The sequence below is a fragment of the Hylobates moloch genome, unplaced genomic scaffold (assembly GCF_009828535.3).
Source record: "Hylobates moloch isolate HMO894 unplaced genomic scaffold, HMol_V3 SCAFFOLD_2, whole genome shotgun sequence".
NCBI lineage: Eukaryota > Metazoa > Chordata > Mammalia > Primates > Hylobatidae > Hylobates > Hylobates moloch.
In genome coordinates this window covers 159,422,178-159,494,266 of record NW_026652277.1, presented here as the reverse complement: position 1 = coordinate 159,494,266, position 72,089 = coordinate 159,422,178, and positions in this window count along the sequence as shown.

The window sequence follows — 72,089 nt, the reverse complement described above, 5'->3', positions numbered from 1 at the left end:
ACATCACACCGATATTAAGCTCAGTACCCAATAGTTACCTTTTCTTCTCCTCTCTCTCCTCCTACCCTCCCCTGTCAAGTAGACCCCAGGGTCTGTTGTTTCCTCCTTTGTGTTCATAAGTTCTTATCCTTTAGCTCCCACTTATAACTGAGAACATTCGGTGATTGGTTTCCTGTTCCTGCATTAGTTTGCTAAAGATGAGAACCTCCTACTGCATGTTCCTGAAAAATACACGATCGTGCTCTCTTTTTTTATGGCTGCATAATATTGCATGGTGTATATGTACCACATTTTATGAAGTCTGTCATTGATGGGCATTTAGGTCTATTCCATGTCTTTGCTATTGGGAATAGCGCTGCAATGAACAGTGGCATGCATGTGTCTTTATAGTAGAATGATTTATATTCCTCTGGGCATACGCCCAGTAAGGGGATTGCTGGGTCGAATGTTAGTTCTGCTTTTACCTCTTTGAGGAATCGCCATACTGCTCTTTCTCACACACGCACACACTTGATACCTACTGGTATTACCTTCTTCGCATTTCCACTACATACGTCACAAAACATTCAAATTCTAACTCATTCAACTTATATGAAACTGATCTTAGAGTCCTTCCATCTCAATTTACTAACCTGATGGAAAGCTGGGTTATTTACCTAAGCAATAAGACTATATCCTTTTTCCCTTTCCTAAAACCTATCTCCAAAAAATTACTAAATCCTATTTTTATATTTTTCCTCTCTAATACCCTTTTCCATTACTGTGTATCATACCTTATGTCGGCCCTTGTCATTGATATGGTCAACATCTTCTATCTGGCCTTTTTGTGTCCAGTCTCACCTTCCTTCTTTACCATGGTACCAAATGGATTTTTCTAAAATTCAAACGCATTTATGCTATTATGTCTATATGCATATTTCAGTGTTTGTCACTTTTAGGATAAAATCTAACACCATTAGTCATCTTAGATCAGCTAGTACCAGTTCTTTAACCAAACATCTCCAAGTTGAACTTACACTTCTGCTGGCTCTCTGCTTACCTAATGAATATATTCAGGTTGTCTTTGAATAATTCCTCACTAGGAAGCAGCATATTCTTTAACTTCATGATGCCATTTAAATCCATGAATTCTAAACAATAAAGTGAAAACTGAGATGAATTAATTTTTAAAAATCAGAATTTTAATAATATGAGAAGCAATATAGAGTAGTGATTAAGGACACAGATGTTAATCAAACAGATAAGAAAATCTGATTTGCCCTCTACTTCTTGGATTACCTTGGACAAGCTACCAAAACTCTCTGTAACTCAGTTTTTACTTCTATAGAGTGGGTAAAAATTGTAAGCAAAATGATTCCCTTAAAATAATTTGCTAAAAGCCAACTCCTGAAAATAACATTTTCCAAAGAGAAAATTTGTTAAAATTAATTTGGGAAAAATCAACTTGCAAAAATACCATTACATGGATAATTTAACAGATATAATTGGATTGTTTATCTATGTCTCATTAATTTTAAATGGTTTAATGCCGCTATTTTTTCAAATCTGAGATGTTTAGTACCATCCTTAATTTTATTTCTCATAAGTAAAAGTATACATCACAATTAAGTTAAATTACCTGGGATAAACCAGATGTATTAAAATTCCATGCCTCTACCAGGGAACAGTTTGAATATGCCAACTAGAAGCATTTTACAAGTAAAAAAGAAACTGTGAAATGCAGGTAAAAAAATGGCAATACGCTATCTGTTTTATAATTCAAATTTGATATAATTTAATTACAGATAGAAAATAAAAGAATAAAAATGTAGTTATATCATGAAAATGACAAAGGTGGAAGATAAAGTTTGGCAAGACTAAATGATACAGAGGACTAAACATAATTACTGACTAAAAATTCCCATTAAAGTGATTTTTAAAAACAATGAAGTATATTTATTATAAATAATATTCTTAAATTTATTATTTCAATATCTCATAATATATTGCGTATAATTATATTTCATATTCTTGCTGTTGTATCTCTAGTTTTTGTTAAAACCATTTTTGGTAAAGTAGTAAATATTTTAATTTAACAAATTTGGAAAATTGAAAATCTACAAACTAATCATTAGCTAATTGGGTCTTCAGCAAATTGGTACTTGGCGAATTGAATATTGGAGAGTTTGATATCAGCAATGTGAGATAATTTAAAATCATACATATAATTCATGTTGTCATGGTAAGGAAAAATGTGATTATGCATGCAAATTTTTGCCACATAATATATATCTAGCATTAGTAACCATTGATACAGATTTCTCATAATTATTTGATTTTCCATCATTATTTTTGTTAGCACAAATGATTGTTATATTCTTGTCTCTGCCTAACTTTGCAACTTCACTTGTTACCATGTATTAAATTTTATGAGCTGTCCAGAAGATAGTTACATTGGAGCAGATCTTCTTGACTTGAATAGAACAACTTTATTGGACCTCATAGTGTAAATATGTAAGGTACCTAAAACATTCCACCTTGAGGGAGTGTTACATTAGGACTTGTTCTGGTGTTCAGTAAAAAATTCCTGTCATGATATTCTTAGGGAAGGGGATAGAACATTTTGCATAAGAAGCCAATTGACTCTTTATGAAAGAAGTGATCAAAACCAGATACCCAATGCTTTATGTTGAAAAACAAAAGGTGGCCCTGGATAAGGCTTATTGGAAGAAAAGGGGAAAATGGACATCAGTAGTCCCAACAATAACTCATCAAGATGGGGGCTAACTTTTGAACTGATGAACAGAACTCAACACATAGACAGGCGGATTGGATTGAAATGGAAGATTTGGGCACATCATATGTTAATGCTGCAGATCTAGCACCCTGACAGAGTGACATGATTTAGAAATAGTGGCAGAACTTGTTGGAAAAGCAAACTAACATCTTGCACTAACCAACCCAATTGATCTCTTTCATCACGTAGTATTATTAGAGCATTACAGAGTGAGAGAGAGATTTCCTCCTGGAATGTTCAAACCAAGATAACAAAACAGATGAAAGATTGAGTCATTTTCTATATATTCACTAGGAGAAACAATTTTATCACTGATTTTTGTAAAACCCTGACCATCATTGATAGATTTAATTTTATAAAACTAGTATTGATTCATTATGAACAGATTACTAATATCCTTGGTAAACTCATTTACTTTAAAGTACTTACTACGTGTGTTCATGTGTCTATGTGTGTGCGTGCGTGTAATTTGGTAATAACAAAGTTCTGAAATTTGTACTTCTTGCAACAAACATTTAAAAGTATTTTTTTCCTGAATCATTTTTTTTCTCATCTTTATTTTACAGATTACATTCCCATTGAGGCATGCAAATGGATCTATCCACAGCTCTGAAGATATTGCTTTGCTGATGACGGTACCTTCCATTAGTCTCCTGCACCAAGATGCACATTCTTCAGTTTACATAGTGGATTTCATCATTCTACTGGAAAGCCTCCACTTTGTTTCTGATTCAGTTTCAGTTTCCAAACCAGGTGCTTTGTCCCTCACTGACTGTTTTGGATGACCTCTAGTTTTTCCCCAAGATTCTAAATTTAGTTTGGCTTTTATTTGGCCATCATTTTAATTCCCACTTTTTGTTTTGGTGCTGTTGATTGTATAATCCAACCATCTTTACCTTTCAATATTTGCAGGTTTCTTTTTTCCTGTTTGTCTTGAGCATCCTGATTTTTCCTAACCTTTGAGTCACCGGCCTCTGTTTTACCATGTCATTGAATTATGGTTTAGTCAAGTGGAAAGACAAGCTCCTGTCACTGCCTATAGCACTGCCTAGTTTCTTTCCAATTATCAATAAAATTCTTTATTAGCTTTCTTCTGTTCCACTATGAGCTCAAGTAATTCACAACAATAAAACAAGACAAAAATAATTAACATTCACGAGAATAAAGAGCAGCCATTAAATCATGAAGTTATCAGGATAAGTATGCCTTTGAGATGGTCTGTGCCTCTCTGACCTTCTGTTCTGGAACTGATGTACCCAATCAGCCAATTTTACTGATATACAACAAATTATGTTCTATATTTTTTTTCAAACCATTGCTGAAATTTGAACACTGAGGCTACCAACTTCTCTCTCTGTACTTTTTGCTTAAACTGGAAAAAAATAATATTTTGCTCTTCTCAAAAGAGGAAGATAATTTTACTCTTTCTTACAACAATCTTTATATTTTTAGTTCTTTCTGTATCTATATGTTGCTATTTTTTCTGTCTTTATTCTCTTTCATTTTTGGATAATTTATATTTATTAATTGGTCAAAACTTTTAATACATTTGCTACATTTAAGCACACCTAATTCAAAGATTCATATTTATTATTAACAGAGGGAAATTTTGTAACTTTAAAAAAATTTTGCTTTGAAAATGGAGATCTCTGATTTCTAACATAAGAATCTGCCTGATTAAAATAGCAATTGTAAGGATCTGGCTGAATGTGTTTTTGAATAAGAACCTAAATGATACAAAATTGATTGCTTCTGGCCTGCCAAGAGCTTTATCATCTCTCAAAACAGTTGAAGGGCTCTGAGTGCACAAGATTTCCTCTCTTATCTCCAAAGTAAATAGAAAATCTCCATAGAAATACATAAATATACCAAATAAATATGTGAGGAAATGTTTTATGTGCTGAAAATAAGATGTAAATAAATTTAATTTTGAAACTTCAGCTTGACCTTCAATGTAAATGAACAATTACTAAAGAAAACAACTACAGTATAAAGCAGTATAGAGAAATTCAGTTCTAAACTTCCCCAGATTTCCACAGCTTACTCTAAAGATTCATCTATCCTATGAATAGAAAATATTTTCTGAGCAAATTACTGTAACTTTCTCTGTTGTTTTACTTATCTATTGCTACTTAGCAAATCACTCTATAACTTTGCAGCTAAAAACACCAATTTATTATGCTTGTTGGGTCCACATGTTCACTGGACTTGGCAGGTGGTTCAAATTTTTGGTGTCTCAGGAAATTGAGGTCAGAGAGTGGCTAGGGCTGCAAATTGCAGAAGGCTCAACTGAATGGTTTTTTCACATGGCTGGCAGATGAAGCTTCCTGACATCTGGAAGTTCAGCTGGGGCTGTTGGCAGGAACATCTACACTTGGCCTATCAAATGGCTTGGGCTTCTTACAGTTTCACAGCTGGGTTCTGAGAGGGAATATCTGAAAAGCAAGTGTTCCAAGAGGCACAGTGGAAGTCAGAAGGCTTATGACCCAGACATGGAAATCACACTGAGTCTCTCCCACCACATTCTATTGGTCAAATCAACTCACAAGCCCAGCCCAGTTTCAAGGAGAGGGGAAATAGATTCCACTTCCCAATGCAGATGTTGCAAATCAGTTGTGATCATATATAATAAACCACAGTCAGCCACGAATTATTTGTGTTCCTCATGCATGGAGCACACTTATCTCCTCTCACAGTCCCTAGAAGCTTCATCTATAATATTAAGACCAGACTTGAGGGCCAGCAGCTCATCATCTTAAGTCCAGATATGGATGCAATGCCTCAGGTAGTGTTCTTCAAGTGCAGATCCTTGAACCAGATTACTCTCCACTGTGAGTCATCCTTTCTATTTATAAGAAATGGTTGACTTTTCATAGCTGTATGTTGAAGTTCAGGAGCATGTTTTCATTTTGAACTATCCCCGACTTTTTTCAGTCTAAGATGACAGGCAGTGTTTCTACTGGTAAAACACTCTTAGAAAGGTTGTGAGTTTCCTAAGGATCTTATTGGGATTCACTCTCTTATATAAAAGCCATTGCCATAAATCTCTGAGACAGTTCTTATGTATCTTGGGAGAGAGGGTGCTGTGAGATAATAGCCTTAAAAACTTTTAGAAGACCTTTGGTTTAGCCAAAGTCAAGGGGGCACATAGTTAATATTTTTAGAAGACTTTTAACTGGCTGAGAGGAATAAAGGGTACCCAAGAGTCTCAGAAATTTTTTGGTTTAATCGTCATAGTCTAAGAGTGCCTTAAATCTTTCTAAAACCTTAACAAAACGTGTTAGAGCCACACTTGGATCAGGGATTTATCCAAAACCACATTTTACTGATGACCCCTTGTATTTGAGTTTTGTCCTGTAAAACTTGAATTTTTCATAACATTTTGGTCTCCGGGTAGTCTTATTTATTACATGGCAGCTAACTTCAGAGAAGTGGCACAAGCAGGGGACATCCTAAGAACAAATATTTCAAGAGGCTTGGATGGAAACTGAAAAACATTTGATGACTTACTCTCAGATCTCATACAGCAAATCTGGCATGAAAACTTTTTGGCCTGATTTAAAGTAAAAGAAAACAGAGTAACAATGAATTTATGACCATTTCAATCTATCTCTTTTATAAAAATAAAACTAATAGTTATTATATATTACAAAGCCTTTTAAATGTAAAAAAAACTCTGATTAGATTACAGAAAATGATAAAGTACATCCATAAATTTAAAATATGAGAATTTGAGAATTTTGAGAAAGTTAAAAAATAGCACCTTTTGCTTTGGAAATTCTGGATTGTTATGAATGCTTTAGACACTTGCTGAAGCAGTAACTCAGAGAGCAAATGGCAGTTTCTCAGAGAAATAGCTAAATGAACATGGCTGTTAAGTAATAAGATAAGGAGTAAGTACATTTGAAGTGATATTAGGCTAGTAAGTGGAATGTGAAAATGCAAACAGTGATTGTTAATCCAAAACAATAATGACAATTATTTTAAAAATTGTAAATTCTATCTATCATCATCTATCTATGTTGATCTGTCTCTATATATCCTAATATGTGTGAACCCTTGAACAAATTAAATGAGTTTAAACATTTTCTCTTAAAATCAAGTGGGTACGTTTTCCCTGATTGCATAAAATGTAAAAAAAAAAAAAATAGTATTAACATAATAGTATAATTTACAAAAGGAAATAGTATAATTTACAAATAAACTTCAATTTATTTTCTTATCAAATTAATTTAAATTATCTCAATTTCCCCAGTTAAATTTTTGGCCAAGTTTTGTTGGTTGTGGTGTTTTTTCCCCACAAATGGTTTAAAGGTATAAAAATGTAAAAATAATGTGAGCAATTAAATTAAATATTATTATTTGGTATCTTCAAAAAGCAGTAAGCTCTTATGGACTTCAGGTATTGCTGAACATCATGTAATTTACTATTCCACTTAAAATACCTAAGTGAAATATTTATGAACACTTACAATAACAATATTGGTAGTAATCTGTGTGGTTTTTGTATGGTGATATGCATCAGATTAAATAAAGTAAATTATTAGATTAAATTATATATCTAAATGGATATATAGGAGAAAATCTAAGTGACCTTAGGTTTGGCAATAAATTTTGAAAACAATACTAAAGATATTATCCAAGAAGAGAAAAATAATATAACTATTAATAATGTATTAATCATTAATTATTAACTTGTAATTTATCCATTTATTATATTAATAACCATAAAGTTTAAATTGGTCTCCTGCCAAAGATGCTATTAAGAGAATCAAAACACAAATCAACAAAGAAAATATTTGCAAACCATGTATCTTATAAAGGACTTTTATCTAAAATCTAAAAAAATAGGACTCTTAAAGCCAACAATTTAAAAACAAAACTAAAAACAATTGAGAATGGGCAAAAAATTTGGATAGCCCACTAGAGAAAATATACAGAGGGCAAATAAGCATATGGGAAAATGTTAAACACTATTGGTCATTAGGGAATTGCAAATCAAAACAACGAGATACTATTTACAACAAACTTTTTTCTTCAAATTTTATTTTAAGTTCCTGGATATATGTGCAGGATGTGCAATTTTACTACATAGGTAAACATGTGCCATGGTGATCTGCTACATAGATCAACCTATCACCTAGCTATTAAGCCCAGCATCCATTAGCTATTCTTACTGATGCTCTTCCTCCCCCTTCCACCCTGACAGGCCCCAGTGTGTGTTGTTCCCCCACATGTGTCCATGTGTTCTCATTGTTCCGTTCCAACTTGTAAGTGAGAACATATGGTGTTTGGCTTTCTGTTCCTGCATTAGTTTGCTGAGGGTAATGGCATCCACCTCCATTCAGGTCCCTGCAAACAACATGATTTCGTTCCTTTTTATGGCTGCATAGTATTCCATGGTATACATGTACCACATATTCTTTATCCGGTCTATAATTGATGGACATTTGGGTGGACTCCATGTCTTTGCTATTGTGAATAGTGCTGCAATGAACATATGCGTGCATGTATCTATAACAGGATGATTGGTATTCCTTTGGGTATATACCCAGTAATGACATTGCTGGGTCAAATGGTATTTCTGCTTCTAGATCTTGGAGGGATCACCACACTTTCTTCCGCTGTCATTGAACTAATTTACTCTCCCACCAACAATGTCAAAGTGTTCCTTTTTCTTTGCAATCTTGCCAGCATCTGTTCTTGCTGGACTTTTTAATAATCACTATTCTGACTGGCGTAAGATGGTATCTCATTGTGGTTTTGATTTGCATTTCTCTAATGATTTCTAATGATTACAATTTGTTGCCACAGTTCACACCCCAAAGATGGCTATCTTTAACCTGATCATCTGCAGTCTTTCAAGTAAGTGGCAGACCAGATGGTTGGGCCATTAGCAACACTTACTTTTTGATACACGTGTTATTTAAGTGTGTTGTTCACACCCTGGGGCCTGTGGGGGTTGGGTAAGGGGAGAGAGAACATCAGGAAGAATAGCTAATGCATGCTGGGCTTAACATCTAGGTGATGGGCTGATGGGTACAGCCATCTGCCATGACACACATTTACCTATGTAACAAATCTGCATATCCTGCACATGTATCCTGAAACTTAAAATAAAATTTAAAAAGTTAATAAAATGTGTTGTTTAATCTCAAAGTATTTTGAGATTTCCTAGCTTTTTCTGTTATTGGTTTCTAGGTTGATTCCCATGTTTAATTCTGTCATTAATTTCCTTGTGTCCCAGGTAGATTCACATAGAAAATCTATTTCTGAAATTTAATGTGGTAATTAAGGATGTTAACTGAGATACGGAGAGTTGAAACACTGGAAGTAACCAGCTCTGGTTACAGCATTTGTAATGTCATATGATCAATCCTGGAGCTGTCTAAGAAAAGTTACAGTGGACAGAATTAAACAGAGAACTAGTTTATTGAAGACTATTGCAATAGGGGTGAGGACTATTATAGAAAAGGGGAGAGAAACTGAACACCACTGAAACAAAGGTGGAGAGTTTTTGTTTTTTTGTTTTGTTTTGTTTTTTGAGACAGAGTTTCTGCTCTTGTTGCCCAGGCTGGAGTGCAATGGCGCGATTTCAGCTCCCGGGTTCTGCAACCTCCACTTCCCGGGTCCTGCTTCAGCCTCCCGAGTAGCTGGGATTACAGGCATGCATCACCACGCCCGTCTAATTTTGTATTTTTAGTAGAGACGGGGTTTCCCCATGTTGGTCAGGCTGGTCTGGAACTTCTGACCTCAGGTGATCCACCCAGCTTGGCCTCGCAAAGTGCTGGGACCACAGGCATGAGCCACCACACTGGCCAGTGGAGAGTTTTTAAGCATAGAGGTGAGCTAATGGGAAAAGTATTAGATGAACTTAGTGGTGGGGTGGGGGGTTGGTTATCTGCATTTGTTAATTAGAGCTTATTAAAATTAGGCTCCTACCCTCCCACAGAGACTGGAAGATAAGGGCACTTTCTTGATGATTACATTTCAAAAGGATGGCTCCCAGGTCCTTGAGAAATTTATTTCTGGTTGTGAAACTGTCAAGAGGCTGTGAGAAGATTTACAACTTAAAAAGGCAGAGAAAGAATATACAATTACAAGTTTTTTTAAAGTAAATGTCAGAAAAGGGACATCAGGGGCCTATAGTCAGGAAGAAACCTTTCAAAAATTTCATCAAGTTGAGAGGAATGTTAAGACTGTATTGTCAGGGTAAATTCCAGATACATAAAAACTGTCTCCATAAATTGTATGTCTTAGATAGCAAACACATATATAAGCCCCACTGATATTTTATCAGCCTATACGGATATGTTTTAAAAAATTAAATTACTAACATTTTAACTTAGTGCTTGGCAAAAAAGAAAAATCTGACTATTTCCTTGGCTAAACCTTTCATGTGCATCCCCGTGAAGAGACCACCAAACAGGCTTTGTGTGAGCAATAAAGCTTTTAATCACCTGGGTGCAGGTGGGCTGAGTCCCAAAAGAGAGTCAGCAAAGGGAGATAGGGGTGAGGCCATTTTACAGGATTTGGGTAGGTAAAGGAAAAAGGGGGGTTTTTCTCTGGCGGGCAGGAGTGGGGGTCACAAGGTACTCAATGGGGGGAGCTTTTGAGCCAGGATGAGCCAGGAGAAGGAATTTCACAAGACAATGTCATCAGTTAAGGCAGGAACAGGCCATTTTCACTTCTTTTGTGGTGGAATGTCATCAGTTAAGGCAGGAACCCGCCATCTGGATGTGTACGTGCAGGTCACAGGGGATATAATGGCTTAGCTTGGGTCAGAGGCCTGACATTCCTGTCTTCTTATATTAGTAAGGAAAATAAAATGAAATAGTGGTAAAATGTTGGGGCAGCGAAAATTTTGGGGGGTGGTATGGAGAGAGAATGGGTGATGTTTCTCAGGGCTGCTTCAAGTGGGATTAGGGGCAGCGTGGAAATCTAGAGTGGGAGAGATTAAGCTGAAGGGAGATTTTGTGGTAAGAGGTGATATTGTGGGGATGTTAGAAGAAACATTTGTTGTATAGAATGATTGGTGATGGCCTGGATAAGTTTTGTATGAATTGAAAAACTAAATGGAGTAAGAGAAGGAGAAAAACAGGTATAAAAGGTCTAAGAATTGGGACGACTCAGGACATCTGATTAGAGTGTGCCTAAGGAGATTCAGCATAGTCCTGCCAGCAAAGATTATTTATTTACTTCAAGAGTTAAGAGTGGCAGTTTGGGGATAGCACCAGGAGATATCAGCTGTGCTGTCTTGGAGAAACAGTGTAAACCGGCAGTGTAAACAAGAGCAGGGCATGTATGAGTAGTTGAGAACGGTGAATAGGAGTATGAGTAGATAGAAGATAGTAGGGATGACAAGTTTTTTGGGGCACAGTCTAAGTTGGTCTGGTGTCTGGAATGAGACTGGGGCCTAATAAAAAGGAGCGTCATACAGGAGCTCAAATGGGCTGTATCTTGTAGCATTCTGAGGACAGGTCTGACTTCTGAGAAAGGAAATTCGTAAAATTATTGTCCAGTCCTTTTTAAGTTGGTGGCTGAGCTTGGTGAGGTGTGTTTTTAAAAGACCTTTAGTCTGTTCTACTTTTCCTGAAGATGGAGAACCTTAAGGGATATAAAGGTTTCACTGAATACTGAGAGCCTAAAAAACTGCTTGGCTGATTTGACTAATAAAGGCTGGTCTGTTATCAGACTATATAGAGGTGGGAAGGCTAAACTGAGGAATTATGTCTGACAGAAGGGAAGAAATGACTGTGGTGGCCTTCTCGGACCCTGTAGGAAAGGCCTGTACCTATCCAGTGAAAGTGTCTACCTACACTAAGAGGTATTTTAGTTATCTGACTTGGGGCATGTTGAATAAAGCCAATTTGCCAGTCCTGGGTGGGAGCAAATCCTTGAGCTTGATGTGTAGGGAAGGGAGGGGGCCTGAATAATCCCTGAGGAGTAGTAGAATAGCAGATGGAACACTGAGAAGTTATTTCTATGAGGATAGATTTCCACGACGGAAAGGAAATGAGAGGTTCTAAGAGGCAGGCTAGTGGCTTGTACTATAGCATAGCCTGCCTTTGCTGGTGTGTGGCGATTAGGCCTGGTGGAACTGCCATCAATAAATCAAGCGTGATCAGGGTGAGGAACAGGAAAGAAGGAAATATGGGGAAATGGCATGAATCTCAGGTGTATCAGAGAGATACAGTCATGGGGGTCAGGTGTGGTATCAGGAATAATGTAGGAGGCCAGATTGAAGTCCGGGCCAGGAACAATGGTAATTGTGGGACTTAACAAAGAGTGAGTACAGCTGAAGGAGCCGGGGCGCAGAAAGTATATGCATCAGGTGTGAGGAAGAAAATAGATTTTGGAAGTTATGAGAAATGTAGAGAGTAAGTTGAGCATAGTTTGTGATTTTGAGGGCCTCTAAAAGTATTAGGGCGGCAGCAGCCACTACACGGAGACATGATGGCTAGGCTAAAACAGTAAGGTCAAGTTGTTTGCACAGAAAGGCTACAGAGTGCGGTCCTGGCTATTGCATAAGAATTCTGATGGCATTAACCATGCCTAGGAAGGAAAGGAGTTGTTGTTTTGTAAGGGATTGAGGTTTGGGAGATTAATCGGACACAATCAGCAGGGAAAGCACGTGTGTTTTTATGAGAATTATGCCGTGATAGGTAACAGATGAGGATGAAATTTGGGCTTGATTGAAGTAATGGGGGCTGTCTGTGAAGCCTTGCGGCAGTACAGCCCAGGTAATTTGCTGAGCCTAATGGGTGTCAGGGTCAGTCCAAGTGAAAGCGAAGAGAGGCTGGGATGACAGGTGCAAAGGAATAGTAAAGCATGTTTGAGATCCAAAACAGAATAATGGATTGTGGAGGGAGGTATTGAGGATAGGAGAGTATATGGGTTTGGCACCATGGGGTGGATAGGCAAAACAATTTGGTTGATGAGGCATAGATCCTACACTAACTTGTTAGGCTTGCCTGGTTTTAGGACAGGTAAAATGGGGGAATTGTAAGGAGAGTTTATAGGCTTTAAAAGGTCATGCTGTAGCAGGCGAGTGATAACAGGCTTTAATCCTTTCAAAGCATGCTGTGGGATGGGATATTGGCATTGATCAGGGTAAGGGTGATTAGGTTTTAATGAGATGGTAAGGGATGCATGATGGGTCACCAAGGAGGGAATAGAGGTATATTTGTGGGTTACGGCGGGGGAATACAAGAGGAGGACGCAAAGGAGGCTTTGGATTGGGAAGAAGGGCAGCAATGAGATGTAACTGTAATCCAGGAATAATCAGGGAAGCAGATAATTTAGTTAAAGTGTCTCGGCCTAATAAAGGAACTGGGCAGGTGGGGATAACTAAAAGGAGTGCTTAAAAGAGTATTGTCTAAGTTGCCACTAGAGTTGGGGAGTTTTTATTTTATTTATTTTATTTTTATTATTTATTTATTTTATTTTATTTTATTTTATTTTTTTTGAGACGGAGTCTTGCTCTGTCGCCCAGGCTGGAGTGCAGTGGCATGATCTCGGCTCACTGCAAGCTCCGCCTCCTGGGTTCGCACCATTCTCCTGCCTCAGCCTCCCGAGTAGCTGGGATTACAGGCGCCTGCCATCACGCCCGGCTAATTTTTTGTATTTTTAGTAGAGACAGGGTTTCACCATGTTAGCCAGGATGGTCTGGATCTCCTGAACTTGTGATCCGCCCGCCTCGGCCTCCCAAAGTGCTGGGATTACAGGCTTGAGCCACCGTGCCCGGCCGAGTTGGGGAGTTTTAAAAGGTTTAGAAGCCTGGCTGTCAATACCCACAACAGTTATGGAGGCAAGGGAAACAGGCCCTTGAAAATAAGGTAATGTGGAGTGGGTAGCCTCCGTATTGATTAAGAAGAGGACAAACTTACTTTCCATTGTCAGAGTTACGCGAAGCTCGGCGTCCGCGATGGTCTAGGGGGCTTCCGAGGCAATTGGGCAGCGTCAGTCTTCAGCCGCTAAGCCAAGAAGATCTCGGAAGCAGTCAGAGAGCCTTGGGCCAGAGTTCCAGGGCACTGGGAGTGGCTGCCAGGTGAGTTGGACAGTCCGATTTCCAGTGGGTTCCCGCACAGATGGGACATGGCTTAGGAGGAATCCCGGGCTGCAGGCATTCCTTGGCCTGGTGGCCAGATTTCTGGCACTTGTAGCAAGCTCCTGGGGGAGGAGGTTCTGAAGGAACGCCTGGCCACTGTGGTTCAGGCGTTTGGAAGTTCTTGTGTGCTGGAGATGTGGCTGGAGTTTGTCTCACAGTGGAGGCAAGGAATTGCAACTTTTTTCTATTATTGTACACCTTGAAGGCGAGGTTAATTAAATCCTGTTGTGGGGTTTGAAGGCCGGAATTTAATTTTTGGAGTTTTATTTAACGTCGGGAGCAGATTGGGTAATGAAATGTATTTTGAGAATAAGATGGCCTTTTGACCTTTTAGGGTCTAGGGCTGTAAAGTGTCTCAGGTTTGCTGCCAAAGGAGTCATGAACTGGGCTGGATTTTTATATTTGATGAAAAAGAGCCTGAACGCTATCTGATTTGGGATAAAGAAAAAGGAGCATTAACCGTGACTATGCCTTTAGCCCCAGCCACCTTTTTAAGAGTAAATTGCTGGGCAGGTGGGGGAGGGCTAGTCATGGAATGAAACTGTAAGCCGGACCAGGTGTGAGGAGGGGAGGTGATAAAAGGATTATAGGGTGGAGGAGTGGAGGCTAAGGAAGAATTGGGACCTAGCTTGGCCTGGTGAGGAGCAGCCTGGGGAGGAGGGGAGAGGTCAGATGGGTCTGTAGAAAAGGAAGATTAGAAAGACTCAGGGATACTTGGGGTTGGGACTGAGGGGACAGGTGGGATGGAAAGAAGGAAGATTTGGGATGAGTTACATTGGGAACAGAGACTAGAGAGGGACCCATGTGTAAAAGAATGCCTGGACGTCAGGCACCTCCAACCATTTGCCCATTTTACGACAAGAATTATTTAGGTCTTGCAGGATGGAAAAATTGAAAGTGCCATTTTCCGGCTATTTGGCACTACTGTGGAGTTTGTATTGGGGTCAAGCGGCATTGCAGAAGAAAATAAGAAGCTTAGATTTTAGGTCAGGTGAGAGTTGATGAGGTTTTAAGTTTTTGAGGACACAGGCTAAGGGAGAAGAAGGAGGAATGGAGGGTGGAAGGTTGCCCATAGTGAAGGAAGCAAGCCCAGAGAAAAGAGAGAGTAGAGACACGTTGGGAAGGGGTTCAGGGGTTCTTACCTTCCAGAAAAGGAAAGGAGTTGAGGCACAGAGATAAGAGGTTGGGGCATGGAAATAAGGGATTGGGGCACAGAGATAAGAGGTCGGGGCATGGAAATAAGGGATTGGGGCGCAGAGATATGAGGTTGGGGTACTTGCCCCTCCTCTAGAAAAGTGGGACTTGCTGCTCAGGGTGAAGGAGAAGGGTTGGGGATTTCTTTCCCCCTAGAAAGGCGGAGAAGGGGTAGAGACACGGAGAGAAGGGGTTGGGGTACTTGACCCTTCCCCAGAAAAGCGGGACTTGCCACTAAGGGTGAAGGACCAAGGCAGGCATCCCTACGTGGTCTGACACCTCTGAAACCTGGGTGAATAATCAGAGAGGTGTCCCTGCAATGATTAAACACCAAGGAAAGGCTGCCTTCCCTAGTCCATGACCGGTGCCGGAGTTTTGGATCCATGGATAAAACGTGTCTCCTTTGTCTCTACCAGAAAATGAAAGGAATTGAAATTAAGAGAAGGGAGAGATAGAAGAGTGGAAAGGAGAAAGTGTTTGAGGGACAGTGAGAGAGGTTGGAGAAGAGAGTAAGAAGAGGCCGCTTACCCAATTTAAAATTGGTGAGATGTTCCTTGGGCTGGTCGGTCTGAGGACCTGAGGTCGTAGGTGGATTTTTCTCACGGAGCAAAGAGCAGGAGGACAGGGGATTAATCTCCCAAGGGAGGTCCCCCAATCCGAGTCACGGCACCAAATTTCATTCGTGTCCTTGCGAAGAGACCACCAAACAGGCTTTGTGTGAACAATAAAGCTTTTAATCACCTGGGTGCAGGTGGGCTGAGTCGGAAAAGAGAGTCAGCAAAGAGAGATAGGGGTGGGGCCGTTTTACAGGATTTGGGTAGGTAAAGGAAAAAGGGGGGTTGTTTTCTGGTGGGCAGGAGTGGGGGGGTCACAAGGTACTCAGTGGGGGGCTTTTGAGCCAGGATGAGCCAGGAGAAGGAATTTCACAAGACAATGTCATCAGTTAAGGCAGGAACAGGCCATTTTCACTTCTTTTGTGGTGGAATGTCATCAGTCAAGGCAGGAACCGGCGATCTGGATGTGTACCTGCAGGTCACATGGGATATGATGGCTTAGCTTGGGCTCAGAGGCCTGACAAAACCTAGCTACAGTTTTGCCTCATACTTCATTGGTAGTTTGGTTTGATATTATTCTAGGTTCAAACTCATATTTTTTTTAAAGTACGAAGAATTTGTTCTATTTGTTTATAACATATATAATGGCTGTTAAGAACTCTGACCTGATTTTTTTTTTAAGGAGCAGTTTCTTCTTTATTTGTTTTTATTTGCTTTATGTTTAATGTCTAAAACTCATGGTGATGCGGCTGACTTTTATTTATATATTCTGCTCAGCATTCAGGGAACACCTTCAGTATGAAAAATCCGATTTCTTTAAAAATTTTTATAGTTTTCTATTCTCAGTTTTAAAGTTTCTCTTTTTGTGGATAGTGTGAAGCAGAAGAATAGGGTCTGGAGACAGAGAACATAAGGCTGATTCATGCTGACTTCCTAGAACTAAATCAAATGGAAACACTGCATCTATGATGGGAAATATCTACATAGGGCGGACACCAAGTAAATGACTTTGTAACTTTATTTCATGGTCTTCATTTACATATGGCATACACCAGGTATCCAGTGGAAACCTCTAGAGGGTGTTTAAACTGCAGAAAATTCTGTAATGGGGCTCTTGGGCCCCTATTCTCGGCCCACTCCCATCATGTGGAGTGTACTTTAAATTTTCAGTAAATCTTTGCTTTTGTTGTTTCCTTCTTTCCTTGCTTTGTTTGTGCATTTTGTCCAATTCTTTGTTCAAGACACCAAGAATCTGGACACCCTCCACTGGGAACAAGTGGACCTCTTCATTTTATATGTTTTTGTTTTTCTCACATTTTCTTTCTGCCTTTTAAAGCAGTGTATTGAAAATTTGTATGAATTTATCATACAAATTAATTAGTCAACAACATACAGTTTTATGACTGCAATATACATATAAGTCACACCAACTCTGCAGATTGTGTTTTTTTAATATTCCCTAGTTTGTTGAATTATTCTTTTATCTCCTGCAATAATGTTTCCTGTTATTTTATTCTGGTCTCTTTACATGGTCATTCTTCTCATCTTTTTGTGTTGACTTTGTTGTTCATTCAGATTTTATAATTAAGAACTGGTTCGGATAATTCATGTTTCTAAAGTTGTTTTTCTGAGCAGCCCCTTCCAGACATAAGGAGGCTCTCTAGGCATGTACATGCGGGATAGGACCTTGACACAAAGAATGCAAGGTGTTATAGACTGAATTGTGCCCTCTTGCTAATTCATATGTTGAAATCCTAATGCCTAGTATCTCAGAATGTGGCTGAATTTGGCAATAGGATCTTTACAGGTGTAATCAAGTTACAATGAATTCATTAGGGTGGGCCCTAATTCAGTATGACTGGAGTCATTAAAAGAAGAGGAAATTTGAACACAAACATATGTAAAAGCAAGGCCATGTGAAGATATAGGAAGACAGGGATCTGCAAACCTCGGAGGAAGTCTTCAGTAGAAATCAACCCTGCTGACATCTTGATCTCAGACTTTTTGCCTCCAGAATAATGAGAAAATAGATTCCTGATAGCTCTAAAAATAATGATTAATTCTACAAATTTGAAATTATGCAAGTAACATTTGCCAGTATAAATATGAAGTATGATTAAAAACCAATTACAAAAAGTAAAGTCTAGCTAACTAGAGATAAGAATCCTTTAAAAATTAAATCTTGAGTCAAAAGAAATACACAAATCAAAATTATAGAATTTCTAGAAAGAAATACTTATAGAAACTATGTTCACATTTTTAGGAAATAGTTGAAAGAAAATAAAAGCCATAAACATACAATTTAAAAGGTAAGACAATAGACAAAGACACTAAAATGTCAAAATAAGAAAACAGTAAGAAATACAAGTGGAAAAGTCAATAAATTAGAATAGAAAAAAGTTTTTTTTTTTTAATCCAAGTTATTTAAATATAATGACAAAGTTGACAACCCAGTAACTAGAAAACAGAAGGAATGAAAGGTGGAGAAAGAATATTCAAAATAAGAAGTGGTAAGAAGAAAATAACCAAACCTCAAATAGAGAGGTTTTTAATGTTTGTAAGAAACCACTTTTCCAACTGTGTGCCAAAGAAATTTGAAGCCTAGAGGAAATGGATAATTTTCTAGGAAAAATATAAATTACCAAAACTGATCCCAGCACAGAATTGTAAACAGCCTAGTTTTTACAGAGCCTATCATTAAAGACCTGCCCCCAAATAAGCACTTGGCTTAGGTGAAGATTCAAAGACCAGATAATCCCAGGATTACCCAAACTGCCTTAGTGAATAGGAAAAACAAAATAAAACAAAACAAAAAAAGAGGAAAACTTCCGAATTCCTTTTATGCAATAAGCTGTCCCAGTCATTTCCATGTTCTCAGATCTGTTTTTGCCCTTCTGTGATCTGGTCTGTAGGGCAGGGTCGGGGACCCACAAGCTACAGTTCCCAGACAACCATACCAAATAAATGATCTCCAGTTGGGTTGGGCAAATGAATTGCACTCATGAGATATTAGACAGGATTAGAAGGGAAGAGCTGATTCTGTTCCCCTTCTCTATGGCATGGCATTTCTGGCTGCATGAATAGGAGCAGCAACAACAGTGTTCAGAGTGTTGAGAATGACAGCTGCAGCCACAAACAGGAACATAGGCCTGGGAATGCAGACTCCTTAACCTCCTGCTCAGGCAGTGTGGTTCCCAGCAAAGATAGCTCTTGTCTAGACATGGCACTGACAGGCTCCCTATTAGGAGGATTTGACTTGCAGCAAAAGCCACTTTATACGTGTGCCACAGAGATCTTGGGCTTGCAGCATCACTGTTTACCAGTTTGCAGCAATTTAATTTTTAGTAATGTTATCTTTACTTCTGCTTCTCTAATCTTTTCCAATTGTATAACTAACTTATCCATAAATTGTTTCCGTTTGGAATATCTACTGTGGTGTCTGATTTCCAAATAGAACATAACAGATGCACAGGCAAAATATTTAAATCCAATAATGATTTCACATAAAGTATAACTGCAGATCAACCTCATCTGTACAAATACTGTTGATGATATTTGAAATAAAGTAATATTAACAGTAGAGGTAGTAGCATATTAAAATTAATGAATAATGATTAAGATTTATTGCAGTAATCCAGAGATGAAAAAAATTAGAAAATCAATTAATCTAATTCATGTTATTGAACAGATATAATAAGAAAAAATTATACAATTTCCAGGAAAATTTTTACACAAAATTAAATATCTTTTCACAGGTAAATACCTAATTCACATAAAATTAAATAAAAATGCTCAATAGAAGAGAAATTGATTGGATGTTTCTTATATCAAAATAACTCATATTAAATAATAGGAAAATGTTGAACCAGTGTCTATTAAATTCAGAGAAAAGGTAAATAAGGCTCATTATTGCTACATTTTTAAACATTGTGTTGAAATTATTAAAAAATATCAGACCAGAAGAAAATGATTATGCTTACTAACATAATCATGTTATGGAAGCATAAAGCATAAAGGTAAAATTAGAAAGCATAAAGGTAAAATTATCTCTATTTGCAGATGCTGTGATAATATATCTGCAAAACTACAGAAAATCAAAGAAAAGGAGATGGTGGAAGAGGGGGGAAGATATCTCTCTCAAGAGAGAGATGAAATAAAGATTAAATAATTAAGTAACAGGATATGGATATAAAATTAATATTCTAAGAGTAAAGTTTCTTGTGATGGTTAATTTTATGTGTCAGCTTGATGGCCAGTCCACAGTGTCCAGATATTTGGTCAAACACTATTCTAGATGTATCTGTGGAGGTATTTTTAGATGAGATTAACATTTCAATCAGTAGACTTTAAGTAAAGCAAGTTACCCTGTATAATATGGGTGGGCTTCATCCAATCAGTCACATTTTTAATAGAAAAAAAATGACCTCTCCCGAGAAAGAGGAAAATGTCAGCAGTCTACCTCTGGTCTTGAGGTGCAGTACCAGCTCTTCCTTGGGTCTCCAGCCTGCTCATCTACTTTGCAGATTTTGAACTTATCAGCCTCTCCCATCACGTGACCTATTCTTAAAATGGATCTCTCCCACTACCCCTCCCACTCCCACCCCCTGACACGCACATCATTTCTGTCTTTCTGGAGAACTCCCACTAACAGTGTAATTTATAGAAGGACCCATTATAACTAAAAGGTAATATCTGTAGGTAACAGTCCTATGAATAAATGTATCAAGAAAGGTACAAAACCTGACTGAGGAAAACTAGAAAACATCTCAAAAGGAAAGAAGGAAAGCCCATGTAATAGGATGAGATGATACATCATGGAAATGTTAATTTACCCCAAGTCAATTTAATATAATCTCAGTATGTCATTTCATCTTTTGTTCAGAGAGCCCCCACAAAAATGGTTCTCAAAATGGCCATTTCTAAATCAACATTAAAAACTATAGTTCTTAACATATAATGGAGTTATATTAAATAAATCTGGCATGTAACTCTAAAAAAGGAAAACATATATGTAATAGAAAAAATGGGTGAATTTCTGTATAATTTAGGAATCTATAAACTTATCTCACTATGACTTAAAATCCAAAAGCAGTAAAGACAAATATTGATAAATTTGACAGTATAAAATTATATATATATGTATGTATGTGTATATATATATATGTATGTACGTATGTATATCTATATGGTAGATATGATCCTCCTGGCCATTAGACCAATGACTAGGTTTAAATCACAGCATAATTAAGCTAAGGATATGCTGGTTATGAAAAGAAAGGAAAAGAAGTACTACCTAACAAGGGGACGACTTATGCTCCATCACCTCTTCTTTTTCCCTATTAATCTGCAGCTAATAACTTACAAAACTGAATGCTTCATCCATTGAGGGCTTGTGACTCTCTGACATTTTCATTTTAGAGTAGGTCAACTGGGAGTCAATGACTGATAAAGCAGGATGGGTCCAACAGGCCTTGCTGGGCAAATGGAGATGATATTTCCAGGAACACAGCAAGTCTGGCCCTGTTAGAACTTTCGATTTTTAAACAATGGTACTTTTCACTGTAGGGAATCATTATCCCTCCCTTCAACACCCAACACAAAGTTACTGGCTCCCAGCACCATGGATTTACAGAGGTCTCCCTGAATGCATGAGAATGGTTCATTCATGGTTAAGGTGACAGCAATGAATGGTTGACAGCATTCATGAATGCTTCATGTCATGGTTAAGGTGACAGAACCATGAAGGTTCATTCATGGTTAAGGTGTCATTGGCCCATCCAAGGCCAGTGACAACTCAGGGAGTTTGATTTGAATAAGAAAGTCAAAACAAAGGGCTGAATTGCCATAGACAGTGCTCCCAAGGGCCAGCATTGTTATATTTTTATCAACTTTTAGGATGTTGCTAATGGCCCAACCATCTGGTCTGCCACTTACTTGAAAGACTGCAGATGATCAGGTTAAAGATAGCCGCCTTTGGGGTGTGAACTGTGGCAACAAATTGTAATGGTAATCAGCGTGAGCTACTCATGTAGATGCTCAGGTAAAAGACTTAGCAGAATTAGGATGCTGATCAAGACTGTACTATCTAGCATCACCATGGCCACCTGGACTTTCATTGCACCAGGTATGGCCCTGATGCAATGAAATCTACCATCACAGATGTCCACATAATAAAGGACTATGCATTTGTTATGAAGAAGCTACCTCTGTATACTAGGCATGTGATTCCTGTCTAAAGTTGGCCCATTGGTCTTGCAGTGAAGGAGGCCATATTGCATGGGACATTGACTCTAATGTGCTCCCAGAAAATTGATTGTATTTGAACTTTGACCCCTTGTTGAAACTACCATTGGTACCTCACAGCTGTTGGCACATTTTTAGGATATGATGTTGTAATAGTCTGTTCTTTGACTGCTATAAAGAAATACTTGAGACTGGATAACTTATAAAGAAAAGAAGTTTAATTGGCTCATGGTTCTGCAGGCTGTACAGAAAGCATGGCTGGGGAGGCCTCAGGAAACTTACAACCATGGCAGAAGGTGAAGGGAAAGCAGGCACCTCTTACATGGCCGGAGCAGGAGGAAGCAAGAGAAGGGGTGGTGGAGGGTGTGGGGGATGCTATACACTTTCAAACAAGATCTCGTGAGAACTCATGAGAACAGCAAGGGGGATCTCTGCCCCCGTGATTCAGTCACCTCCCACCAAGCCCCTCCTTCAACATTGGGGACTAAGATTTGACATGAGATTTGGGCTGGGCACACAGACCCAAATTATGTCAGATATTATTTCAATCTGATGAGCATCCTCTGGTCACACTATGGTAGCCCATCAAACTAAGGCTTGCCATGTTTTCAGTGTTTTGGACGATTTTCAGTCTGACATTGCTATGGCTTTTGTTGAGCAGGCCACTTATAATGGACTAATAGTCAACGTACTTGACAGGCAATCCACATTCCTTATAAGCTGCAGACATCTGGCATTATTGAAAAGCAGAATTAACTCCTCAAAATTCAAATCAAAAGGATATCTTGCTCTACCTCTCCCCTCTCTCTCTTTGCTCCATGAGCCTTACGCAGTTTGATTATTGAATGTAGCCATGCCCAAACAAGATTCTCTTCTTGTTGATTACTCCCCAGTTAATGATCAAATGAAAGAGGTGAAGGATTATGTAGACTGATTTTGAAAATTTTAATTACACCTTGACCATTCTGGACACGATGATTTTTTTTATTCTGTCAGCAAATACAGGCCAGTGTGATCTGTACACCATGTGACATCCTACCCAAAATGGGGCCTGCTATATACAAACTTAATTTTGGTTTAGCCACTTGAATTCTTTAGTTGGATTGACATGATCCTAGATCATTAAGATAATGACAGCTTGCTTGAGTACACTGGTAGCCAAGAACCATAAATTGACCCATGTAGGCCAAGGCAGAGTATATCATGAGTCTCTCTGTACATTGTATAAAACAGTCTTTGTTCCTCTTGCACTTGAGCTGCCAGATGAAAGGTCTGAGCATAAGTAGGAGGTAAGTGAAGTAGGGTGAAGCCGTAGCTACCAGGATGAGACACACTTGTTTTGTGAACTTGAAAGAACAGTAACAACCCCAGAACCTAAGGAAGAGATACCCACATTAGACCCTGAGAGGTTCAGGGAGTGGAAAACAATTAATGTTCTTTGTCCTTTAGATCCCAAACCACAGCTTGGCAAAACAATCATTAAGCAGTAGTTGTGACTTATAACTGACCTACTGCTGGGTTATGAAAATAGAAGTAAAGTCATGTGGACGTGACTAGTCCTGAAATGTTCTGATGCCTCAGAAGCCATCAATGGTAGCTCCTAATGTGGAGTTCCACATCCCTGCCCTATACATGTAGAAGAACATGGGCCAGCACTAACTTGCTTCAGGCTAATGGATACAAATTTATATTCTTTTTCTGATACCTGAGTGGCCTCAGCTTGTGCCATAGTGGCAAGAGAGGCTGCAACTATTTGGTCATGGCTCAAGTGGCTTAATCAATTCAGTGTAATGATGATCAAAGTGAAGTTTAACAATAAACCCTGAACTGGAATGACACGTGTCGCTTCAGATTATATGTTTATATGTTTAAGAGAGCTGGCCATGGAGCATCTTTTCATTAGGGATGGGGTTGCTTTCTGACCACTCTGTGGGCAGTAATTATTGGCAAAACCCCCAATTCAGAAAGCCCATCTGGGTTGTGAATTGAAATAAATAAAAGACTGGTCTTAGGCTATATCCTTCCTGTCTGAAATAAGACCTACTGGCCCCCTCTAAGACTTATTTATATTTGGTTGAGTCTGTGATTCTGGGAGGCCCTAGTTTCAGTCAATAATACAGATTGGTTTTATCCTAATGCCTGGATTCTGGTTAATAGTAGTCTTAATTAAAAATTTCATAAAAATTAAACTGATTTGTTCTCACCCTCTGCTGGTAAGATTATTCCAAATGGCCAACCAATTGGCATACTCATGAGAAAATTTGATTTCAGCCAAGAATGTGTTAGAAGCAGGAGTAGATTGGTGGGAGAGACAACTCACCAAAGCCTTGAGTATCCATCCCTGTACTTTCTTGCTAGAATCCCAAGAAAAGAAGGTCTTGACTGCTGTTTATTCAGGCTATTTCTCAGGGTTTGAAGGCAGTAACACTAAGAGATGAAGTAATATTTCTGTTTAGTACAAAGAATAGTCTTGTGTAACATCCATATGGATCATATCATGCCACACCTGTGGGACTTGGGGGCAAGGGAAACTGACATGAATGTGTTGATGCTCATGTTGCTCACTGTGCTGTGAGCAAGAAAGTCCCTTGTTTCTGTCCTGGAAGTCTCATGTCTTCTTCCAGCAGCAATGAAAGAGTAATGGATTAGGTTAATAGCTTGTGAGATAAAGTTAAATCCAAGATCTGACAATAATGTTGACCTTTTAACTGATAGACATTTTTTTTTTTTGGTCAGCTCCCCATCCTCATTGTTTTGGAAATATTTCACTCTATTTCTCATTTCCATTTCACTATAATGGAATCTTAATTCTATTATATGGTAATTTTGTATAAATTTTGTTATGGTTTCCCATGGTAGTTTCCCATGTAAATTCAATCCCAGAGTCTTATGAGAACAGTTTTTTGGCTACAGATTCTCTGAGGAAAGCATTATCGTTATCTTTTTTCCACCTTGAGCTGGCCAAACCAAATAGGATTCCCTGATGGGCTCTCTTTCTAACTGATCGACTTTTTTCCAGTCTACCCTTTCAATGAGGATGCAATCTCTTTAGAATCTTGGCTTTATGACAGTCACACATTCAGCTTTCAATTTTTCATAGTCCTAAGCCTTGTTCTCTTATTCCCCTATGTTTGATTGTTAACCAACAAAGCCTGGGGTCCTAGTACTGGCATTCATTTCCAGTGCAGTTCTGGCTCTTATGTTCACTTGTCACTTCTTTCAGATAACTGTTTATCCTTTGGCTTCAGGGAATTCTCCTACTTTTGCTGTGAGCTCAACAACGCATGAAAAAGTCATATATTATATAGATCCTGTGTCTTTCTTAGAAAAAGCATTTGAAAATATTGGCGCCATCATGTTTTTGCTAAGATTTATATTTAATAGCAAACAATTCAAAGTCTCCCTTATTTATAAAATTCTTGAATTAATAAATTTATATAATTTGACAAACATTTTAATTTTGTAAATATTAATTTAAAAACCTGTTTAAAGTAAGTGTGGAATCGATGTATATTCCCTTTTTATGTGTTATAGAAACAGTAAGAATATTGGAGTGGGTGAGGGTGGCTTCATAATTTTTGACAAGTTTTTTGTTTTGTATTTTCACATTTCTTCATAGAAAATGGGAAGTAAATCCTATCTCGAAGACTAGTTGAGGTATTTAAATGAGATAATATGTTTAAAAATTTAGCAAAGTACAGGAAGAGGTGATATACTGCCTTTCCATTATTTTTCTGGTTCCTAGTAATAATATCTGTGTTTCCGTCTGGTAAACTAGTCTCCCACCATTACTCACAATGTTAGTTGGATCATCATTCAAAGTGTTAATTTCTGGCCAAACTAAGCCAAGCAGACTTGCTTACCTTATAAATTTGAATCTTGAGCCAAGTTATTTAAAGACAGGGCTTATTCATTCTAAAAGTAGCATTCTGAAGACACTTTTCATTCGTTGTTGTTACATAGCTTCTCATCTCTGTCATTTTGAAGTTTTGGTTTATCAGAATTTTTTTTCTTCTTTGAGCCACCCCATATTTTTCCAGTATATTATAATATTGCTCATGTTAAAGTTGGTCCAATTATTTTTCAATCAAATGTTCCTAATGAATAAGTTTGATATTCACAATAATATTCAGTTATAGCTGTTAAATTAACAAATATTCATTGAATACATATTAAGCACTTTATAAAATATTCAACACACTCAAAACTTTGGTAGTCTAGTATTTTCATCCCCCTTTTTATATACCTTTCCCATCACTTTCTGTGCCTTCCCTTTCAAGTGCTCATTTAGATTTCACACTTTCTGAAATTGGTCAGCTACCTGAAAATCAGAATTCACAGAGGATGATCAGATTTTCTTTCTCTTTAGACCCTACACATGGCTACCTATGGTTTTCATGCCTATACCCCTGCTTTTCTCTATTTTATTTTCTGAAACCCCGCTGCAGAGGTAGAATATTTGCTTAAATTAATAGTAAGCTTAAATTAAAATTTTAAGAGTGTTGAAAGGATGAATGGTAGAGTAAAATATGCAGGTCCACATAATTTTCATGTGTTTTTATCATAGTTGACAGATTATTAAAAAATCAGACATGAAATATTTGCTTTTCTTGAATCCATCTTTTTTGCATGGTATGTTTTCTTTCTCTCTTTTCTTTCACCTCCATGGAATTATATCATCTGGCTAGAGGAGTACACACTGGAAGTTTTTATTATTTCTGGGATGAAGTTCAGAGGAAATGAAGCAAAGTTTCTTTCTCAGACAAGCTCTTCTCCCAAGGAATCAATGGCGCATTTTCTTTGTTTTTTTTTTTAGCTTGTTCCTCTAGTATGTTCGTATTCTAATTTCTCTAGTACCCATTAGTATTCTCAGTGTTGAATTGAAAATACAAGCTGAAGGCCTCAATGTACAGCTTGACTCTATTTCAGGCCTGATGCTAAAAGGGTAAAATACTATCCTGAAGGCTTCTATGTAGCCAGCTCACCTCACAAAGATGGGAGACTTAGAGAAATATGGCACTAACAATAATATTTGAAGAATCAATTTGTTGGCAGTGACTTCTGTGCAAATATGTCCTATTAAATGAGGATGATTTGTGGTTCTAACTATTCCCAAATATGTCAAAACTAAGCAGCCTTGAGAGATTCCAACATCCTGACTCTATATGATAGCCAGCAGATGTCCAGGTCTCAGATTAAAAAATATAATGTATTTCCTTTCTACCTAATTCCAATCATAGGGTTGTTTCTCCCCAATAATTATAATGTCAATATATTTCTGGGTAAAAAATAGCTCTTATTGAAATGTGTACTATGTGGAAAATTAATTTTATATATTTTAGCTAATCCTAAATAAATAAAAAGTAAACATGTTTGCCTTTTTAAAATTGTAATTACCTGGAAAAGGCATGTTTTATAAATTTGTACCTGTAAACCTCAAGATGCCCTTTGAAGTAGCAAGGAAATTTACTAGAGAAATGGAAGAAAGAAAAGTGTCCCCCTCTATCCTTAGTAGGCTGTCTTCAAAATCTTCTGAATATTTTGTCTGTCTCAATAAACTTGCATATTTCTTTCTTTATAGAATTAGGCTTTATTTTTCCAGATCTTCAAAATGATGCCATTGTTGGCTGGGCGCGGTGGCTCACGCTTGTAATCCCAGCACTTTGGGAGGCCGAGGCGGGCGGATCACGAAGTCAGGAGATCGAGACCACGGTGAAACCCCGTCTCTACTAAAAAATACAAAAAATTAGCCGGGCGTAGTGGCGGGCGCCTGTAGTCCCAGCTACTCGGAGAGGCTGAGGCAGGAGAATGGCGTGAACCCGGGAGGCGGAGCTTGCAGTGAGCCGAGATTGCGCCACTGCACTCCAGCCTGGGCGACAGAGCGAGACTCCGTCTCAGAAAAAAAAAAAAAAAGATGCCATTGCAAGGGAGTGACTTTTTTTTTTTTTTTTTTTTCACTTATTCTTGGCAAGACTTTAATATTCTTTCTGTAAAGTAATCTCTGAAGAGTTAAAAACAACATTTAAAAATCGCTTCTACTATCAGCTTAGACTGGTGAGAAGCATTGAAATATGATTTCCAAAAAGTGCAAGGAGTGAAATGAAGGTAGTTTGTTATTTTTGTAATGGCCAGTGGGATTTCAAATTTCGACTTTTGCTTCCTGAATTTATCTATTGTTTGGCATGTTGTATAAAAATTGTCTAGTCCATTATTTTCTAGTCTTCTACATGTTATAAATAGCATGTTTGAGACAGCCTTTGATTCTATTGTGTGAGGTTGTCTAGTAATGCTTATAAATAAAATCATAAAACCAGATACAGTTTATAAAAATGTTTATTGAAGAGCATTTGGTCAGAGAGGCTTGTTTAATGAGCAAAGGATTTGAAAAGAGCAGAATCTATTCCTCATATATTGCAACGGACTGTTGTTTATCACTGCGTGCTGAATAGACAATAGAAACGACATAGTCTCTGCCCATTGAGAGGAAAGGTATTATCAGTTTTAATAACTTTAGCTTCTTTCAAACAACTACTGGAAATAGAGCAGAAATTGCCTATTCTTCCACATCAAAGGTTAGGTAGTATAGAGTGATTTGTAAAGATGTGTTTTGGAGGATTCATTAGCGTAACATTTGACAAAAAGCCACATATGGGCAAAAGAATTCAAGGACGTGGGATTTTCAAGCTGACTTTGCCTTGTCCTCTTCTTCCTTTCTTCTTCTTTTCCTTCTTTTTAAAATTTATAATACTATAGTTTTCCTTACAATTTTGTATTTTAATCACTTATTATCATCCTCATTATTATCATTTTCAGATTTGATGCTGAAAGCACTAATCCACATATTAAAAAGTTAATGATTAATAATTAATTTACATAATCTAAATTGAATATAAACTTAAATTACAATTTTATAAGGGGAAAATTAAGGTAGGCAAATTCTTTTATTTTCCATAAAATATGTTGCATTAGGAAGAAAGATAATTTTATTTTATTTAGAATTTTTGGTTTAGCTGCTATCTCCTGACCAAGTTATCTTTTTCTCTCAGGCCATCTCCTTACCTTAATTAGAGCTAGCTTCTCCCTTTGTGAAACTGTGGAATTACAGCCCCTCACAAAGTTCTGTTTTTTTTCCTCCTCTCATGCTCTATGGCCCACTGTGCCAGCAGGCTATATCTTCATTTAGAATCTTATTTTTCCATTAGGATTACCTGTTTTCATTTACCAACCACGAAGTCCCATCTATTTATTAACTTTGGTTACTTTATTCAATATTTTTATTATTATACCCAAATCTCGGGATACTTTTGAAATGCTAGAAATCATTCTTTAATTAATTTAAAGGTATTTTGAACCTCTTTCAATTTTCTAGTTCGAATGTTGCCTTTTCACTAGGCATATCTGACAACCTTATTGTAACTGTCACCTGCCTTCTCTATTTTCTATTTTCATCCCCTTTATCATGCTCATTTAAAAAAAATGACAATGATAGACTGGATTAAGAAAATGTGGCACATATACAACATGGAATACTATGCAGCCATAAAAAATGATGAGTTCATGTCCTTTGCAGGGACATGGATGAAGCTGGCAACCATCATTCTCAGCAAACTATCTCATGGACAAAAAACCAAATACCGCATGTTCTCACTCATAGGTGGGAATTGAACAATGAGAACCCATGGACACAGGAAGGGGAATATCACACACCGGGGCCTGTTGTGGGGTTGGGGGATGGGGGAGGGATAGCATTTGGAGATATACCTAATGTTAAACGACGAGTTACTGGGTGCAGCACACCAACATGGCACATGTATACATATGTAACTAACCTGCACGTTGTGCACATGTACCCTAAAACTTAAAGTATAAAAAATAAATAAATAAATAAAATATACATCTTTTCAACATAAAACGTGATACACATTTTTTATTTAACAAACACTTATATTATGCTTAATATATGCTAGACACTATACTTAAATCTTTGTCATGTTATATCGTTTAATTTTCCTAATAATCTTATGAAGTAGATACTATTATCTCTGTTTTATAATAAGGAAACAGGCACCAAGATTTAAGAAACTTATAAAAGTCCCAGAGCTAGGAAGTTGATGGGCTGTGATATGAACCTAGGCAATATGGTTCCAAAGCTCATCTCCTAAACCCTATATCATGCGCCTCCTTTTTTGTTATATCTATGTTTGTCTTTCCCTTGAGGGCAGGTATTTTGTCTGTTTAATTTATTGGTGCACCTAAGGTGCCAAGAGTGGTGTCTGGAGCTTATTAGGTGTTTAGTTAATACTGGATCTACGATTGTGTGCCAGGTAATGTAGTATTTTATGAAATCTGCAGTTTCCTCAGGTCAGGGGAGGGAATGAAATCACTGTTAAATGAGTAATCTGAGAAATAAATGCCTAGACGCAAATACTGACAAGTACTATGGAGGAAAACATAGAGTGCCATGAAAGGGTTTAACATGGGACATAATTCAGGCTGTGGGATCTAAAAATGTCTTGATTTTAAAAAAATGAAATAAAGACTTGAAGGACTGAGTACATACACATACATATAAATACACATACATTTAAATTGTGTGTATGTGTGTATGTGTATGTACACATACACATACACATAAACTGGAAAAAAATGAGTTTTTCAGAGATTGGAGACCAGATATGTTAAATCTAGCAGGTGAAACTCCACCAGAATTTAAGAATTAAAATTTCAGTGTAACTGAAAACTATGGATATAAGGTAGCTAGGAGTTCCATTGTCAAGGACCTCAAAATTCATGTTAACGTGGTTGGATTTTATCTTAAGATGGTGGAAAACAATTAGAATTTTAAACAGTGAATTACATAATTCGATTTACTTGGATATCTGAATTCATTCAAATAATAGATTAAAAGCAAGAAAGAGGATAAGGAGGCGGTGTTGGGAGCTGCTAAGCAATATAGAGATCCAGACAAGAGACTAGTGTTTTAAACTAGGTTTGGGAATATAGATAACTGTACAGATATGCAGGGGTAGAATCTGTTGGATTCACCTGTTGATTAGATGTTGGAGATGAAGAAGGGAAAGGAATAAAGGAAAATTTCCTAGATTCTGATTAAAACAATTGGTTTTGCTGACAATAAGAAAATTAAAAAATATGGAAGAGTGCATTTTAGGAAGCAAATCCTAAATTCAATTTTGGGTAAATTAGGCATGTCTATGTGAGGCTCTGGAGAGGGATCTTGGTTGGACACAGAGATTTGTCATTTCTTGGCATATAGAAACTATTACTCCCAGTTAACATTATTGGAGGAAAATAGAATGACTGGTGAGAGACTTCAAAGTGAGAATAAAAGATTATCTAGAAGAATGAGTGCCTTTATGATGACAATCAGAATTTTAGATATGGCTAGAGCAAGAAAAGTACAAAACACTGAGAATAAATGCAAAATATATGGGAATGCTTATCACATTATTGTTTATGGTAATAGGGAAGTGGTATCAATCTAAATGTTCATCATTAAAGGGACAGATAAATACGTTGGAAGCACACTATGTATTACTATGCCTTCTTAGAACATTAAGATAAATATACATATGGATAGGGGAGTTGATTTTGCACTAAGTAACAAAAGAATATAGAATAAGATAACTAAGATATCACCACTATGTAATTAAATATGCATGTGCACATGCAAACACCATATATTCTTAAGTATATTTTATATACATACACAAAATATTAAATACATTATACTATATATGTAGAAAGAAATAGAAATAAAAATCATAAATTTAAAAAGGGAAAATAGTATGGGATCTTGTATAAATGTTAATCATGTGTCTTTGTCCTGAAAAATAGGATTAACTAAAGTTTCTGCACTTGAGTTAAAAAGTAAGAGACATTTAAGAATATTGTCAACAGAATCAACTGCTTTCATAATATTAAGGAATGTAAGAATAAGGATGTACTTACTGGCATTAGTAAAATGGTAGTTATTAACTGCCTTAAAAATGTGTGTACAATAAAAAACAAGGCAGAGCCAGATTCTTGACTGACTAGGAAACTGGCTAATCTTTGGAATCAGTCAAGCATAAGAACAAAATATGCCATTCTTTAAAATTAAGTAAAGAAAAGGCATCCTTATTAGACACAAGAGCACAAGTGTTTGCCATCTTCCTGCTGCAAAGGGTAGAAGAATGGTGTCTTGCAAAATATGAAAATTCAAGATTTTACCACAAAGGTAGTTCAGGTCTAAATTCAAAATGCCCACTTGGTTGAAACACACAACTTTGAAAATTATGATTAAGCTTGTCTTAATTTGGAGAAACATGTATGTCTTCCTAAAGTGGCTAAAACACAAACACATTAGGAACACTTTTACAATTCAAGGAACACAGGAATTTCAGGGAAAACCAAGTCACTCCAATGAGTCAAACCATGCAAAACTCAAAATAAGACCCCTTCCTCCCCAAAACGAAGTAGATGAGCAAACAAATCATTATTTGGGGAAGTAAGTAGATACAATGAACTAAAAAACCCTGAACTACTGCAACTGGTTTAAAATCTTCATGGATACAGAAAGAGAGAGACAGAGAGAGAGAAAACCCTTAGACAAAAATAGCACTTAAAGGAGAATATTGAATGAGAAACAAATACAAATTCTAGAGAGGAAACATAATAATAGAAAAGTGTTGGAATAGACAAATATGCATAAAGATACATAAAAGAAGAGAGCACAATATGACAGAATTACTTATATTAAAGTACACATGAGATAGAAAGATGGACACATAAAAGGGACACTGAAGGAGGACTAGAATGACTTATTTCTAATAATACATCCAGAAAAAAAGTAAGTTCAGATAGAAAAGAAAAAAATCATAAAGATTGCAGATGAGAAATTTTCAGAATTGAAGAACTGATAAATCTATAGATTGAAGAAGAATGGGAGAAGCCTGAGAGGAATAATAAAAGCAAGTATGTCAAAAACCTCACATACCTATTTTAGGACAACAGGACAAAGATAAAAACTGAAAAGCAACTAATGAGAAAAAAATCACACAGAAACAATACATATATTGCATATATGCATATATTGCAATACATATATTGGTGTTGTTCAGAAGTTGACTTCTCATCAACACCAAACATAAAAGAAAATTCTAAATGAACATCTTCAAAATACAGAGAAAAAAGAACTGTCAGTCCCAATTCAAAAACTATTGAATTTATCATTCAAGAATGAGGCACCATAAAAATGTTTTAAAATACGCAATTACTGAGAAAGTTTATTGTTTAATGATTTTTATATGAAAAAGTAGAAAATTAACAATTTATATACTGGGAAGGAGGGAGAATAGAATTTAAAAAATGCAAAAATGGAAGTTAAAATAGGGTATCCATTTGCAATAGAAACAAAGGCAAAAGATTAAAATGACTAAATATTCAAAGACTAAAATTGCACAAAAAGACATGAAGGAAGCTTAAATGCATAAGATGAAAGAAGCTAAAATGAAAAGACTACACATTATACAGTTTCAACTAGTTGATATTCTTGGAAAGGCAAAACTATGGAGACAGTACAAAAAATTAACAATTACCAGGGGCTAGGGAGGATGGAGGAAAGATTGAATAGGTGTAAGAGAAGGGATATTTTAGGGCAGTGAAACTAATTTATATGGTACTGTAATGGTGGGTACATATCATTATACGTCTGTCGAAACCCATAGAATGTAGAACACCAAGAATAACCCTAATTTAAATGTTAATAATAATGTATCCATATGTCTTAGTCCATTTTATGCTGCTATAGCAGAATACTATGGATGGGGTAATTTATTAAAAAAAGAAAATTTATTTTTCACATTTATTTATTTAGACAGAGTCTTGCTCTGTCGCCCAGGCTGGAGTGCAGTGGCATGATCTCAGCTCACTGCAAGCTCAGCCTCCCGGGTTCATGCCATTCTCCCGCTCAGTCTCCCGAGTAGCTGGGACTACAGGCGCCCACCACCCGCCCAGCTAATTTTTTGTATTTTTAGTAGAGACGGGGTTTCACCATTCACAGGATGGTCTGGATCTCCTGACCTTGTGATCCACCCGCCTCGGCCTCCCAAAGTGTTGGGATTACAGGCGTGAGCCAGCGCGCCAGGCCTCATCTCTTAAAGACCTCATCTCCCAATGCCATTATTATGGCAATGAAATTTTCAACACATGAACTTTTGGGGAACATATTCAAACCATAGCACCATATTTGCTCATCAGTCATAACAAATGTACCAAACTGTTGCAAGGTGTTAACAGTAAGGGAAACTATGATGGGTGTGATGGTTAATATTAAGTGTCAACTTGATTGGATTGAAGGATGCAAAGTATTGTTTCTGGGTATATCTGGGTATTTCTGGGTGTTGCCAGAAGAGATTAATATTTGAGTCAGTGGACTGGGAGAGGAAGACCCACCCTCAGGAAGACTCACCCACAATGGTTGGACACCATCCAACCGGCTGCCTGCAAGTCTAGAAAAAGCAAGCAGAAGAAGGTGGAAGAAGCAGACTTGCTGAGTCTTATAACTTTCATTTGTCTCCCTTGCTGGATTTTTCCTGCCCTCGAAGATCAGACCCCAAGTTCTTTGGCTTTGGGACTCTTAGAATTACACCAGTAGGTGCGAGGGCTCTCAGGCCTTTGGTTACAGACTGAAGACTGCACTGTTGGCTCCCTACTTTTGAGGTTTTGGGACTTGGACTGAGACACTGCTGGCTTCCTTGATCCTCAACTTGCAGATGGCCTATCGTGGGACTTCACCGTGTGATCATGTGAGTCAATTCTCCTTAATAAACTCCCTTTTATAAATACATATATCCTATTAGTTGTGTCCCTCCAGAGAACCCTAACTAATACAGTGGGTGTGATCAGCAAGCAGGATGACTTGAGGGAGTATGTGAACATTTTGCTAATTTTGTCTATAAATCCACAGCTGCCAAAAAAGTCTATAATTTACTTTTAAAATGATGAAATTATTTAAATGAATTAAAAATAAAACACAATTAAATTTTATTCTAACTATATTCTGTTTTAAAAGGTGAAAGTTAAACATTATAATAGAAAATTGGAATATAAGAATAATGAATAAAATGTATACCAGGAAATTTCTAAGCAAAAGAAATCAGTTATATGACCAAAAAGATTTTAAAAACAAGAATATTAATAGGTATTATTTGCAAGATTATTAGTAAAAGAAAAACAAAATCAACAAAGACAGTATGCAAATATAGAATCTGTATTCACCTAATGACAGAGCCTCAACATGTATAGAGCAAATGACAGAAATAAAAAGAGAAATAGAAAAAGCCACATACTTTGTATTTAATTCTATATCTATCTAAAATAGATAAATAAATAATAATATGACAGAATATTTGAACAACAAAATGGACAAACATGATATAATTGACATAAATAAAATCCTACACTCAAAACAGACGCCGTATTCATTTGTAGCTGAACTGTCCTAGGGCAAAACAGGAAATCTCAACAAATTCTAAATAATTTTTATATGTCATAAGTTCTATTAATCTGTAAAATTAGAAATAAACAATAAAATAGTAGAAAAATTAATTCATCATTTATGAATGTACTAATGTAATTCTAAATAATTCATAATTAAGAATAAAGGAGATTTTAAAATAATTGAACTTTATATACTAAAGAAATCAACACATATCAAAAAATTACAAGATCGATAAAATGGGAATTATAAAGATGTGTATTTCAAATAGATGTATTTCTTTTTATTTAATAAAAGATTGGAAGCAAGTGCTGAACAAATGTAGTTGTATGTCATATTTCTGAAGATAAATTGTAAATAACATTAAAACATCAGTTTTCCAGATAATAATCATGTTCTGCAATTCTAATTTAAATTTCAGTGCTTTTAGATTTAGAACCTTAATTTTCATATGAAAAAATAAAAGTCTGATACTTCCCACATAATTCAAATAAGAGCAAAATAGTGGGAGCACTTGTCATATCTGGTATTGAAACATATTATGATAACAGTTAAAGAGAGGACTAGGTGTATATCATTGGAATAGAGTCCTTGAAAATACATACAGATATATAAAAGCAATTAAACATTTGGCAAATGTTGAATTTTAATTTACTGGGAAAAAATGGTGATGTAGAAGTATATCCCACCGTAAGAGACTTAATAAGTTCAATATGCATCATAAATATCAATCATAAACTATAAAACAATAAAAACATAATACAATTTAGGATAGTCTATATTTATCCTATAGTTAATAGAAATTGCTTTGGTCAAGATGAGATACACAAAAATTGTGGAATAATCTATCTATTTGTTTTTTTAAAATTATAAAAAATCTTTAAATTTGATTTCAAAAACATTGTCTACACATAAGAGACAAAGTATTAATATTTTTATACTTTTGAGGGGTGTTCCTGTGGGTAAATAATGTCATGAACATGTGAGTTCTGTTTTTTTCCTCTGAAGTATTAGATTGGTGCAAAAGTAATTATGGTTTTTGCCATTACTTTTAATGGCAAAAGCCATTAAAATGGAAAAAGTAAATTTTAGTGGTAAAATGCCATTAAAAGTAACGGTAAAAACTACAATTATTTTTGTACCAACCTAATAACTTTCCAATATCCACTCTCCAGCTGTCCAAGAGGCAGTTGTGTGTCAACTTCTTTCTTCTAGCATAGAACCAGTAGCCTCAGAGAGAATAGCTTCTCTAATGGCCAGCTCTGTATTGTTCTGTGTGTTATTCCAGATGGCCCATCCAAGGACCCAATTCTTTAGAAAATTCAGCAACCTTTAACACCTCATTCCTCTTCTGATTAAAATGCCTAGGGTAGGTTAATCTTTCTTGCAGAGACTGATGTCTGAACACAGGGTAGAGATTCTTGGCAGAAAAGAAACCCAACAGATGTCCACACTAAGCCACTACTTGCCTGAGAGGCATCCATATCCCTTCTTTTACCCTCACATATAATTTCAAAGATTCTAAAGATCACAGATTGAAGGAATTTTAAAGAGAACGATGACTGTGCTATCTGCTGGCTATGAGAAACTAAGATCATTAAATCTAAAATAAACAGAAACAACTGTTGTGTTTCCTTTTACAAATTAATCCAAATCCCATGGTTATATGTAAAATTGGGCTATATTTATAACATATTTTTCTGGGAGCAGCTACTTATTTTATGTTCTCTTTTTGAAATCCAAATAAATGAAGAAGAAATGTTGATTGTAGGTAATAATGTAAAAGGCAGAATGTATGCTTGTGTATACGTCTGTGTGAAGGTTAAGTTATGCTTGCATGTCCATGAGTTTCAATGAAGAGTGCAATTTGCTAGATTTTAAATTTCATTACTGGACATTTTACTTGATTATAGGACACTAAATCTGTTAGAATAATATTCTGACTTCTCTCATTTTGAGGGCATTTACGGATTTAATAACTGAGCCAACTGAATGCATTTTTAACTTTAATTTCTCCCTAGAAAATGTACTAAATAACATTTATTGACATAAGTACAATAGTTATTAAAATATCAATCAGATTCTTCAAATTATACCCAAAAGCAGCTGGTGAAGCAAGTAAATTTATGTTTATGAAAAACATATATTATGAAAAACAGCAACTGATAATCAGATCAATAGCCTGTGTTTAGAGCCACAAAAATGTACCTGAAAAAAGGCTGCTTTGGTGATTTCCAGATAGTGAACCTGGGAGGCAGAGGTTGCAGTGAACCGAGATGGCGCCACTGCACTCCAGCCTGAGTGCCAGAGCGAGACTCTGTCTCAATAAAAAATAAAAAGAAAAAAATATTATTTCTATGAAATTCAGATTTAATGGGTAGGCTGTATTTTTTTCCTGTATCTGAAAACCCTAATTGAAATCCATCTGGGAGCACTACTTATCACTGTCACTAAAGAACCAGGTTGGTAAAGGGTCCATCTCATCACATGCATCACAGTTGTAGAGACAGGAAATGGAGGAAGAATGTGTCCTCTGTGTCTGTGGGGAGGGTATCATAATTTCAGTTTTTGACATGTTACTCAGAGGATTCAATGAAATATCCTAGGGGAGATACTAAGAAGCAGCTTGATATACCCATCTGTAATTCTGAAGAAAAAAAAAGTATTTATGATTTAACGTGGAAGGAATCGGTGAAATACCTGGATTTTGAATTAGGGCAGAGGTAGAAAGCAACATTTTATGCTACTTTTAAATGGCATCCTTCAATCCATTTTTTTATCTGCATTGCACTTTTGGTCATTTATGCCATTTATCATTTGGTTATTTTACTTAATGTATCCAACTATCTATCTTCCTGTTTGTTTATATTTAATAATAAATTTGAAATTATTTTGTTAATTTAATGTTTGTTCCTATGAATCCTTCCTAAATACTGGTGTGTTTGGTGGGAAAAGATTTAGAGATTTTTGCTTTCCCTGGCCAGGCACTCTGTGATATTATCAAACTCTCAGATTATTCCTCTGTAATGTGATTTAAGTAAGGGAGGGGGTGACATAGTAATGACTGCCCATAAATGAAACAAGAGATGAAAAATGCAGGTCATGAGGAGTGGCGTGGTTGATCAAAGAATGACATTTTTCAAGTTGTGAACATTTTGAGCACATTCAAATACTAATAGCAGTGATATAATCGAATGAAACTGGAGATAGAGAAATGAAAAGGGCAACTAATACTATAAATATCCTGTGAATATGGGTATGGATTGACTCCAGAGAATGGGTAAAGATACCACCTTTTAGGGGAAAGAAAGAGAAGTTTCTAAATGCTGGGGCGATGCAGGTGGAAAATTTTCTGTTTTTCTGCAAGTGGAAGTGGGAAAGAGGGGAAGATAAGTCTGGGGTTTGAGAAGAATGAAAAAAGTTAGCAGTATACGTTACAGTACTTAGAAAGTAAATTTATGACCAAAAGGTAGTGAGATTGTCCAGAAATATTAATATGGAATCATAGTCACTCTCAGCTAAATTAAAGAAAACTCAAACTATATGAGTAGAACAGTAGCAGAAAAAAGATTTTTTGAAAGATCTGGGCAATAGCATGATTACAGCCTCCAGCCATCTTCGTGAATAATACCTTGTTCCAATTCAGCCAACTGTATCTGTTTATCTGTCCTTCTGAATTCAGGCCTTCAGGGGACTAATAACTTTGACTTTAAATAGATGCCTACAAAGAATTCTGGCTCATAGAACCTCCAAGCCACTCAGGAACCTCTAGCATCCCATTACCAGCACTGATGATCAGGACTCCAGGTCAAAGTTACACAGTCTTGTTGTGTCAACTTACTTGTCTTTGACTCCACCCCCACATTGTCCACAATGGGGTGACAACATGGGGCTCAGGGCTCTAACCTGGATCTTCTGCCTTGCTTTCTGTCTTCTCTAATTTAGCATTTGCTATACTAGGCCTCGAAGGCATGCTTACTCCTTTCTTGCTTCCCTAAACTCCCAACTTTTCTGTTTCAAAGTGCATACCTGTAGGGTTCTCTGTTTATGCATTCCTCTTTCTATATTCAATTTTGTCCTGCTTTAATGATGCTATTTTACTATATTTCCCATGACAAGATCTCATCAGGCCTCTACTGGATCAATAAAATAAAAACAAACAATTGTGATTTGTAAGTACACTGTCTTTTCTCTATAAAGTAGTATGCAATGATTTTCTGAAAGGAAGAAAGCTGAAGAGGGATTTGGGCCTATTTTAATTTACATTTAATTTTAGCCTCAGAGACTCTTAAAGGCAGTGGTTATGTCTGCATGTGAATAGGGATATTTAATCAGTCCGGGCTGTCAGGTTGATAGTAGTGCTTATCAAGAAATTAGAGAAAAATGTGCTCCCTAGTCCATCCTCCTGCCATATAAGGAGTAACAAATCAGATAAGGAAAGTCAAACACTATGATTAAAAAGCTCATCTTCCCTAGGGAGTCTTTCATATATTATATATTTAATATTCAACTTGGGTGTACTCCTGTGCAGACAGCCTTTTCTGTGTCTTAGCAGTTTTAATTGCAATACCTCCTCCATTGAAAAGGCAGAGGTTGTTTTTTTTTTAATTCCTTTTAAGTAACACTACTGCTTAGTAATATTTTAAAACTATTGAAGAGCACAGAAGTGTTGGAGGAACTTTTTGGTGATTTTTCAAACAAGTGTCTTTTACTAGGCACGTGGTGAAGTGTCACCTAAAATATCTATAAAATGTTGATATTTCACTGTGCCACCATATATGAATGTTCTTTCAAAATGAATTTTGCTATTAAAGGTATAGCTATGAACAGTAACAACTGTGATTTATGATACTTTACAAGGATAAGTATTTTCAGATTCTCTGAATAGTAGAAAAGCAGTTTTTACTTGCCCTGACTCCATGATTTTTGTTTGTTTGTTTTGTTTATTTTGAGATGGAGCTTCGCTCTTGTCGCCCAGGCTGGAGTGCAATGGCGTGATCTTGGCTCACTGCAACCTCCGCCTCCAGAGCTAAAGTAATTCTCCTGCCTCAGCCTCCCCAGTAGCTGGGATTACAACAAGCGCAGCCACCACACCCAGCTAATTTTTGTGGTTTTTTTTAGTAGAGACAGGGTTTCACCATGTTGGCTAGGCAGGTCTTGAACTACTGACCTCGGGTGATCCACCCGCCTCAGCTTACCAAAGTGCTGGGATTACAGGCGTAAGCCACCTTGCCTGGCCGGCTCCATGATTTTGAGAGCATCAAGTTACATCTGAGCCTGGCCTTTTTGTGAGGATTCTGGGGGCTCCATGAGTAAGCCTCAGTCTTTTTGTGACATTCTCCCAAGTCATAAACTGTGGATAAAACCTGGCTGTGTCAATTAGCCTTTATGTATTTGAGCAATTAGAACCAGTATTCCTGCCCAGGGAATCCATTGGCCAGTGTCTAGAATGCCCTTACTGTCTTAGCAGGCAGAAGACTCCAACCATCAAGGTCCATGATATCTTTTCTGTGAGGCACAATTTGGTTGTTTTCCCAGAACTTGGAACTACTAAGGCAATGGCTCCTCTGTCTAAGATATCTGTTTCATATCCACTAAGTAATATCTTCTGCACTGTAATATGAACTAAACCTCAAAGATATCAGTATTTCCCTTCTTTAAAGCAAGGAACTACTGGTTTACTTCTTCTACCTTTATACCAGGACTGTATTAGCCAGTGTTTTCTAGAGAAAAATAATCAATAGGGTATATCTATCTATCTATCTATCTATCTATCTATCTATCTATCTATCTATCTATCTATCTATCTATCTAATCTATCTATCTATCTATCTATCTATCATCTATCAAGATAAATTTATTTTAAGTAATTGCCTTGGCAAGTCCAAAATTTGCAGAACAGGCTGTCAGGCTAGATATACTGGTAAAAGTTGATATTGCAGTCTTGACTCTAAATTACATAGGAAATCAGTCTGGAAACTCAGAATTTCTAAGTTACAGTTTTGAAGATAATTTCTTCTTTAGAAAACCTGCTCTTAAGACTATCAACTAATTAGATGAGGCCCATCTAATTAAAAAGACTAACCAGCTTATTGAAAGTCTATTAATTTAAATATTAATCACATCTAAAAACTACCTTAATAGTAACACTTAGACTGATGTTTAACCAAAGAACTGGGCACCATAGTCTAGCCAAGTTGATGTGTAAAATTAACTACCACTAGAACGTTTTGCTTTGTAACCTCCTACCAACCAAATCTGAAAATAATGTGAAATATTTATGGAAAAAGATATAAGAAATAGAGATGTACAGGAGAAAAAGGATAATGTTGTGATCAACTTGTTATTTTTATTTTTTATTTTTTTAACAAAGAACTCTAGATGTCTCTTCTAAACTGTTAAAGATGGTGTGCAGTATGTACTGATTGAGCCACAGAAAAAGAAAATTAATTTAGAAAAATCAGCAAAAGATATTCACAAAAAATCAAGTCAAATATCAGATACAAAGATGATGAGATGTATATGATTATATGTACATGATTACATGACATAGATTATATTGCCCTTCTTGCTGGAATTCCTCACTCCCTTGCTGGCTTTGGGGAAGCCATCAGTTATGTTAAATAGTCCCATCTGGCAAAAACCAATGGCAGCCTTTAGAAAGCCAGCAGGAAAATAAAACAACTAGTCTTAAAGCTACGGTGAAATGAAGTCTGCAACAAAATGAATGAGCTTGGAATTAAATATTTCCCCAGTCAAGCATTCTGATGACACCCTCAAGCCCAGGCTTACACCTTAATTAAAACCTTGGGGAGGACACTCCTAAACTGTGCCAAGATTGCTGACACATAGAAAATGTGAAAAAAATAAATGTGTGGTTTTAAGCTGCTAAATTTGCAGTGATATTGTCATGCAGCAGCAATTGATAGCTAACACAATTCACGTTAAGATGTTGATCCAGCGTTTTCTGATTGTCCTGCAATCAAACTCTCTCCTTTTAAGTAAAATTTTAAAGTGTGTGTTTTTATTAATCCAAACAAAATGAAATAAGAAATCAGGAACAGAAACTTATGTGGAAATGTTCAAATATTTGGAAATGAATCAACATACTCATAATTAACCTTAAGTTGAATTTTTTTTTTTTTTTTGAGATGGAGTCTCGCTCTGTTGCCCACGCTGGAGTGCAGTGGCACAATCTCTGCTCACTGCAAGCTCCGCCTCCCGGGTTCATGCCATTCTCCTGCCTCAGCCTCCCGAGTAGCTGGGACTACAGGCACCCGCCACCATGCCCGGCTAATTTTTTGTATCTTTAGTAGAGACGGGGTTTCACTGTGTTAGCCAGGAAGGTCTTGATCTCCTGACCTCGTGATCTTAAGTTGAATTTTTAAAAAATTCACAAGAGACATTAGAGAGCATTTTTAAATAAACGACAGTGAAAATGAAGCAGATCAAACTTTGTGAAATGGAGTACAAACTCTTATTAGATGGATATTTATAGCATTACTTATTTAAGAAAGAAAAATATGAAAAAATAAACAAAACACTTTTTAAGAAGTTGAAAAAGTAGTAGATATCTATATCTATCTACTTATCTGTTTAATTATCTATACTACCTACCTACCTACCTACCTACCTACCTACCTACCTCTGAGCAAAGGCCTAAACTGTTGAAAGAATATTCAGAACAATAGCTATGCCAGTCTATTTCCTCTGATTTTTCTTTTGTAGAAGGCATGTGGCATGCTTTGTCTTCAAAAGAATGAGTGGTATTTGGTTAATTTCAATGCAGCTGAATTTTATTCCTGAATTCCAAGGGGACAAAATATCAGAGAATGTTATTTCATGATTAGCCTTTCCTGTAATCCCTCTAGTAAGCTTTTCTGTAGCAAGTAAATCATGTAAACATTCCATAGCTGGCAGGCATTCAGCTTTCTTCCTTGTGCTTCTAATTTATTGAACTGTATCTTCTTCAGCAATACCTTATGAAAGCTACAGCATAAATCAAAGCTGCCATGTCAGAGACTCATGCCAACAGAATTTGTTCAGCATTGTTATCAACTCTTGTTTTATGGGAGATTAGAGATAATGTTTTTCAGAGCTCTGTGATACTATAATTTAAATGAATATAAAAATTATAACTGTCTCCAGTCTTCGATCATTTCTTTAATAATCCTAGTTAAAAAAATTATTATGGCCTATGTATCCAAGCTACACATCAGAGCTATTGTCAGGCACATACGAAAGTTTAGTAGATATTTTTAAACAACTTAATATTGGTTTATTTAAGTTACTGCTTACTGTGTTCAAACGTTGAAACAGTTTAATCATGCTAATAGCTTCTGATAGTGATCAGAAAATTATTTCGCTGTATATATTTAAGACCTTGGTCACACTGGATATAACAGTTACAAGGACACTTGCTCTGAACTTTATGGGAGATAATAGTGCCTTCACAAATGTAAGGCATAATTGTTGTCAGGAATATAATTGAATGAATCCCTATATATGACATATGTTAATATTGTATTTTGGTATTAAAATCAATGGATAAAATAAAAATATATTGCCACGAAGACTTTTTAAATGTGCTTGAGATCTGAATAAAGTTAATAGTTATAGTGAAGGAAATGAGAAAATTAAAAGCTTTAGAAGAAAAACAGCAGAGTTTGCAAAACGTGGTAAGTTTAAAAAAAACTCACAGAAAAAAAAAAAGAACCTATAAGTTAAAAATGACCTAGAGTTTCTTGTTCATTGCTCATTAAATTTTTTCTTCATCATTATTTATAAACTAATGTGAGGAAAAATTTGAAGCATTAGGAAATATCATAAATAGAGTCAGTAGGTTTCTCATAAACAAGATGCTAGAAAACATTCAGGAGTTTGAGACCAGCCCCAGCAACAAAGCAAGACCCTTTCTCTAAAAAACATAAAAAAAAAAAAAATAGAAAACAAAATTAGCTGGGCATGGTGGAATGCACCTATAGTCCCACAAATCTGGAGGCTGATGTGGGAGGGTCACTTGAGCCCAGGAGGTTGAGACTGCAGTAAGCCTATCATTGCACCACTGCACTTCAGCCTGGGCCACAGACTGAGACCCTGTCCCAAAAGATAAATAAGAAATAAATAAATAAAATCTAGTGGAATTTTGCCTACATTGTGATGTAATTACTGACCACTTGGAGTGGGTTATTTACCAAAAGCCTAGTAACAGATAATGATGTGTGGTGTAAGCGAAAGTAAACCAACAGTTCTTGAGTACTTCTGTATGTCAGATATCATGACTGCTATTTGCACTTAGTAGTTCATTTAAAATATGTTCATTTTCTCATTTGATTCTCTTAGAGAACCTAATATGTGGCTAATATTATGCTTATCTCATGAATGAAAAAATGTGAGGATCTGCAGGAGATTAGGGAAATCTTCAAGGTCTCATGTAGCTTGTCAAGAAATCTGATTTCTTTATTTAAATTTATTTTTATTTCAAGAGCTTTTGGGATACAAGTGGTTTCTAGTTACATGGATGAATTATGTAGTGGTGAATTCTGAGATTTTTAGTGCACCTGTCACCAGAGTAGTATACATTGTAACCAATACATCGTTTTTTTATCCCACACCCCCTTCCCACTCTCCTCCTTCAGAGTCTCCAAAGTCCATTATATCACTCTACAAGATTTTGTGTACTCATAGCTTAGCTCCAACTTATAAGTGAGAACATATGGTATTTGGTTTTCCATTCCTGATGTTTCAGCTTTTTCAATCCTGTAGTTTGGTGGGGGGGAGGGTGTAGAGTCCAGTGGCTTCTTCTCTCTCACTGTTCTGCAAGCAGGAAAGAGTATTACAGCTCTTTTACTCCCACAACCCACAGCTCAACAAGCAGGAGCGTTACAGCTCCTGCACTCCTGTAGTTCAGCAAGTTTCAGGTTCTTGTCCCACGACCAAGGTATGGAGACACCAGAGAGTGAGTAAGGCAGAGTAGAATTTTATTGAGTGACAGAAAGCTCTCAGCTGTGAGACGGGACCTGAAAGTGGGTAGCCATTTGTGAGGCTGAGTCCAGGGTTTTTATGGGATTGGAATGGGAGACTGTGTGCTTGATTGGTCTATGGGTGGTTTTTTAAAAAGTACCATTTGATTGACTAAAAGGATCATTCAGAAGGAACCTATCGAGAGAGTGAGTAAGACGAGGATAGAAGTTCACTCTTTCGTCATGGACTCATGTAGAACTGGCGGCTTGGTTTTCAGGCTTTAAACTGCCCTTGGCTTGAAAGTTGGGTTTCACAGGTTACATTATTTTTATTTTTTATTCATATTTTATTTTTTTTAGAGAAAGGATCTTGCTTTGTTGCTGCGGCTGGTCTCAAGCTCCTAAATGCTTTCTAGCATCTTGTTTATGAGAAACCTATGGATTCTCTCTATTTATGATATTTTCTACCACTTCAAATTTTTCCTGACGTTAGTTTATAAATGTGCCTGTCCACCTAGGAATTTATCTATCTCCAGTTGCTATCACTGAGTTATTTCATTCAGAATAATTGCCTCCAGCTCCATCCAAGTTGCCACAGGGGACATTATTTTGTTCCTTTTCTGGATGAGTAGTATTACATTGTGTATATAATGCCATATTTTCTTTAACCATTCATTGGCCAATGGGCACTTAGGTTGGTTCCATATCTTTGCGATTGTGAATTGGGCTGCAATACACATATGTGTGCATGTGTCTTTTTCATATAATGACTTATTTTCCTTTGGGCAGATATAATACCTTAATTAAAAAATACTTTCACCAATGATCATCCAAGGCTTCAGTGAATTATAATCTTTTTGCTGGTGGAGGGCCTTGGCTTAATATTGATGGCTGCTGACTGACCAGGATGGTGTTTGCTGAAGGTTAGGGTGGCTGTGGCATTTTTTAACAATGAAAGCAGCAATGAAGTTTGTCACATCGATTGACTCTTCCTATCATGATAAATCTCCCTGTAGCATGCATTAATGTTTGATAGCATTTGAACTACACTAGAACTTCTTTCAAATTGGAGTCAGTTTTCCAAACCCTGCCTCTGCTTTTTAAACTTAGTTTATGTAATATATTAAATCCTTTGTTGTCATTTCAATAATGTTCACATAATTTTCAGCAGGAGTAGTTTCCATCTCAAGAAACCACTTTGTTTGCTCATCCATAAGAAGCATTTTCTCATTTGCTTAAGCTTTATTATGAGGTTACAGGAATTCAGTTACATCTTCAGCCTCTACTTCTACTACTAGTTCTATTGCTATTTTCACTACATCTGCAGTCACTTCCTCCATGGAGGTATTGAACTATGCAAAGTCATCCATGAGGATTGTAATCAACTTCTCCAAATTACTGTTAATGTTGATATTTTGATCTTCACCCACGAATCATGAATATTCTTAATGACATGTAGAATGGTAAATCCTTTCCAGAGAGTTTTCAATTCACTTTATCCAGATTTATCAGGGGATTCACCGTCTATGGCATCTATAGCCTTACAAAATGTACTTTTTAAGTAACATGACTTGGAAGTTGAAATTACTCTTTCACTCATGGGCTGCAGAACAGATATTGCATCAGCAGGCATAAAAACATGTTCATGTATCAGAGCTCTTGGGTGAGAAGGTGCATTGTCCATGAGCAGTAATATTTTGAAAGCAATCTTTATTTCTGAGTCGTAGGTCTCAACAGTGGGCTTAAAATACTTAGTACACCATGCTGCAAACAGATGTGCTGTCTTTCATGCTTTGTTCTTTCATTTATAGAGAATACATGTGGTAGGTTTTGTATAATTCTTAAAATCCCTAACATTTTCAAAATGGTAAATGAATATTGGCTTTAATTTAAAGTCACTAACTGCGTTAGCCCCTAAAAAGAGAGTCAGCTTGTCCTTTGAAGCTTTAAAGCTAGGCATCGACTTCTCTCTAGCTATAAAAATGTTAGATGACAACTTCTTCCAGTAGAAGGCTGTTTTGTCTGCATGGAAAGTCTGTTGTTTAGTGTTGTTACAGTTATCTCAGGTAGATCTTCTGGATAACTGCAGTTTCTACATCACCACTCTCTGCTTCACTTCACTCTTTCATGTTATGGAGATGACTTCTTCCCTTAAACCTCATGAACTTATCTCTGCTAGCTTCAGCCATTTCTTCTACCACTTCTTTATCCTACTCAGCCTTCACTGAGTTGAAGAGTGTTAGGGCCTTGCTCTGGATTAGGCATTGGGCTTAAGGAATGTTGTGGTTGGTTTGATCTTCTATTAAGACTACTAAAACTTTCTCCATATATACAGTAAGGCTATTCTGTTCATGCATTCACTGAAGTAGCACTTTTAATATCTTTTAAGAGAATTTTCCTTTGCCTTCAACTTGGCTAACTACTTGGCTCAAGAGGCCTAGCTTTCAGCCTATCTCAGGCTTTGACATATCTTCCTCATTGAGCTTAGTAATTCTAGTTTTTGATTTAAAGGAAGAGATGTGTGGCTCTTTTTTCACTTGAACATTTAGAGGCCATTGTAGGGTTATTCATTGACCTAATTTCAATATTGGTATGTGTCAGCAAAATGGAAGATCCAAGGAAAGGGAGAGAGACAGGAGAAGGTGTGATCAGTGGAGCAGACCAGAACACAATTTATTGACTAAGTTCATCATCATATCATGCATTGTATGGACACCAAAACAGTGACAATAGTAACATCAAATAATATTACCATAACTGATATAATCATATCGAAAAGTTTGAAAAATTGTGAGAATTACCAAAATGTAATATGAGAATAGGAAGTGAGCACATGGTGTTGGAAAAATGGTGCCAATAGGCTTGCTCAAAGCAGGGTTGCCTTAAGGCTTCAATTTGTAAAACACACAGCATACATAAAGAAAATTGCTCAAATTATAACTGTACAGAGTGATAAATTTTTAACAAGTAAACATACTCATAAAACTAGCACCCAAAATAGTAACAAAACATTACTGTTCCCTAAAGCCTGCTTTTGTGAACCCTTCTATTCACTACCTTTCCCAAAGATATACACTATCCTGCATTCTAACACCATAGACTTCTGTTGCCTAATTATAAAAATTATGTAGATGAATCATAATAGGTATTTTGTTGTATATGGTTTCTTATATTGTGAGATCCATCTAAGTTGTTGTATGTAGTTACAGTTCATTCCTTTTCACTGATCATGGTAATACATTGTATGGATAAAATTCTATTTATTCTAGTGATGTATGAAATATTGAGTTGTTCCAGGTTTTGCCTCCTACAGATAACACTGCCAGAACATGTATTTTGGTGCAGATTGTACTCATTTTGGTTTGTTTTTATATAAGGGGAAAATTTGAGTGGCGGATTATGCATTTATTTAGCTTTTATAAATAGGTTTTAAAAAAAGGTTGTAGCAATTTAAATTCCTAGAGTGGTGTATGAGAGTACTAATTACTCTATTTTCTCACAAGACATTTTTATCTGGCCATTCTGGAGGATATACAAAAGCCCAATGGTGATTTTAATTTGTAATTACCTTATATATTTACTCATTAATTTGAGAATATTTTCATATATGTATTTCATTTTTTAGTGGAATGCATGCCCACTAAAATCTGCTTCTTTTTTTTTTCTTGAGATGGAGTCTTGCTCAGTCACCCAGGCTGGAGGGCAGTGATGTGATCTTGGCTCACTACAACCTTTGCCTCCTGGGTTCAAGCTATTCTCCTGTCTCAGCCTCACAAGTAGTTGGGATTTCAGGCACCCGCCACCAAGCCTGGCTAATGTTTTGTATTTTTAGTAGAGACAAGGTTTTGCCATGTTGGCCAGGCTGGTCTCAAACTCCTGACCTCAAGTGATCTGCCTACCTCCACCTCCGAAAGTGCTAGGATTATAGACATGAGTACCTGGCCTAAAATCTGATTCTTTTGCCCAATGTCTACCAGGTTCCTGTTCTTTTCCTTTAGATTTTTAGAGTTCTTACATATTCAGCATATGAAATGTTCCTTTGTTAGAAAACTATTAAAATTATCTTTTCCTCTTTGGCTTTATTTTAACCCTAGCAATATTTTCTAGTTTTTGTAATAAGGCTTTTGTTTTTTTTAAAAATCAGTTTGCAGAAAAATTATAACAGTGTAGAGATTTCTCACATATTGCTTATTGTCTTAATTTTTCCTAATATTAGCATCTCACATCACTATGCTGTACTTGTCGAAATTAAGAAGCCAACATTGATAAATTTTTATTAACTAAGCTTCAGACTTTATTTGCATTTCACTAATTTTTTCCATTAGTGTCCTGTTTCCTCTTCCAGGATCCAATCCAGGCTACCATATAGCATTTAATTGTCATGTCTCCTTAGTCTCCTCAGGTCTGTGACAATTTCTGTCTTTCCTTATTTTTCAGTTAAGGAAAAGTTAACAGTTTTGCATACTGGTCAGGTATTTCCTAGCGTGTCTGTCAAAGTGGATATGTCTGATTTTTTTTTCATTATTAGACTGAAGTTATGTTTGTTTTTGAAAGAACACCACAAAGATGAAGTATCCTTATCACATCACACCAGGAGGTACATAATAACCACATCATATCACTGGTGCTAGTAACTATAATATTGTCTTTTGATTAACTTGTCTTAATATTAATGCAATCTAGTTTAGCAAGCTTGTGTCTTTTTAAAAAATATTTACATACCAAAAGATAATGAAGATTTGCTTCTATATTTTATTCCAGAAGTATTATTGTTTTACATTTGGAGTTTAGATATATAACCCACCTTGTCTCTATTATTAGAGATAAGGTTTCAAGATTTTTTCTATATGAATATTAAATTTAATCCAACACCAATTAAAAAGGTAATTATTTCCATATTGCTGCAGTATGCACCAATGCATTCACAAGTCACATGACTGCCTGTGTGTGGATCTGTTGTTACACTCTTTGTTATCATTCACTGGTAGAATTATCCATACTTGCACCAAAATCGTGTTTAATTACAGTTGCTTCAAATAAGCTATGATGTCTGGTGATATAACTGCTTTTACATTTTTAATAGTCTTTATTTTTTAGAGGGGTTTTAGATTCACAGCCAAATTGAGGAGAAAGTACAGATTTCCCATATACCGTCTTCCCCCACAGACTCACTGATTCCCTCGTTGTCAGTATCCCCCGTCCGACTGGTACATTTTTTGCAACTGATGAACCTCCCTCTTATGTAGTCTATAGGTTTGGACAAATTTATAATACCATGTATCCACCATTATACTAGCATACAGATAATTTTCACTGCCCTAAACAATCTCTGTGTTCTGCCTTACTATCCTTCCCTGCTTCCTAACCCTAAGAACCATGGATCTTTTTACTGTCTCCATGGTTTTGCCTTTTTTTAGATGTCATATAGTTGGATTATGCGTTATGTAGCCTTTTCAGATTGGCTTCTTTCACTGAGCAATAAGCATTTAAGTTTGCTTCATGTCTTTTCATGGCTTGACAGCTCATTGCTTTTTAGCACTGAATAATATTCCATTGGCTGGATGTACCACAGTTTATTTATACATTCACCTACTGAAAGACACCTTGATTGCATTCAATATTGCAATTATAAATAAAAGTGCATGGTTTTTTTGTATATACAAATTTTCAACTTTTTGGCTAAATACCAAGGAACATGACTGCTCGATTGTATGGTCAAAGTATTTTTATTAATACTTTTCTAAGAAGCTGCCAAACTGCCTTTCAAAGTGGCTGTACTATTTTGCACTTCCAGTAACAATGAATGAGAGTTCCTTTTGCTCCACATCCTTGCCAGTATTTGATATTGTCAGTGTTACTGATTTTGGCTGTTGTAATAGGCATGTGGTGCTATCTTGTTTTAATTGGCATTTCCATGATGACATATGACATGCAGCATCTTTCTATATGCTTATTACACACACACACACACACACACACACACACACACACACACACACGTACGCCTTCTGTGATGAGGTGTCTGTTAAGATCTTTTGTCCATTTCTAATAGTGTTATTTTTGTCATGATAATTTCAGTTTTGAGAGATCCAATCCCTTATCGCATGTCTTTTGCAATATTTTCTTTCAGTATGTGGCCTGTCTTTTCATTCTCTTGACAATGACTTTTGTAAAGCAGAAATATTTTATTTTAATTAAGTCCAGCTTTTTAATTCTTTTATAGATTGTGCTTTCGTTGTTACATCTAAAAAGTTACTGATAAATTCAAGGTCATCTGGATTTCCTCTTTTTATTCCCAAATATTGTATAGATTATGTGTTACATTTAGGGCTTTGATCCATTTTGAGGTGTTTATTTTTGTCAAGGGAGTATAGTCTGTGTCTATGTTCATTTTCTTTTATTTTTTTCATGTGGTTATCTGTAAGTTTCAGCACCATTTGTTGAAAAGAATATCTTTTCTCCATTGTATTACCTTTACCCATTTGACTATATGTGTGTGGGTCTGCTTCTCAGTCTCATTTCTGTTCTATGTATTTATTCCCCTTACATTTATTGATTGATTGATTGATTGATTGATTGATTGATTGAGGTGGAGTCTCGCTCTGTCCCCCAGGCTGGAGTGCAGTAGCAAGATGTCAGCTCACTGCAACCTCTGCCTCCTGAGTTCATGCCATTTTCCTGCCTCAGCCTCCTGAGTAGCTGGGACTACAGGCATCCGCCACCATGCCTGGATAATTTTTTGTGTTTTTAGTAGAGACGGGGTTTCACTGTGTTAGCCAGGATGGTCTCCATCTCCTGACCTCGTGATCCGCCCGCCTCGGCCTCCCAAAGTGCTGGGATTACAGGCGTGAGCCATGGCACCCGGACTTCCTGTTACTCTTTTACCAATAACACACTGTCTTGATTATTGTGGCTTTTTAGTACAGATGTTCCTTAACTTACAATGGAGTTACATCCCAATAAACACACAGTAAGTCTTAAGTTGAAAATCCATTTAATTCCTAAGTAAACCCATGGTAAAGTTGAAAAATGGACCATCCTAAGTTCAGATGCCCCTCCATTTATGATGTTGTTATGTTCCAATAAGACAATCATAAAATAAAAATATCATAAGTCAAATCATCGTAAGTCAGGAATTGCCTGTAAATCTTGAAACTGGGTAATGTCATCCTTCAACATTATTTCTTCAATAGTGTTTTGGCTATTCTGGGACTTTTGCTTCTCCGTGTAAATTTTAGAATCAGTTTGTTGAGGCCAGGCATGGTGACTCACACCTATAATCCCAGCATTTTGGGAGACTAAGGCAGGCAGATCACTTGAGGTCAGGAGTTTGAGACTGGTCTGGCCAACATGGTAAAACCCTCTCTCTGCCAAAAAAAAAAAAAATTAGCTGGGTGCATTGGCACACACCTATAGTCCCAGCCACTTGGGAGGCTGAGGAATGAGACTTGCTCGAGGCTAGGAGGTGGAGGTTGTAGTGAGCTGAGATTGTGCCACTGCACCACCAGCCTGGGTGACAGAGTGAGACTCTGTCAAAAAAAAAAAAAAAAATCTGTCGATATCCATAAAATAACTTGCTGAGATTTTGATTGAGATTGCCTTGAATCTATAGATCTAGTTGGCAGGAACTGACATCTTGGCTATGTTCAGTCTTCCTATCTATGAACATAAAATATCTCCCCATTTATTTGGTTCCTTGATTTCTTTTATCAACATTTTGTAGTTTTCCTTATATAGAATCTTGTGCATATTTTGTAATATTTATACTTAAGTATTTTATTTGGGGCATTATTTTGTAAAGAGTACTGATATTTAATTTCAAATATACTTCTTCATCACTGCTCTATAGGAAAGCAATTTACTGCTTTGTCTTAAGCTTATATTCTGCAACCCTGCTGTAACTGCTGATTAGTTCCAGGAGGTTTTCTGCCTATCCTTTTGGGTTTCCTACGTGGACAATAATGTTGTCTGTGAACAAAGAGAGTGTTATTTATTTCTTCTCAATCTATATACCTTTTATATCTTTTGCCAGTTGTATTCCAATAGCTAAGCATGTCTTTACTTTTTCAAGTTTGCCTTGGTTGATTTAACTAAATGCATTTTTATATAAATTTTAGACACAGCTTGTCAATTTCCACAAAAAAAAAATTGACTTAAATTTGTGGAGAAATGCTATCTATTCAATTTTTATATTTCTATTTTATGAACAAAGTAAAGTTCTCATTGCTATAGATCTTCTATTATCACACACATTCGTATAGATTTATTTCTAGGTACCTTATATAATTAATGTTAATATCATTTATAAGATTTCATTTTCTATACTTTTTAGTGTTTTGTAAAAATACAATTGACTTTTGCATTTTTACATTTTATTTGTTAACCTTGATAAATTCATTCACTAAATCTAAATGGCTTATACATAGACATACACAATTATGTTATTTGTGAAAAAGAAAATTTGCTTTCCCTTTCAATTCCTACCTTATACTTACTTTATTTTATGTGTTGCCTATTTATGCTGGCTGCGACTTCTCTTGTGATGATAAACCAAAAGTGTTAATATTTGGCATTCTTGCTTCTTTCTTTTTTTTGTTATATTTGTTCTATTTTATTATTAGGTACTGTTGTTAACCTTTTACTGAACTTAATTTATTAATTGAACTTTATGATAACTTAGGAAAAGGCTTAGGTTATTTTTGATCTTAGATGAAAAACATTTTGTACTTGTATTAGTCTGTTCTTGCATTGCTATAAAGAAATATCTGAGACTGAGTAATTTATAAAGAAAAGAGGTTTAATTGAATCAGTGTTCTGCAGGCTGTACAGGAAGCATGGCACTGCCTTCTGCTTCTCAGGAGGCCTTCGAAAGCTTACAATCATGGAGGAAGGTGAAGCAGGAGTTTGCACATCAAATGGCAAAAGCAGGAGCAAGCCAGAGTAGGGGGAGGTGCCAAACACTTTGAAACAATCAGATCTCCTAAACATAAATATAATTTTCTTCATTGCATTCTGTATTAGTTTGTTCTCACACTGCTATAAAGAATTACCTGCGACTGGCTAATTTATGAAGAAAGGAGATTTAATTGACTCACAGTTCCACAGGCTGTACAGGAAGCATGGCTGGGAGACCTCAGGAAACTTACAATCATTGTAGAAGGCGAAGGAGAAGCAAGCACATCTTACCATGGCAGAGCAGAAGACAGAAAGAGAGTGAAGATAGCCATACACTTTTAGCCATAACTCAAACATTAGCTAGCTGTTTGAGTTATCCAGGTCTGTTAGATGGATTAAGCTACTTGAAGTATGACCTTATAGTTATTTCTGCCTAGCATGCAACATGGAAAGCTCCATTTTAATAAAAAGTACAAACCAAGATTAAATTTTCTGCATTGAGAACCACAGTCCTCAGTAATTAGTAATCTTATACAAAAAAAGGATAACTCCAAGTACAGATTTCTTGCTGGGTGGAAGTGGTATGTTCTTGAATGTGATGGAGGAATGGCAAAATGAGATGTTTGAGATTAAATCTTAGTCACTTCACTTTTCTGTCATGTGACAGCCATACATATAGTAATTTATAAACACAAGCATTTTTATTGATTAACAAGTGTGAGAAATTAAGAATTTTAAAACTAAAAACTGAGAACCTGAGTAGTTCTATAGGGTTCTTTAAAAACAAGACTTAACTACTATATTTTTGATGCAAAGAATTTAATAACTTTCAGTTTCTAGTTCATACATTTTAGTTTCAAGTTACTTAGCATTTTCATGCTTGGGATAAACCTCAATTAAGTGTTAATAAATATAAGTTTGCTAATATTAACTAATATTAGTTTAGTTATGAAGAATTCATGGATGAATACCCCAAATAGACCTTAATTTATTTTCATTACATAATTTTAAAATTATGTCAAGAATTACACGTAGCCTATAAAAATCATTTTAAAAATTCACGATATTTATGAAATATAACTATATCTATAATGCCAATTACTATTTAATTTTTTTACATTTTAGTTCTTGAAGGACTAGGTTGAAACAGTAAGTTCTCCTTAATATTGCAAATATGACTTCCAAGTTACTTCTACTTGCTAGATTAATAAAATTTGTTTATGTTTGTATGACAAAGAATTAATAATTTACTGATAAGAACATGAAAACATAAACTATAGACTGGGAGAAATTACTTGCAAGTCATATTTCTAATAAAGCACTTATATCTTGAATACATAAAAATTCCTATAACTGTAATTCAATATTAACAAGAAAATTCCTTTAAAAAACACATTTAAAGAGAGACTTCTTCAAAGAAGATATAAAAATGGGCAGTGAGCACACTGAGAGATGCTAAGTATAGTGAGTTGTTTGAGGGATACATATATTAGATTAGTGCAAAAGCAATTGAGGTTTTTGCATTGTTGAAATTTGTCGTTTGATATTGGAATACATTCTTAAATAAATGTGGTTATGTTATACATCATTTCAATGTGCATTTCTCACTTTATTCTTTTTTGCTAATGACTTCTTACTTGCTGTTTATTTTACATTTATTTTAGGCTTTGGAAATGATGCTAGACAAAAAGGAAATCTGAGCGATTTTCTTATTTGAGTTCAAAATGGGTCGTAAAGCAGCAGAGACAATTCGCAACAACAACACATTTGCGTTATGTGATGCAGATAAAGTACTTAACATAGTACCTGTAACAAAGAAAGTGCCCAATAAATAGGTCAACATTTATTATTTTTATCTTATTACAAGTAAAAATTTAAATATTAGGCTGTCTTCAGGAAAATCTTAATGTACAAGCATTCTTGTACATTCATAGCAGAGAAATGTAGATAAATGTTAAGTATCAAATAATTATAGTTGTAATTTAAATTCCACAGTGTAAACTTTAACATTTTGCATGAAGAAATAAATGCTTATTGTCAAAAGATGAAGACACTAGACATCCTCTGTTTGAGAAGTATACATATAGATTTTTAAAAATTAATTAACGTACTGTCTTCTGAGCAGTTTTAGGTTTACAATAACATTGGGCCAAAAGTACAGAGTTCCCACCTACTTCCTTCTGCATCTTGCTGCCAGTGCTCATTTAATTTTACATAAGCACACTCTTTGAGGCTGAAGCAAATCTGACCGATTTTCCATGTGAAAATAAAATATAAAAACTATCATTGGAGTGATTTCTAAACAGAACTAATATTAAAATTATCTGAATCATCAGAATTATCTATTTCAGAAAAATCAGATTTGTCAAATTAATCTTCAGCCAACAACTCTTCGGGAGTGGTGCTAACATCACGGGTAAGAATGCTACGTTTTCTAGGGTGTGACATTTTCTGCAATCGAAAATTACTATATTTTGTAAATAGATATACAACTACTAAAAACAAAATGCCATAAATAGAATGATATAGAATGATATCTTTTGTTTCCAAAGCCTATATAATGGAGGGATGTGAAAATAATAATAAAAGTGAGATATTACATGGATATTTCTTGGGGTAAACATGGCAGCTGCAAGAGCCCTGACAAGCATTCTCAGAGCAAATGGGAAAAGGGTTAGCATCTTGCATTGGTGTGGCACATTTTTATAATCGATAGACTAATATTAATGTATTGTCATTAACTAAAGTTCATAGTTTACATTAAGTTTCATTCATTATGCTCTACAGTTTTTGGGTTTTGACTAATTCATAGTATCATGTATTCACCATCACAGTATCCATACAAAGTGTTTTGCTGCTCTGTATGTTTTTATTTTTCTTCAGTTCTTAGTGCTTTATTCTCTAAAATCAGCTGGGTCTTACTGTTGGTCCAAGAAATATGTCTTTTTCCTTTTTGAAATCTTCAAACAGTTAGAAATTCTGTCTACTGAGGCTAATCCATACTCACTGTAGTTACGTCAGCAGCATATAACTGTAATTTTTCACAGTATTACACTGAAAGGTTTATAGGTACATAGATCAGTAAAGATGTGTGTGAAGGAGATATTGTGCTTCTGAAAATTAAGGAAACACTAATAACCAAAGTTAAACCATGAATTTCATTTCATATTCATAAAATCATTGACACTCTCATAACCATAAACACATCCACTATTTATTAAGGAATTAATATTTTCCAGTTACTCTGGCAGGTATTTTATATATATGTGTATATATATACACATATATATAAAAAATATATATATACACACATATATATTTTTTTCTAAAACTCTTACAATCTTGCAGCATGTGTTTCCAAATTACAGATTAGGAAATATTTTTTCGATTATGGTGCTCATAAAAGTTAAACATTTCATCCAAAGTCAGAAAAACCAAAAAATCAAACTGAAATATGCCTGATTCCAGGGCCTCTGAACTTTGCATTATATCATGCAACCTAGGAAAAACACATTTATATAAATGGAGAGGTGAAAAAGAAGAGGTGGAAGAGGAAAAGGAGAAGAAAGGAGAGATCAACAAAAATCTAGAGGAAAAATCAAAAGAAGAAGAAGAAAAGGACAAAGAAGAGAAAAAAAGAGGAGAAGGAAGAGGAAGGCGAGAAAGAAGTCCAGTAATACACTGATTATACCCATATTTCAGAAAAAACCTTTAACTTTATCCGAATTTGTAAAAACATATCTGAATCCATAACATCATTTATGAGTATACCGCTCAGTTGCATTGGCTATAAAAATTACCTCCTGAGTACCTATGCAGTCTGTCGAGTTTCCTGCAACACAGTGTAAGCAGGCTGCAAGACAAACCAGAACTCAGTAATTCCTCTCAGAAATACTGGCTTTTTAGTTTTTATTTCATAAAAAGGTGGAGGGAGAGGAGACACGGAGAGAGACAGGGAGAGAGAGAGAGAGAGGATCTTTAAAATATGAAATGGCATTTTCACATTTTAAAAAATGTTGTGGCCTTATTCCTTCCTTTTCCCTCCTTACCGAGCCCCCTTGTGGTAGTATCTGTAAGTTGTCCCTTTGGGACAGCTTTTTAAAGGCTTTCAAGTCTTTGTTTTCCTGCATGCACCATACTGCACTTTGTAATTTAAATCATAATTCACCGCTAAAGGAAAAAAATAATTCATATTATTTTCTTTTAAAATTATATTTATCTTTTTTTTTTTCTTTGAGACGGAGTCTCGTTGTGTTGCCCAGGCTGGAGCGCAGTGGCATGTTCTCTGCTCACTGGAACCTCTGCCTCCCGGGCTCAAGCGATTCCCCTGCCTAAGCCTCCTGAGTAGCTGGGATTACAGGCTTGTGCCACTACACCCGGCTCATTTTTGTATCTTTAGTAGAGATGGGGTTTTGCCATGTTGGCCAGGCTGGTCTCGAACTCCTGACCTCAAGAGATCCGCCCGCCTCGGCCTCTCAAAGTGCTGGAATTACAGGCATGAGGCACAGCACCCGGACTTAACTTTTAAATATATAAATATACCTGGCATTTTAAAATATATGTGATGGTTCTCTTGTTGAAATTCACATATACACATCTATGTATATGTATATATATACACACACACAAACACACACATATACACACGATTTTAATTTAGTATTAACTATCGATGAAATGAAAAATACCATTGGAAAGTGTTAAGGCCGTAAGAGATTCAGCTAAAATACAAGTATAAATTAGGTATGTTTGGCTAGAATTTATAGCAGGATAATAATTTTCCTCAAGGTTGTATTTTTTGTGTTGTTATTAATGGTTTCTTAACAGACATCAAAAGCATCACAGCCAGCTTTGTGGTATAATTTATAGAATGGCCTGGGAAAATTTTCCTCTTAGCAAACATAAAGACTGAGAGAACCACCACACAAAAAAACGAGAAAAAAATATATATTGCTGAGTATTGCATTTGCTAGCAAGTAGATCTAATATCTTTCAAAGTTCCTTGACTTCTTTTCCTTCTTCCCTTTCCCTTTCGCCAACTAGGTTCCATTCCCAATGGGACTTGCTTACAAATGCCAATACCTTTAATTTTATTACTCATGGCTAGGGATTTTAAAATGTTTTGAAACATGTCACAACTTAAAAACTATGATCTTTAGGGGAAGAATTTTGGTACTCAAGAAGCTGGTACGATTCGTGCATTTATCAAACATCTTTTAATTAAAAATTTGGCACTGTCCAAGGTCTTCATATAATGTATACTATATGAGAATGCAAAAGTGATAGAACTTGTTCCACAAGAAGGCCAAAAAATATGAAATAGAATAGAAAACTGAAATATTAAAGTTTACTGCACAATGTAAGTTAAAATATTGTTTTTTGGAATTTTATTTCAACTGTGTGTAGGTGGGTGCATATGCATGTATTATGGGTCACAATACAAATTTTTTACTACAGGTCATTTTCAAAATATTTGAATATCAGTGCAATGCACCCTAAGTATATAATAATACTGCTCCATATTAGACAAAAAGCAGAGTAGTTACTTGAATAGCTAACGCTAGTAGTCAAGATTAGAATGGCTCAGAGACATGGTATAGCAGCTGACAGTTATTATACTCTTCAAGATTATTCAAAATCTGTAGTTTCCCTTTGAATTTGAAATGCATCCTTATTTGATAGTTCATGTGTTTCCTGTTGGTGGCACTGTGCACATAGGAGTTATAAAAAACTTATGGGAAAGACCACTTTATTTATAGCTATAAATTCACCATTTGAATGATGCCTGTCTTTTAAAAAATTCCAGAGCAGCACTTTACACTTCTCAGAACCATGATATTCCAATCTTTTCTAAAATACATTTCTGTGATATCCCTTACTTAATACTCATTGGCAATATGGAGATTCCTGTGAATTCAGCTGAACTACATTTTAAAAACTACTCAATCTTGTTTGCCTAACTTCTTACCAAATTTTTGGTGAAAAATAGTCATTGTTCTCTATTTTAGGCTTCCATGACATGGTCTATAATAACAGTTTAAAAATGGCAAAAATCCTTAAAATCAATGAAGAAACATCAGCTTTGTGATCTACTTATGTGCTTTATCAATTTCTTTCTGTTGTTTTGTATTCATTTTTTTATAACAAGGAAACTATACACTGAAAAAAAAATTGGCAGCTGTCAAGAAAATATTAGAAGATACTTTCTAGAATCTCGATTAAGGTCTGTGAATGAATATGTAGCCCTCCAGTGAGATTTAAACAGGATAAAAGGAATTGATCTGGTACAGCTAATTCAGAAAATATTGGAGCATAGAGATTCAACCAGAATAGATTTGAGCATTTATATGAGAGGTGGCCTTAAACAGACACCACCCCAAAACGAAGAGTTTATGTTATGTGCACTACTCATTACAAATGATGTTTGGTTGTGAATTTCTGCTGTTGGATCTTAAAACAATAATACAAGTATCTACACAAAATATCCATAATATATTAGTTACATGAACTGAAGATCACATTAGCAGATTTAAGAGAGTATCAGATTCTTCAATCTATGTGTGAGCATTGCAATTTCACTCCTTTATAGAACAATATTTTTATTATTTCTTTTCCTTAATCGTTTCAATCTATATTAAAAAACATTTTAAAATTTTCTTTGGCTTTTAACAAAATCAGTTGGCTCACATGAACAATATTTTTCAACAACTGAGTTATTTTAAATGCAAAGAAAAGAAACTCCCACTTAAAATCTGCTCATTTCAGTAAGGCAAATGAGCAGCACAGATAAAATCTAAAGCACGTGCCAAAAAAAAAAAAAAAAAAAATCAGATTTTACTGTATTCTACCAAAGCTGTTCTTCACAATTCTTTGAAATAATTAAACCTCTATTCAGGCTGATATCAAGATCACCAAATTAAAAATAATCAAAACTTAGCAGCATACCTATATTTAGTTATGCATTGTTCTATTTTCTAGAAAGCAATCGTTATGGATGGAATGTTTATGTCTCCCCCAAATTTATATATCGAAATCTAATCTCTAATGTGATGGTATTTGGAAGTGGTGAGGTACATAGGTCATGAGGATGGAGCCTTTGTGAATGGGTGCCCTTGCAAGGAAGTCCAGAAAGCTAACTCTCCTTCTACCTTGTGAGGACAGAGAGTAGGCAGTCTACAAACTAGAAGAGAGTCTTCACCGAAATCCAGCAGGCTGAGTCTACAATCTAGAAGAGGGTCTTCATCCAAATCGACCAGGCTGATACCCTGATCTGGAACTTCTACCCTCTGGAACTGTGAGAAATAAATTTCCGTTGTTTATAAGCCACTCATTCTATGATACTTTGTTAAAGCAGTCCAAGCTGTTTAAGATAGTAATATTTAGATATAATTTATCTGTAATTATATTGACTCTTTTTTATATCATAGAAAACAATGTTGAATCTTAAGGACACAATAATTCATTTGACAAAAGAGTAAGTGGATAAGAGTGTATATAAGTATGATTTTGAATAGACCACCAATAAAATCCCTAGGGAAATACAGTAGATTATGTTTGATTTTAATACACTTACCAATTTTGTTCAGACATCAATTATCTACTGTTTTGCTCAACAGAATTATATTCTATAAAATTTTACTGAATTCTGTCATCTTTAACTGTCATCCTGAAGACAAATCTCTCTAGTTATTGACTAAGACCCACGTTTAGTGTTCTTTTAATGGTGTTTGTTTTATAAAAAAAATTAATAGATATTTTTAAAGCAGTTTATTTAACAGCAAAATTGAGCAGAAAGTATACAGTTCTATATATCCCCTGCTCTACATATGCATAGCCTCCCCCACCATCAACATCCTACACCAGAGAGGTACATTTGCTACAGTTGATGAACCTACATTGACACATCTTTACCTCCTGGGGTCTATAGTTTACATTAGGGTTCACTCTTGCTGGTGTAGTTTCTATGGGCTCAGATAAATGTGTAATGACATTTATACATCATTAGAGTATCATATAAAATATTTTACTGCCCTAAAATCCTTGTGTTCTGTTTCTTATCATTCCCTCTCTCCTAGCTCCTGGGAACCACTGATCTTTTTATCGTTTCCACAGTTACAAATTTTTCCAGAATGTCATATATTTGGAATCATATGGTATTGTAGCCTTGTAAGACTAGACTCTTTTACTTAGCAATATACATTTAAGTTTCCTCTGTGTCTTTGTATGGCTTGATAGCTAATAATTTTCAATGCTGAATCATATTCAATTTTCTGGATATACCACAGTTTATCTATCCATTTGCTTATTAACGGACATCATCTATTAGAATATACAAGTGCACATGCCTTTTTGGTAGAAAGATTTATTTTCTTTTGGATATATACCCAATAATGGGATTGCTGGGTCAAATGGTAGTTGTGTTTTAAGTTCTTTGAGAAAATCTCCAAACTGCTTTCCCCAGTAGCTGAACTAACTTACATTCTCACCAACAATGTATAAGCATTCCTTTTTCTCTTCAGCCTTTCCAGTATCTGTTATTTTTTGACTTTTTAATAAAAGACATTCTGACTGGTGTGAAATGATATCTCACTGTGATTTTGATTTTCATTTCTCTGGTGATTGGTGTTGATGAACATTTTTTCATATATTTTTTGACTTGTATGTCATCTTTTGGAAAGGGTTCATTCATGTGTTTTGCCCATTTTATAATGGAATTATTTGTTGAATTAAGTTCCTGATAGATTCTAAATCTGAGACCTTAGTCAGCTGCACAATTTGCAAATATTTTCTCCCATTCTGTAGCTTGTCTGTTTACTCTGTTGATAGGTTTTTGTTGTTGTTGTTTTTTGTTGTTATTTGTTTTTTGTTTTTGCAGTGCAGAAGCTTTTTAGTTTAATTAGGACCCACTTGTCAATTTTTGTTTTTATTGCAAATGCTTTTAAAAACTTTGTCACAAATTCTCTCCCAAGGCTGATGTCCAGAATGGTGTTTTGTAGGTTTTCTTCTAGGATTCTTATAGTTTGAGGTCTTACATTTAAATATCCAATTCATCTTGAATTAATTGTTGTCTGCGGTGAAACGTAGGGGTCCAGCCTCATTCTTAAGCATGTAACTAGTCAGCTGTCTCAGCACCATTTATTGAATAGGGAGTCCTTTCCCTATTGCTTGTTTTTGTTGACTTTGTTGAAGATCAGATGGCTGTACATGTGCAATTTTATTTCTTGGTTATCTATTATGTTCCATTGGTCTGTGTGTCTGTTTTTGTACCAGTATCATGCTATTTTAATTAATGTAGTCTTATAGTATAGTTTGAAGTCAGGTAATGTGATACCTCCAGTTTTGTTCTTTTTGCTTAGAATTACTTGGTGATTTTGGCTCTTTTTTGCTTCCATATGAATTGTAGAATAGTATCTTCTAAATCTTTGAACAATAACATTGGTAGTTGATAGAAATAGCATTGAATCTGAAGATGGATTTGGGCAGCATGGTCATTTCAACAATATTGATCTTTCTAATCTGTGAGTAAGGAATGATTTTTTTGTTTGTTTGTGTCATCTATGATTTCTTCAGTGTTTTGCAGTTCTCCTTTTAGAGATATTTTACCTCCATGATTAGATGTAATTCTAGGTATCTTTTTGTGTGTATGGCTATTATAAATGGGATTGCATTTTTAATTTGGCTTCCATCTTGAACTCTATTGGTGTATAAAATTGCTACTGATAGTGTATATTGATTTTGTGTCCTGAAATTTTATTGAAGTAATTTATCAGTTCCAGGAGCCTTTTGGAGGAGTTTTTAGGGTTTTTCTAGATGTAGAATAATATCATGAGCAAAGAGCCATAATTTGACTTCTTTTCCTATTCAATACATTTTATTTCTTCTTCTTGTCTTATTGCATTGTCTATGACTTCTGGTATTATGGTAAACAAGAGTGGTAAGAGTGGACATTCTTGTCTTGTTCCAGTTCTCAGGGGAAATGGTTCAAGCTTTAGTCCATTCAGTATGATGTTGGTTGTGGGTTTGTCATAGATGGCTCTTATTGCTTTGAGGTATGTTTCTTCAATGCCTAGTTTGTGGAGGGTTTTTATCATGAAGGGATGCTGGATTTTATCAAAAGCTTTCTGTGTGTCTATTGATATGATCATTTGATTTTTGTTTCTAATTCTGTTTATATAGTGAATCACATTCATTGATTTGCATATATTGAATCAACCTTGCATTCCAGGAATGAAGCCTATTTGATTGTGGTAGATTAATTTTTTGATGTGCTGCTGGATTTGGTTTGCTAGTATTTTGTGGAGGATTTTTACATCTATGTTCATCAGGGATATTGGCCTGTAGTTTTTGTTGTTGTTGTTGTTGTTATGTCTTTGCAAGATTTTGGTCAATCTTGAATTATGTTTCATGTGTAGATGAGAAGGATGTATATTCTGTGGCCGATAAGTGGAGTATTCGGTAGATGTGTATTAGATCCAATTGGTCAAGGGTCTAATTTAAATCTGTCTTTGTTAGTTTTCTGCCTCAATGATCTGTCTAATGCTGTAAATGGGGTGTTGAAGTCTCTCGCTATCATTGTGGGTTGTCTAAGTCTTCCCAAAGGCCTAGAATTTTTTTTCTTCTGAACTTTGCATTCCAATGTTGGGTGCATATATATTTAGGCTAGTTAAGTTTTCTTGTTGAATTGACTCCTTCACCATTATGTAATGCCTTTCTTTGTCCTTTTTTACTATTACTGGTTTAAAGTCTGTTTTTTCTAAAATGAGGATTGCATCTTCTTCTTTTTTCTGTTTTCCACTTGCTTGGTAGATTTTTTTCCCATCCCTTTATTTTGAGCCTATGGATGTCATTGCCTGTGAAATGAGTCTCTTGAAGACAGCGGAAAGATGGGTCTTATTTTTTATCCAACTTGCAACTGTGCCTTTTAAGTGGGGCTTTTAATATTAGTATGTAAGACTGTGATCCCATTTTGAAGTTGTTAGATGGCTACTTTGTAGTTTCTATTGTGTGGTTGCATTATAGGCTATGTAATTAAAGTATGTTTTTGTGGTAGCAGTTATCTTTCTTTCATTTCCATGTGTAGAACTCTTTTAAGTAAGAATCTCTTGAAATGGTGGTTGAATGGTAACAAATTCCCTTACCACTAGCTTGTCTGGAAAATATTTTATTTTTCTTTCACTTACGAAGCTTCATTTGTCAGAGTATGAAATTCTTGTTTGGAATTTCTTTTTTTTAAGAATGCTGAAAGTAGGCCCCCAATATGTCCTGGCCTGTTAGGTTTCTGGTGAGAAGTCCACTGTTAGCCTGATGAGGTTTTCTGTATGTGATCTTTTTCTCTGGCTGCTTTTAAGAATTTTTCTTTAGTGTTGACCTTGGACAGTCTAGTGACTCTATGCCTTGGTGATGTTTGTTTTGCATGGTATCTTGCAGATGTTCTACGGGTTTCCTGAATATCTACCTCTCTGGAAGCATTAGGGAAATTTTCTTGAATTAGTCTCTCAAATTTGTTTTCCAGGTTGTTTAAATTTTCTTCTTCTATCTTAGGAATGCCACTACCTTGTGGATTTGTTCACTCTACATAATCCCATATTCCTTGAAGACTTTTTCACTAAAACATATGTTTTTGTTTTGTTTTGTTTTGTTTTGTTTGTTTGTTTGTTTTTATCTGACTGGCTTCATTCAAAAGACTGGTCTTCAAGCTCTGAAATATTTTTTCTGCTTTGTCCAGGCTATTGTTAAAGCTTTCAATTTTATTTTGAAATTCTTTGTGTTTCTCTAGAAGCTCTGATTGATTTCTTTTTATGATGTTTATCTCTTGAGCTTTCTTGCAATCCATGCTTTGGATTCTTTTTTTTTTTTTTCTTTAGACACAGGGTCTTGCTCTGTTGACCAGGCTGGAGTGCAGTGGCATGATCTCAGCTCACTGCAACCCCTGCTTCCTGGGTTCAAGCGATTCTCATGCCTCAGACTTTCAAGTAGCTGGGGCTGCAGGCATGTGCCACCACACCCAGCTAATGTTTTCTATTTATTTAGTAGAGATGGGATTTCACCATGTTGCCCAGGCTGGTCTTGAACTCCTGGACTCAACTGATCCACCCACCTCAGCCTCCCCAAAATGCTGGGATTATAAGTGTGAGCTACTGCACCCAGCCTATGCTTTGAATTATGTATCTGTCTCTTCTGAGTTTTCATTTTGGTGTTGGACTACTGCTGGAGAGTGAGTGTGGTCCTTTGTTCATGTCACTGCATTCAGAGCCAGGATTCTTGCACTGGTTCCTTCTCATTTGGAGATGTTGGTACTTCAACCTTTTGTAAAATTTTCATGTGGATAGGATTTTTCTTTTCCTTTCTTTTCCTATATACTGTTGCATTTTTTTCTCCTTTTCCTTCTCTTCTCCCGAGGGGATGTGACCGTAGGGAGTGTTCAGTAAGGCCTTTTGGCTTTGCTTCTATAGCCCTGTGTACTTCTTTTGGCAGGATTTATATTAGGCTCTGTGGTTTGACCTACAAGTCAGTAGATGGTGCTTATGGGTAAGAACCAGCTGTGGTCAACCTGGCTTCGTATATACGTGATTCTTACTTACTGAGAGAAACTCTCTGTTGCCTCAGGCAATGGGCTAATCTCTGGGGTGCACAGTGGCCTGAGCTCCCTGGCTAGACCCCAATTGTGGAAGTGGGCCACATAGGTGAGGCCAGACCAGGAACGTTCACCTATTGGTGCCCTAATGGCAAGCACAAGCACCAGCACTGAGAGATCATCCAGTGGGAAAGCACCAAGTGCCCAGCGGTGTGCTTACCCTAGGAGCTGGGAAACCTCCTTGGCTCCATGTTCCCTACATTGGGGTTTGATGACCTAAACTCCTAATCCATGAAAGTAGGTGCTCCAGATGCCTGGAGATCTACCTGGATGTGCAGCATAGGGGGCTCTGCTGCATCATAATGTCTGCACTGGAAAGGTGAGGTGGCTCAGGCTGCTAAAGTGGATGGGTGCTATAATTACCTGAAAATATGTCTGGGCATGTGGCAGAGAGGGTCCCATTGCACCATAGTCTTCACAATTAGGGTGGAGCAGCTCAGGTTGCTGATACAGGCAAACAGGTGCTCTGAATGTCTGTAGATCAGCCTGAGCATGGAGCAGAAAAGTTGTCACTGCACTGAGATCTCTGAACAGGAATGACAGGGCAGCTTAGGCTGCTGGTTCAGGTGAGTGACTGCTCCAGCTACCTGGGCATGGAGCACAGAGGTACCCCTTGCACCAAGATCTCTGCGTAGGACAGGTGGAACAACTCAGTGTGCTGAACCAAGAAAGCAGGTATTCCAAATGCCTGGAGATCTGCCTGGGTGTGGAGAAGAAAGAGCAATACTTCTCCCAGATCTCTGCCCAGGAAGGGTGGGGAGGCACCAGCTGCTGATCTAGGTGAGTAGATGCTCTGAGTGCCTGAGGATGTGCCTGGGCGTAGAGCAGAGAGGTCTCACTGCATCATAATCTATGCCCAAGAAGGGTGGAGGCTGCTAAGACTGCTGGCCCAGGGAAACATGTGCCCCAAATGCCTGGATTTCTGCTTAAGGATGGAGCAGAAAGGCCCTGTTGCATCACAAACTCAGGGGAGCAGGCTGAAGCATCCAATAACGCAATACACAGACTAGTTCCAGGTTGCCAAGCTGGCCCTGCCTACAAGTCTCATTGTCCAGGAAAAAGCACAGCTGCAGCAGTCCTCCTCCTGCCCCAGGCCTGTGACAGAGAAAACATAATTCCAGTGCCTACTGTTGAGGCACTTCCCACAGTTTTGGCTGTGGAGAGCCCTAGTGTGCTCTAGAGCAAGTGCTTGAGTTATTGGCAAGAGACTAAAATGTCTGTGTGACCATGCTGCTAGGTCGTCAAAGAATGACTGACTTTGTATGTGCCTAGATTAAAAATACCATCCTGCTCTCAGTCCAAGGGCTGAAAAAATGCCTGTAGATTTTCCCACTTTCTTTCCCACTCTGTGCCTCCAAACCACTCCTCACATTAGCTCCAGGACTTGGAAGGAACAAAGTGTTGTCTCTTGGACTGTGTTGCTTGAATCCCCAGAGAAAAGGTGAGTCATAGAGGGAGACTGTCTGCCTCTCTCATGTACTCTGGCTTCACTTCCTTTTATCAGTCAGATGCCATCACAGGGGCTTGTTGGCTCATGTTTTCCCAGGGATCTGGGATGCCCTTCGGGATTCTGATGGATTCCCATTTTCCTTCTTGAATTAAAACTCACAGAGTTTATCTTTCTGCACTGTCTTGGTATTTCCAAGTGGCTGAGGCATGTTAAAAGCCTCCAATCCACCATCTTGAAAAAATAACATACTATCTTGACTTTTAGAACAATGGCAAAATACTGAGAGGCATAACGTATGATTATCAGTACAAGCAAAATCAGTCTCAAATTGTCAATTTTGTGGTCCTGCGCTATTAAACCCGAGCTTTGGTTCCCCAGTTGCTTCTGGGGAAGCATCTCTAGTTCTAATTATTCTATTTGATGTCCTCCATTCTCACTCCTAGTTCGCACCTGGTTAAAATTCAGATTGATGATGTAATAATTTTCCCTTTGGCCTATCTGAAGACATTTTTCCTCTTTAAGTGTATTAAGGGTGGTATAAATGAGGCCATTCGCACTTTTACGTATTATTATTATTCTAAATAGTATTGAAACTGTTAGGACAGATGGAAAAGTAGAGTTTCCAGGAAGTCTAATGACCAGCATAGACTATGAAAAAAATAATAAAAACAGAGAGAGAGAGAGAGAGAAGAGTTATTCTGATACAGAAAAAGTCAATAAGAGAGGTAGTTTTATTTTATTAATAGCATTCACTAGGATAATGTTTATTCAGTCATTCATCCCACTTATATTTAGACATGTTGATGAATAAATGAGAAAAAAATGGCCCATGTGCTTTGGGCTTTAAATTCTATAGGGAAATAAAGACATTACATCAGTAATTAGAAATGAGGTAAAGATGAAAAGGAAAGAAACAGTTAAGAAATTTGTAGTAGAAAACCTAACCTAGTGTGATCAGAGATAGACTCACTGAGAAAGTGACAGCAATTGTGAAGGCCTGGAGGCAGGAAAGAATGTGTCCCTCTTCAGAAATTAAAGGATGTCCATTGTGTTTTCAGCTTCACTTGTGAGTGAGAACTTGACATAAGATTGGGCTGGATAAGAAGTCTGAGAATACACCATATTATCATGGAAGGCTTTACAAGCCCAATGTAGGGATTTCACTTGGGATCTAGGCATAACTAGAAACTATATGAAGGTATTATTCAAAGAAGTAACATGATCAAGTCTGAGCTAATTTTGGCAGCACTTTGGAGAAAAGAGACAAATTTTAATTAAGTAATCAAGACCGAGATTGGCGTGTTTATAACAAATGTAGTGGCAATAGAGCTGTTTAGAAATACAGAGTAGACTGGGTAATAATTTAGGAAGTGAAAACAGTATTTGGTGATTAACCAGTTGTGTTAAAGAGGTAGGATAGCAACAAAAAACATGGGACAATCAATGTAGAGTTGCTTAACTTAAAAATACAGGATATTCAGTTAAATTTGAATTTCAGAAAAATAATGAATTTTTTTTAGCATGTGTATGCTTTTTGTACTGTTTAAGATTTGCCTATGCGAAAGTATTTACTCTTTCCCTGAAATTCAAATTTAACTCGGCATTCTGTTTTATTTGGCAACCCTCTATCTGTGGAATTAGAAATTTATAAAAAGGTGAATAGTTGGTCTCATATACTAACTTTGTTAATGAAAAAGTTTAGTAGGAGGTGACAGTATGATATTCAAGAGGAAAGTCAGAGTAGATTTTTTAGATATATGGATCTAGATTTCAAGTGAAAAGATTCTTGCTGTGATAGTTCTCTTGCTATACCAAATAAATCCTAAAAGAATGGAAATAGATAATCTTTTTTTCTTGTATAGTATATGGAGTGAGAACAAGATAATATGGGAGACAAACAAAATTTAAAGGCTGGATAGAAAAATGATTCACTATTCAAGAACTTAGAAGCCTTGAATGAAACAGGGCAATCAGGAGACCTAGTAACACAAAATCCCAGTGAAACGAGTTATTTGAGAAGCAGAGATTGTTACAAGAGTCGAAAGCTCTCCTATTCCTTTCATTGAGCTATTATCACTTCTGTAGGTCTATCTTTATCCCAGTGTGCAGTAGGTGTTGCTAGTTTCCCTGCCATATCCTTATCATTTCAGTGCAAAATTGTTGGATTCCCAACTGCCTGCATCTGTATCTCTTTTCCTATGAGCAAAGTATATGTAACCCCCGCAGAGACCACTCAGAGTTCAGGCTCATAAAGAGTCAAAAATGCTGAGGAAGAATGGCTTCTCTTTACCCCACTATGGGAGCGGCTTCCATCCAATAGTTGCTGGGAGTTGGTGTGTAAATACAGCTATGCTGTTATTACTTATGAAACTCATATTCTTCACCGACTCTCAGAGTTCTCTGGTTCTCATTAGGTTCCAAGTATTCCCAAGGATAACTTGCTTGATAAGATACTTAATTAGTCTTCTTTCCTTTTCTATGTCACTTCTCACTCCTTAACAAATGTTTTCTGAGATCTGCAACCAAATAAACTAGTCCTTCCTTGGAATCTGAATCTGGCGAAAATCAAGCTAAGATGCAGTAGTTTGACAGAAATTTGTTTTTCTTTCTTCAGTCAAAATCACAGGGATAATTTGAAAATATTAACATTTATCAGGCCATGAAAGGTTCTAAGAAATTCTGGACATAAAACTTCTTGTATTTCCCATTTGTGCAGCCTTCCTCCAAAACACTGAGACATTGAGAACACTCCCTAGCATCCAGCCACCTGTCTGTAGTAGACCTATCAGGGGTTCCTGCCCAAGCAAAAGTGGAAAAGAAAATTATAAGTGCAATCTAGGTAAATGTCAAGGCTTGATTTGATAGTCTTTGGGAAAAGTTTGAAAGCACTTTCATACAATTGAGTTCAGCTCCTTTCCCTACATCAGGCAATGAGAAATACAATCTCAAAAGTATTTTGCCATTTTCAAGATTGTTGAGTGTGGCTACTCTAAAATGAAAAGGTACAAGTGCCTAAGAGTTTACAGACTTGATAGCTCCATTTTTTGAATGGAATATGTCGCCCTAAAAGCCAATAGAACAGAATGTTTTAATAAGAGTGAGGTGCTAAATTCTGAGAAACACTTCTGAGAGATTAACAAAATCAAAATATGTACTTCAGATTTGGCTGTAGGAAGGCCATAAGATTTTCAGAGAAAAAGTCAAGGGAAAAATAATCTAAATGTTTGCAGAAAGAAAAGTAAGATAACCTAGAAAAGGTACAAGAATCCAACTAGAATCTTATTATTCCTCAGCAATAATAGATGCTAGAATAGAGTGGATGTTGTAATACAGTCTTTGAGATTCTAGGGGGAAATGATTTTTAAGCTTAAATTATGTAAACAGTCAGGCTTTTGGTTAGTTTTCTCAGACACCTAGGGGATCAAAGTTATGGAATTTATCTTTTTAGGGACGTCACTTCAACAAGTATGGGAATAAAGCAAAGTGAAAATCAAGAAAAGTTCAGTAAAGAAAAATCTCAAGATAATACTCTGCAATTGACCTAGAAAATAAGAGGTACAACTTAGAACAGAAAATCAGTGGATTTCTAAAAAAGATATGTTTAAGAAGATAGTAATGAATTTCAGTCCACAAAAAGAATGAGCAAGCACTAAAGATTATTGGTGATATAGAGAATGAGGTATATAACATTTTTCAATATTAAAACAAACTACTAAGGAATCTTTGTAATTTGGAGGAGGGACTCAAAAAAAACTTAGTGCAAATGTAAAATC